Source organism: Aythya fuligula, chromosome W (assembly GCF_009819795.1).
Source record: "Aythya fuligula isolate bAytFul2 chromosome W, bAytFul2.pri, whole genome shotgun sequence".
NCBI classification, from domain to species: Eukaryota; Metazoa; Chordata; class Aves; order Anseriformes; family Anatidae; genus Aythya; species Aythya fuligula.
In genome coordinates, this window is record NC_045594.1 from 7,297,058 (window position 1) to 7,365,383 (window position 68,326).

The window sequence follows — 68,326 nt, forward strand, 5'->3', positions numbered from 1 at the left end:
CCGCGAGGGACTGGGCCACGAAAAGGGGGAGCGTGTGTGTGTGCGTGTGAGGGCACTCTGGAAGATGGGACAGAAGAAGAGTAAGCCTTCTGGTCCCATGGGTGGGGTAACATCTGATGTTAGGTTACCCTGGGATTAATGATTAAAAATTGGCAGGATTCCCCTTTTAGGCGGGGAAGGAATAAAGTAAAAATGATACATTATTGTGTTGAAGTTTGGGGTGGTAAACAGATTCGAGGAGACCACCTTTACTGGCCTGTATTTGGGTCTTTTGAAGATTGGGTTTGTCAGGCCTAAATATTTATGTAAACTCAAAGGAACCCTTTAGTCTAGAAGAAAGTGAGTATGTGCACCTCTGGATAAATTCGGATGTGAGGATGCATCTATATCCTCTAAAAGAAAAAGGAGGGCGGGATAAAAAGAGAAAGGACTTAGAAGTCCCGACACCACCCCCGCCCTATATTCCACCGCCCGCACCAACGGCTCCCGTCCTTAATGGACTCCCCGAATTAGCTAATCCAGGAGAATCGGAATCGGATCATGAAACACAGGGGCCGGTAACCAGAAGCAGGGCAAGAAATCAGAAATCTGCTTTAAGGGAGGGATTATATCCTCTACGAGAAATAGCGATGGGGGGACCCCAGCCAGGAATGGAATATGTGGCCATCCCCATTAACTCTGGGGATGTCCGAGATTTTAAGAAAAGGACAGGAGGACGGTAAGCAAGCTTTAATGGCAACTGGCATGATGTTTGCAGCTGCTGAGGAATAATTCTAACTGGAATAATAACTGTACATTGTATATTGTATATATAAAAGCCCGGGCATTTTTGTTAAAGTATTCTTTTATTCATATGTTAATATGTAAATATGTAAATATAAGAACTGCCATTGAGGTGTATGTCTAAGGGAACAAAATTTGCCCAGGCATATTATCGGCTCATCAGGTTTAAATGTCCTCAGTGTAATCGTCAACAGGCAGTTAATTTACAGTGGTTTGATTTTATTTGTGTATCTATATATTGTGAATTTTGGAGGGATTGGGATTGACTAGTAAAGAGCTTCTAGGAAAACAGTGGAATATTAACCACTGTAGATAACAATAGGAAATGTTCAAAGCAAAGAAACCCCGAGGAAAAGCCCCCTAGGGTGTATACTAACACATTGGAGGGATATAGTGGGGTGAGAGGGTACAGAAAGTAAAAGAACTCTTATCAAATATTGTAATCAATGGTGGCCACTTTATAAACTAGAGGATGGAGCGGAGTGGCCCCTAAATGGAACTATTAATTATAACACCATATTACAGTTAATGTTGTTTTTGTGGAAAGAAGGAAAATGGGATGAAATATGGTATATTGATTGATATGTTGTTTCAGTATCTTGGAGGGAAAAGGTATGGAATTAAGTTGGACTCTGACTGAGCCTTTGGTGTTGGTATTAGAAAAGTACGGGCTGGAGAAAGATAAAGGAAGTGTTAAAAGGGTTGCTGAAGGTGTTAAAGGTGTGGCATGTAGTATTTAACAGAGCTGTTTGAAATTGAATGAGCAGGGAAAGGTGATGTAGGCATTATCTAAGTAACAGTCTAGAAGTTTTGGTATATTTGCATATTTGCTGTGATGTTTGTTCAGTTTCCCAAGCATCGGGGAGGGGGGGAACAGCCTGCTCCACCAGGGGCCTCTCCAGCAGCCGCAGGGGGGCTTCAGCTCCAGCGCCTGGAGCGCCTCCTCCCCCTCCTTCTGCACTGACTTTGGTGTCTGCGGGGGGGTTTCTCGCTCTCCCAACTGCTGTTGAGCAGCAGGGTTTTGTTCGTTTCTTTGTCTGTTTGTTTTCGTGGATGTGCTCTCACAGAGGCACGGACTGTGTTGCTCATGGCTTGGCTCTGGGCAGCAGTGGTCCTCTTTGGGGCCAGATGAAATTGTCCCTTACCTACCACGGGGAGGTTTCTGGGTTTTTCTCACGGGGGCTGCCACTGCAGTTTCCCACTCCCACACACACACACCCCCCCCCCGAACCTTGCCAGCAAACCCAATACACTGGGGCAGCTAAGTCATTACTGACTTGTAAAGCTTCAGGGATTAAATTAACTAATGAAACCCTAAATGTGATGGGGGTAGAAGGTACTGGGATAACAGTGCCACTTTTGGGGAATACTAAGCTGAGACCAGGGGATAAAATGATCACTGGGCAATTATTGTATGTATCCAAGGCGGAAACTAACTTGTTGGGAAAGGATTTGATGATTAAATTGGGCATTCAAATAGTAAATTGTTAGACTGGAATAACAGTGTTATTAATGGAGTGCTCTCAGGCCCTGAGAGCAAACGTATATTCACCTCTGACTGGAAAGACTCTGAAATGGGGGTGGAAGCAACAATATAGGTGGACAATTTTACCTCAGGGGTTTACAGGGCCACCTATCTATTTGGGTAAATTCTAAAAAAGGTTTTGGAGCAATTACAACCTCCCAAGGAGGTATTAATGTTACAAATATGTGGATCATTTTAAGGAAAATGGATACTCCCCAATGGGAGAGAAATGCTGAATAAAGTGATAATGAGGCAAATATTAACTGTTTTACATCAGAAGAGTCATTGGGAGGTGCAAGCAATGTGTGATGTTGTTCTAAGAAAGCATGTCTGTGTAGAAATATATACTTTAGGGAAGCACACATGCAGAGGATGTACTATATGTCAAAAGGTAAATAAAAAAGGTCTTCTGTAACCTATCTAGAGGGGGACGGGAGCCAGGGCTTTGACCTTTCCAAAGTATACAGGTAGACTTTACTGAGTTACTTGTTTGTCCTAATTGACCATGTGACTGAATGAGTGTAAAGTTTTACTGCAAGGATTAAAGCAGGCCTTAGAGATTGAGTGGGATTTTCACAGCCCCTGGCACCCCTCCTCTTCTGGAAAGGTAGAGCAAATGAATGGTGAAATTAAGAAACAACTAACAAAACTTATGCTGGAAATTAAGGCTTCTTGGGTAAAATGCTTACCCCTTGCACTGTTAAACATATGGATGCAGCCCAGAACTGATGTAGGAATTTCTCCTTTTGAAATGCTATATGGTATGCCCTATGACTTGGAATTGCCACTTGATCACCCTCAATTCTAATGAAGACTTTGAAAGAGACTCTTTTTAACACCACGATGGGGAAGGCCCCTATGTTGTTTTGCTTACTACAGAAACAGCCGTTTGGACTGCGGAGAAAGGATGGACACATGCCAGCCATGTTAAAGGACCCACCTGTGACAAGATGTGGGAGATCGCTCCAGGAAACAAAGACCTGAAGCTCACATTGTGACGAACTCGATAGGTACCGTGGGTTAAGGTAGAGGCTCTCCCCTGAAGAACACTACTGCTGCCGAGAAGAACTAAAACCTCGTAGTTGGCTGCAACCCAACTGACGAGTGAGGCAGAGGAGTGAATAAGTGGGGAAAGACATGGGCCTCAGCCATTCCTATCGGTATTTGGGGGTTCTCGCAGTGATTTCATCCTGCATAGCGACTCAACACCACCCCCACCAACCTTTTAAATCGACTTTAAGTCGATTCGAAGATCAACAGGTTATTGCAACCCAGATAACATCGGGGGGGGGCTCGAGGCCCCGATGCTGGGAATATGTGGGATTTTATTTCTGCCCAAGTTCTAACCTGGGAAGGGGGTACTGTAAATGCCTGAACGTGTATTATTGTGCATACCGGGGGTGTGAAACCATTGCTACAGACTGGACACTTGGGGCTGGTCGGGATAAATTCTTACAAGTGGGATATGGGCTGCAAAGTTGTAACCAACAATTGGATCCCCGTTACAGGTGGTGAGGGCATGGTATAGGGTATACAGGAACCTTCCACGGAAATAAAGAAATTTGCAAGGTTCTATATATAAATATAACAAACTCGGACGATACTAGCTGGGTACTAGGAAAAATGTCAGATTTTACGAACACGGAACAGATAGGGGAGGACTCATACTAATAAAGAAGGGAAAACCCGAGACTTCCAAGGTAGTCGGGCCTAATAAAGAGTTACTAAGGGAAGGTTTGGTTGTCCAGACTGTAAATATACCTCGGACTGCCCAACCTACTACAGTGTTTTCTAGTAAGTTGACAGAGTTATCCTTTCCCACACTGCTTCCAAGCATTGTGAAAAAAGAAAGGGGTTGTTCCCGAGGAGATAACTGAAGGGTACTGGCTATGTGTAAGTGTTAAGCCCCCATATTCAAATTCTTCCAAGTGCAATTGGGGTCAGGAAATCGGGATAACTTTGACCCAAGTTACGGGAAAAGGTAGATGTATCGGCACAGTTCCAAGAGATAAAATGATCCGTGCCATGCCACTGAAAAAAAAAAAAAAAAAAATGTGTACCAAACACACAAATGGTTAATTCCTGCAAATAACATTAGGTGGGTATGTTCGTTGTTGGGAGTCACTCCTTGCCTATCTTTAAAATTGTTTAACACATCTCATGATTTTTGTGTACAGGTGGTCATTATACCAAGGATTCTATACCACACTGAAGAGTATATGTATACCCATCACACAGTGGCTGAATACCATCTGGTAAAGATCATACTGGGGTGGTAAGAGATACAATGACTAAATTGCGGGAAGGATTAGAAAAACACAAAAGGGAAAATGAGGCTCGTCAGAATTGGTATGAATCCTGGTTTAATTACTCACCTTGGCTTACTACCCTGCTATCAACCATAGCAGGGCCCCCTTGTTGTTACTTATATTAACACTGACTTTTGGACCATGTATATTCAATCAAGTAATCGCAATTGTTAAAAGTCGATTAGAAGCTGCTCATCTTATGCTTGTGCATGCTAAGTATGAATCTCTTGAGCAGGAGGAGGACAACGCAGAAACTTTGATGCTCAGCAAGAAGATATTGCAAAAATTCAATGAACAAAATATGTTTGAAAAAGAAAAAGGAGGGATTGTGATAAATTAGTAGGGGTTTGTTCATTGTCCTTGAGAATTTAAAGAATCTACTGAGGAGATAAGGTTTCACAACTCACGGCATTGTAACATGGGGACAAAGCAAGACATCCTGTTTTGTCCCCACCTGAACACAAGCACAACGCATGATCACCGGAGGAAGAACAACGACCCCCAACAACAGACTGCGCAATCTCAGGACAGGTCTCGACAAGTCGACAAGTCGACAGGTCTCGACAGGTCTCGACAAGTTTCGACAAGCCGGAACTTCAATGCTATAAAACAGCGACACTGGAAAGGGGAAGTTGCGTGCCGTGGTGGAGCAGAGACTCCCCAGCCGCCCAGCGCTGTTTTGCTTGTGTCTGCTTACTTGATTAATAAAATAATTTCAATAGACCAGTAAATTGTGTCGTCTAATTTATAACAACACCACCGAGAATATACCAAAACTTCCAAACTGTTACTTTAGATAATGATCCCACCTTTTTTCTTGTCATACTCAAACCATTTAAGAGCAAAAACAGGATCACAAGGTAAATATGCTGAAACTTGAGCTAACTTGAGCCAACTCAGAATTCCTGCAGCTTGGAAAACAACTGATTCAGCCAACTTGGCATTCTTTAGCAAAAGGTGAAAAGTACATCATGAGGAAGACCTAAGGTCTTCCTCCCAAAGACCACTGCCCACGTCCTGAAGACCCTGGCCCACAATTCTTGGAAGGCTTTGCACAAGCGCAAGGACTGATAAGCTAATTAGCATACGAAGTGAGTGTAGGCGGGCTTAGGTAATGAATATGTATAGGCGTTAATATAATATTAATTGTTTTGTTGTATAAATATGAGATAGTTTGTTACTTCGAACGTGCACGTTAGGTGGAAGGATCCCCCGTGCATCCAGCGCTGACAATAAAGGATACTTCGTCACTTAGAAATTTCGGCTTCGATCTTTGAATCATCGCAGCCAAGCATAGTGTCTCCTGACTGGCTCACCAAAATGACTCGCAGAAATCTGACTCCACAATCAGTATGATTGTAAAGTAGGTATGTTTATTCAGCGCTGGGCAGCATGGGGGGTAGTCCTGCCAAAGTCGTGCGCACCTGACGCAGCAACTTGCTGTGGTTATATGCAGTAAAGAGTTACATATGCATGAAGTTTCCCAATACGCCTATACATATGCATAACCTGTCCCCGCTTAGTATTAAAATTAGCTACAAGAAGTCATTTCCATAAATTCCTCTTGTCTGCGCTTGCTCAGTGCCTTGTGGTGGTGGGCGCTGAGGGTCGCGGGGATGAAGTAAGATGTCTTCATCAGGGTTGAACTTTTCACCTCATCTCTTTGCACATGCTCTCTGAGGCCTTGGTCACAATCTGGGCCATAAGGTTGTTTTGATCTGGTTCTTGGGGTCTGAGGGGCTCCTGGTATCTCGAGGCCTTGTATGTTTAACATTCCTTATCTTGTCTGTAATAAACATTGAATAAAAAATTTATATTTGTTAATCAAACCGGTACTGTAATAAACATTGTATAGGAACTTGATAATCGTTAAGCTAACTGGTAGGGCAACTTTCTAAGCAGTTGCTTCTTTTGTAACCTTGCGATTGTAACCAGGATATCCTGCTGAGATCATGTCTGTAGCAACTTCCTGTTAAGCTAACAAAGACAGCAACTGAAATGCCTAACTAAGGACATGTGTAGTGATTGCTTAACAAGGTCGTGACCCGCAACGCAGAGGAAGACTACGACCTTCATCCCCGCGACCACCAGAGAGCCCGTGACAACCCCCTAGTAACAGGCCGCACAGTTGCAGAGGATACCAGGATGTGCTACGTAAAAACGGAACTACTAGACTATAAAACGGGAACTCTAGTGGGGGTGAGGTGTGTGTCTTGGTGGAGCGGATACTCCTGGCGCACCCAGCGCTGTTTGCTTGCCTCTATTCGTTTAATAAATTGTAAACTTTAATTGCAAACCTATTTGGGACTCAGTCATTTATTACATTCTCCCTTTGTAAGCAGTCCTCCTTATCTCTGACCCCTTGGTTAAAATCTGAACCATGAGGTGCTCTTGTTATCTGGAGGCTTAAGTGCAGCACAGGCACAGTAAATTGCAAATATAGCATCTATTCATTCTTAATCAATCTCCCTCTAATTTCTAATGCCAATGATTCATCTGGGTATCTCATGCTGAAAGCATTTGTGTAAGTGTATGTGTTTGAGGCAAAGTATTGTTGTGAATTACTCCACGAGGAACACGGCCGGAGACAATACAAACAAGTTTAGTTATTGTTTGTCCTGGTTTCAGTTAGAACAGAGTTAATTTTCTTCCTAGTAGCTGGTAGAATGCTATGTTTTGGCTTAGGATGAGAAGAGTGCTGATAACACCCCGATGTTTTAATTGTTGCAGAGCAGTGCTTACACCAAGCCAAGGACATCTCAGCTTCTTGCTCTGTCCTGCCAACAGGCAGGCTGGGGGTGCAGTAAGAGCTGGGAGGGGACAGACCCAGGACAGGTGACCCAAACTAGCCAAAGGGGTATTCCATACCATCTGACGTCATGCTAAACAATATATAGGGGTGGCTAGCTGGGGGGAGGGGGCCGGACTGCTCGGGGTTAGGCTGGGCATCGGTCAGCGGGTGGTGAGCAATTGCATTGTGCATCACTTGTTTGTACACATTATTATTAGTAGTACTATTATCACCACTGTATTATTATTATTATTATTGTTATTATTATTTTTTTAATTATTATTTTACTGTCTTATTAAACTGTCTTTATCTCAACTCACGGGCTTCACTTTCCATTTCTCTCCCCCGTCCCAGAGAGGGAGGGGGGAGGGTGAGCGAACGGCTGTGTGGTGTTTAGCTGCCGGCCGGGTTAAACCACAACATTGTTTTAAGTGATATATTCTGATGGTATGAGCGAGAATTGCAAGGGGCCTCTCTGTGCGATTGTGTGATTGTGCTGTGAGTGATACGCAGCATCGCTGCGAAGCAAGTGCGGAGTTCCGATCTGCGATTCCGTATTCTCTGCGAGGGGAGCGGCTGGAGACGAATGAAGCGCATGACAGACCGAAAAGAAGTGCGGTTTTATCCAGGTGTTGATTGGTGGTGCCTGATATATGGGCCCAGCGGTGCTTCTTGTAATCCTATTTTTGTTCTTAAATGTTTTTTTGTGTGACAAGGGGAAGGCAGGAGCATTATCTAAGTAACAGTTTAGTAGTTTTGGTATATTCTCGGTGGTGTTTGGTCAGTTTCCCAAGTATCAGGGGAGGTGGGCTGACTGATTATCAAAGCAGTAGAACGGAGAGTCACTTCTTTGGTGGCTCTGAGAACAACCTCTGGGTGACTGAACCTGCACCTGTGCAGTTCTGTTCCTCCTGGTGACTGTTTCATCTTTAGGTAAACCTTCCCTCCGAGCAGTGGCTGCTTCTCAAAATTCTGAATACAGCAACACTTAAATCCTTAAATACTTTCATCTCATTTGTGTGTTTTGCACTGTGATGTGCAGTTTTCATAAACTAACCAAGGCTCATAAAACACACACTTCTGGATTAATTCAGAACTGATCACTTCAGAGGTATTTGTTTTCCACAATCTCCACCTATTCAAAACATCCCTACTTGGAATCTCCTACTGTTCTCACAAAATGACAGGTTTCCCTTACCACAAAGTACGGTTTTCTTAGTTTCTAAAACTTTAACATAGATATTTTTGTTCATAAAACAAATGAGAAAAGTAATTTCTCATCTGAAGTTTACATTATTACAGCTATGTAACACAACAACAGCAGTGTATGTAACAGTACAACAGCAGTGGTATCACACCAGTGTTGTGTCTGCTGCTGAGCAGTGCTGGCACAGCATCAGGACTCTCTCCAACCCTCCTAGGGGGTGGGCAAAAAAGTGAGAAAGAAACATCACCAGGGCAGCTGACCTAAACCAACTAAAGGGATATTCCATACCGTATGTCACACTCAGCAATAAAAGGCGGAAAAAGGAAGAAAAGAGGAGGGGTGGGCTCTCGTTACGAAAATGTCTGTCCTCCTGAACACCGGCTACGTGCGTTGAGGCCCTGCTTCAAGGACATGGTCAAGCATCACTCATTTGTGGGAAGTAGAGAGTAATTTCTTTCCTCTGCACTTCCACACCCCCTTTACTTGTTTTGTTTTGTTTTTCCTTTCCCACTCCCTTTTCCCCTTTCCCTTTTATCCCTTTAGTTAAATTATTTAATTAATAATAATCTTTCCTTAATAATTTTTTTTCCTTTAATTAAACTATCCTTATCTCAACCTGTGAGTTGTTCTTCCCTTTACTTCTTCCCCTCCTCATCTAAGGAGGGGGAGTGAGAGAGCGGTTGTGGTGTTCAGCTGCCTAGCATGGTAAAACCACCACAAAGTCTTGTTCTTTCTTATACAAATCAAGCACAGTAGGAAAAGGAACAAATTTCTGACCTTTGTTGTGCACTTTTGGTCAAAGTGCTGTTCTGTGAAGAAAGCAGATATTGGGTAAACATATTTTATTGCTATTGCTTAGAAAAACAAAAGCCCTAATCCTACAATTAAATACCAGAGTACTTCAGGAGAGGGCTCTATACATGTACAAGTCCTTCATAGAAGAACTTACAGGACATGACCTGTCACTAGATCCTCAATGGACTTAGGATACATAAGTGAGATATCTATACTCTGACTTGCAGAAAACAGACTCCACAACCTGTAAGGCGGTAAAGTAGGTATGTTTATTCAGCACTGTGCAGCATGGCGGAAGGAGTCCCACCACAATCGTGTGCACCCACCACAGTAGTTCATCTTGTATTTATACAGAAGGGGTTACCCAGATGTAGGGGCGAAAGAGTGGGCAGTGATGCTGTGCAGGAGCATCCCACTATCGATGACCGTTCCCGACCCCTTCATGGGGTCTGGGAGGGAGAGAGCACAGGCTGAGTAGTTTGTGCCTTATATACACTCCTGCCTCAGGACAGATCTCTGGATGACATTCCTAAGTAGTTGTTTAACTACTAACTAGAGGTGTTTCCACCCCTGGGGCAGCTGATTTCAAGTATATTGGACTCCCCTCCAAGTGAAAGCAAACTGTGGCCTGCACTCTGCTGCTAGAGGGATGGAGAAAAATGCATTAGTGATATCAGTTGTGGCATACCACGTGGCTGCCTTCAATTCCAGTTCGTACTGGAGTTCCAGCATGTCTGGCACTGCAGCACTCAGCGGTGGCGTGACTTTGTTCAGGCCACGATAGTCCCCTGTTAGTCTCCACTCACCATTAGACTTTCACACTGGCCATATGGGACTATTAAAAGGGGAATGAGTCTTGCTGATCATTCCTTGGCTCTCCAGTTGACGAATTAGCTTATGGATGGGAATCAGGGAGTCTCGGTTGGTGCAATATTGCTGCCGGCGCACAGTTGTGGTAGCGATTGGCACTTGCTATTCTTCGACCCTCAGCAACCCCACAACAGAGGGGTCCTCTGAGAGACCGGGCAAGGTAGATAATTGTTTTATGTCCTCTGTCTCTAAGGCAGCTATGCCAGAAGCCCACTGGAACCCTTTTGGGTCCTTGAATGGGTCCTTCTATGCCAAGGATGAAGCATCTGGGCCAGTCACAATACGGTGCTTTTGCCATTCATTCCCAGTGAGACTCACTTCAGCCTCCAATACAGTTAACTGCTGGGATCCCCCTGTCACTCCATAAATACAGATGGGCTCTGGCCCTTTATAGCTCAATGGCATTAAAGTACATTGTGCACCGGTGTCTACTAAAGCCTTATACTTCTGTGCGTCTGACGTGCCAGGCCATCGAATCCACACAGTCCAATAAACTCGATTGTCCCTTTCCTCCCCCTGGCTGGAGGCAGGGGCCCTCTAATCCTGGTCAGAATCTTCTTCATTTCTGTGTTTGAAGGACTGCCTGCTGGAAGTTGGAGCAGCAAACTTTTCAGAGAATCCCTTTTTCCTGATTGTTTTCTTTTGCAACTCACGTACCTGTGCCTCTAGGGTCGAGGTAGATTTTTCCATCCCACTTTCTCATGTCATCTCCATGGTCTCGTAGGTAAAACCACAGGGTGCGTACCCACCATATTGATCTCCTTGTGTGGATGAACACCTACCCCTGATAGCTGAGACACTGCTTTGTACAGGTGGGGAGAAAAATAATCTCTCTTCAAATTGGTGGACCTTTTCAGAAAGTTTCTCCACAGTGTTCTCTTTTAGTTGGTGGACACTGGTTGGTTCAGGTGGGGAGGACGATAGATTCTCTTCAAGTTGGTGAACCTTTTCAGAGAGTTTCTCCACAGCTGAGACGCAGGCCTGTAAGGAAGAGGAGAGACTTTCTTCGTACTGCCGGAGTTGTTTAGCCACTTCATCCACTGTGGGTTCCTCATCCTCTTTCCAGGCCATTATTGCCAATGAGCTGGCATATGATGATGGTGCACTCCGTACAAACTTCCGCCACATGGGTCGTGTACACCTGACTTCATCTGGATCTGTGGATGTTTGTCCGTTGTCTAGGTCTTCATAAGTCACCTCTCGTACGGCTAATTCCCTCAGGTACTGGATTCCCTTCTCCATAGTGGTCCACTTGCCTGGTAGACATACAAGTTCTTCCTTGAAGGGATACCTTTCCCTCACAGCTGAGAGGAGACGCCTCCAGAGGCTGTAAGGTCGTGCTCCATCTGCAATTGCTTTGTCAATGCCAGCGTCTCGAGCAAGGGATCCCAGCCGCCTGGCTTCCCTGCCCTCTAATTCCACACAACTGGCTCCGGTTTCCCAGCACTGGAGCAGCTAGGTGACAAGCTGCTCACCTATGCAATGACCAAAATCTTTTCACACATCTCATAGCTCACGGTGGTATAGGTTTCGGGTAGTTACTGTTGATTTTTCGGCATCCTCATCTTCCTCCTCCTGAATCCCTGATGGCCCAGCATCGTCTTTTCTATACCTAGACTTAGCAGAAGACTCTCTGCATTCTAAATGACCTGAATCTCTATACCATTTTTTCACCTTCTCTACAGGGGCAACTTGCACTGCTACAGCTTGTTTCTCTGACCTAGCCACAGGGCCTGCCACAGGGGTTGGAATACATGCTGGGCTAGCCACAGGGGTTGGAACAACCGCCGGGTCTGTCACAGGAGCTGGGATGACCGCTGGGGCCATCACAGGAGCTGGAACGACCGCAGGAGCTGGAATGGCCACAGGAGCTGGAGAGGCCGCAGGGTCCATTGTAGGGGTTGGAATGGCCACAGGGTCTGTCACTAGGTTTATAGTAGCATCGATTGCAGCTCAAAAGGCATAGGCCAGTCCCCAGCACACTACAGTGATTTGTGTCTCTTTGGAACTGCCAGAGTCATGACACCCTTTTTTCAAGCATTCCACCATTTTTTTTAGGATTTTGCAGATGTTCAGGGGTGAATTTCCAAAAGACTGGAGGTGCCCACTGCTCTAGAAATCTGCCCATATCCTCCCACACTCCCTGTCACTCACAACTATCCCGCCTCAGTACAGATCTCTGGATGAGATTCCTAAGTAGTTGTTTCACTTTAAACAAAACCTGAAGCACATTCAGGAGACATAACAACAAGAACATGCTGGTCTGAGTATCCCAAGGATATTCAACATTTTGGAGAACTATCATAACTAGCTCAGATGATAAGAGGGTGGTGAAGGAGAAAGGGAGAGTGAACAAGTAGGAAAAAAATATCTTCCTCTGTCCCCTCCACAGATTGGCTCCCTGACAAAAAAAAGTCAATAGGTGTAATTGCTATAGTTTCCGAGATATGGTTTCCAAAGTATAGAGTTGACGACAGTGCTGAGTACAAATACCAGGTTAGTCTCATGACCAGCAATTTCATCATATCATAAGCCATTGTTACACCCCTCCCAGTTCCTGCTGCATCCCTAGCCTGCCCACTGGCAGGACAGAGTGAGAAGCTGAAAACTCCTTGGCTTAGTGTAAGCACTGCTCTGCAACAATTAAAACATCGGCGTGTTATCAGCACTCTTCTCATCCTAAGCCAAAACATAGCACCCTACCAGATATTAGGAGGAAAATTAACTCTATTCTAGCTGAAACCAGGACAAGTTTCAAAAGCTGATGAAAAATAAAGCTTTATTTCATAACAGATTTCTATCTTAGGTTTCATAGCTTTTTTTATCTAAGTATTTTCTATGAGTCTAATCTAAATATTCCATCCCATATGTTGTGATTTCAGCACTGCATATGTCTGTGCAGAAGCTCCTGTTTGGCAGCTCGATTCAGCTGCAATTTCAGCAGAAGTTTCAGGTTACTTTTCCAATTGAATTTTGCACATTGAATCTAGTGCACATATCACTTGAAAAATATTATAATATAACACGTTATGAGAAGCCACACTTATTAAGCATGACAGAAAAAAAGTTCAAGATTTGCCATATTCTTGGAGAAAAAAAAAAAGTGGAAGAAGTCTTTCTCTCAGCAGTTTCCTAGTAAGAACCTGATGCTTCTTGATGACTTTGTGAACCATTACATAACATCTGTTTATGTTACTGCTAGCTCACAGAATCAGATTTATAGTCTATGCTTAAAAAATCTTAGTGGTTTGTCATACAGAGATGCGATCTTGTTTTATGTATATCAGATTTACTGCAAAATGAAACAGTAATACATTTAGATTAGATCCTTTAGGGCACTCTGAACTATACGTATTTCTATATCCTTGACTGGAAGGACAATAAATGGACCGATAAACTGCAAACCATAAGGCAGAGTGAGAAAGGCAGAAAAGCTTTAGTGAAACATTCAAAAGATTTTTTTCCAAATAGGAAAAAAAAATTCTCAATCTATGTTCCTATTAAAATTACAGAACAACAGACAAGAATTTCCAGAATGAAAACATACAATGGAACACAAAACTTCAAACTGAGATTAAATAGCACTCTATTTGTCCAAAGCTTAGTGCATCTAAAAATATCATAGAGAAAAATGGCAAGCTAGCATTAAGAAAAACAAATCTTTGAACTTAATTTCACGTATATGAAAGGAGATCACCAAAATACAGTGAGAAGTCCATGATTTAACATGCAGTGGCATCAGTCCTACTTTAAGATGTACATACCTGCCACTACCACAGGACTCCAAGACTGTAGTTTAAACAACAACAACAAAAAAATCAACTCTAAATCTTTGAATCTTCCTTCTAAAGGACTAAAACTGAACAAGCATGGACTTTTTTTTTTTCTTTTTTAATAGCAGATGTAGGTTAGATTTCTTAGAGGGAACCTGCAAGTTTATTCAAAAACTAGACTCTCAACTGTCTTGTTTGACCACCAGAGCAGATTAAAGCTTCTTTTTTTTTAAAAAAAAAAAAAAAAAAAAAAAAACTTTGGAGGAAATGGTTGGAAATGTTGTTTAACTCATTAAGATCCAGCATAAAAATCTCTTTCTTTCAGTCATTTGGATTTATTTCAAGGCTGAGGGACTTGATTAGAAATGCATAAAGAACTGTTGATCTGAACGTGATACTCCGACAACCTTTGCATTATTTGTGTACCAGGTGTTGACCTATAAGAAAGCAAAGCAGATAGAAATTGCAAAGACATGAACTGCCATTACTATTATAATAGTAATGTGGGGTGTGAAAATCCCACTCAATCTCTAGGGCCTGCTTTAACCCTTGTAGTACTTGTGAAATGAAATTACGTCCTTGATCTGAATCAATGTTTTCAACTATCCCATATCTAGGGACTATTTGCTCCATTGATACCTTAGCCACCGTGTTCGCAGTGGCAGATACTGAGGGGAAAGTGTACGTCCATCCAGTCAGGTGGTCAATTAGGACCAACAAGTACTTAAGTCTCCCTACTTTAGGTAACTCAGTAAAGTCTACCTGTACACTTTGGAAAGCTCGAATCCCTGGTTCCCGCCCCCCTCTAGGTGGGTTACGGATGACCTTTTTATTTACCTTTTGACATATGGTACATCCTCTGCATATTTGCTTCACTGAAGTGTATATTCCTACACAGTCATACTTTCTTAGCACAACATCACACATTGCTTGCACCTCCCAATGACTCTCTTGATGTAAAACAGTTAATATTTGCCTCACTGGTGCTTTATTCAGCATTTCTCTCCCATCAGGGAGTATCCATTTTCCTTCAGACTTCGTGGCTCTTGATTCCTTAAGAAAAAAATATCTTTCTTGTAAAACTTTTTAGTTCTTTTTAGTTTTCCACAATTCCCTGAATCCTCTCTGGATTTATTCTTCGTTTTCCTTCAGACATTAGATGCCTTAAATACCTGACTTCTCTTTCTACATATGGTAATTTATTTTTCAATACTCCCAAGCCCTAAGGTAAAATTGTCCATCTGTATTGTTGCTTCCGCCCCCATTTCAGGGTCTTTCCAGTCAGAGGTGAATATTATCTTTGCTCTCAGGGCCTGAGAGCACTCCATTCATAACACTGTTATTCCAGCCTAACAATTTACTATTTGAATGCCCAATTTAATCATCAAATCCCTTCACAAGTTAGTCCCTACCTTGGGTAGATACAGTAATTGCCCAGTGATCGTTTTATCCCCTAGTCTCAGCTTGGTATCCCCCAAAGGTGGTACTGTTATCCCAGCCTCTTCTACCCCCATCACTTTTTAGGGTTTCATTAGTGAATTTAAGCCCTGATTCTTTACAAGCCAGGAATGACCTAGCTGCCCCAGTGTATTGGGTTTGATGGCAAGGTTCGGGGGGGGGGAACTGCAGTGGCAGCCCCTGTGAGAAAAACCCAGAAGCCTCCCCGTGGCAGATAAGGGACAATTTCATTCGGCCCCAAAGGGGCCCACTGCTGCCCAGAGCCATGCCATGAGCAACACAGCCTGTGCCTCTTTGAGAGCCCATCCAAGAAAACAAACAAACAAACAAAAACCTGCTGCTCAAAAGCAGCTGGGAGAGCAAGGTGCAAGAAACCTCCCCGCAGACACCAAAGTCAGTGCAGAAGGAGGGGGAGGAGGTGCTCCAGGTGCCGGAGCCAAAGCCTCCCTGCAGTCTGTGGAGAGGCTCCCTGCTCCTGGTGGAGTAGGCTGTCGTCGTCCCCCCCCATCCCCCCCCCTTCCCGATACTTGGGAAAACTGACCAAACACCACAGCAAATATACCAAAACTTCTAGACTGTTACTTAGATAATGCCTACATCCCCTTTCCCTGCTCATTCAACTTCAAACAGCTCTGTCAAACACTACATACCACACCTTTAACACCTTCAATAACGCTTTTTAACACTTCTTTTTATCGTTCTCCAGCCTGTACTTTCACCAAAGGCTCAGTCATTGGCCAACCTAATTCCATACCTTTCCCCCTCCTGGATGCTGAAACAACATATCAGTATACCATATTTCATCTCATTTTCCTTCTTTCCTCCTTCTTCCACTCCAGATATTCCTATTTGAAGTGGCCAGCCTGGCCACACTTAAAACATCTTATCAAAGCCCGTCCCTGCTAGGATTCAGGCTGCAACACATCCGCTAAAAATTTTATCCAACCAGCTTGTCGTCATATCTTTCTCTTCCTGTTCTGCATCTCATTCTACTTGAGTCAACTGTTCTATATCATGTTCTACATCAATAGTCACATTTGGAATGTGGATGCAGCAATGATCAATACGATCTTTTAAAAATCCTCACGCTCCATGTTCCTTTAATAAGAGTGTATCTAATGCCAATCGGTTCTGTAGAGTCATTTTAGTTATAGCTTGTAGTTGGATATTAAAATCTCTAAAACCCTCTTTTGTGGCTCTCGCGAGCCTACTTACTTGTCCTGTAAGTTTGCAGATCATCTCCCTATTTCGGTAAGTAGCTACCGGTGCTAACAGGAACTCTAGTGCCCAACTAAATTTTACTCCACTCGAGGGTTCATGCCATATAGCTTCATATGCCCCTTCTTCTAAACTTCTTTTTGTTCTACTAATTTGTGGGCTTTCCAATTTTCCTTTAAAAGGAAACTTTAAAGCCTTTCCCTTCCATCCATCTTTCACTCCTGTATTGTCCCTGATTGTATTTATGTATTGTCGTGGTTCCGCTCGAGTGGGCAGCCGAGCTCCACCACAGCTGCTCTCTCACTCCCCCTCCTCAAAGAGGAATGGGGAGAAAATATGTGAAAAGGACTCAAGGATTGAGATAAGGACGAGAAAATCACGCAATAATTATTGTAATGGGCAAAACAGACTCGGCATAAGGAGATAGTAAGATTTATTGCCTACAACTAACAAGCGAGAGAAGTGAGAAAACAAAGGGAAAAAAAAAACAAAAGCACCTTCCCCCCCCATCCACCCTCTTCCACCTCCTCCCCCCGAGCGGCGCAGGGGAACGGGGAATGGGGGTTATGGTCAGTCTACAGCACTTCTTCTCTGCCGCTCCTTCTCGGTCACTCTCGTCCCCTGTGCTGTGGGGTCCCACCCACGGGATGCAGTCCCTGATGAACTGATCCGGCGTGGGCTTCCCACAGGCAGCAGCTCATCCAGAACTGCTCCAGATATGGGTCCGTACCACGGGGTCCATCCCTCAGGAGAAAACTGCTCCAACCTGGCTCCCCTACGGGCAGCAGCTCCTGCCAGGTCACCTGCTCCTGCGTGGGCTCCTCTCCACGGGCTACAGGTCCGGCCCGGAATCTGCTCCGGCAGGGGTCTTCCACAGGCGGCAGCCTCCGTCGGTGCAGGGCCACCTGCTCCACCGTGGTCTCTTCCACGGGCTGCAGCGTGGAACCCTGCTCCACCATGGTACTCCATGGGCTGCAGGGGGACATCCTGCTTCACCATGGTCCTCACCACAGGCCGCAGGGGACTTCTGCTCCGGCGCCTGGAGCACCTCTCCCCCTCCCTCTACACTGACCTTGGTGCAAGGCTGTTCTCTCACTCCCTTGACTCTCCCGGCTGCTGTCTGGCACAGCGTTTTTTTCCCTGTCTTAAATATACTCTCACAGAGGCGCAACCAACATCGCTTATTGGCTCAGATCTGGAAAACAATGGGGCCCTTCCCAAACATGGGGCAGCTTCTAGATCTTTCTCACAGAAACCACCCCTATAGCCCCCTGCTACCAAAACCTTGCCACGTAAACCCACTACATGTATATTTCCTGTCTCTGTCCAAAGTAATTTATTTTCTCCCAAACCACCTGTAGAGAGATAATTGTTATTGGTTTATTGTCTTGCATTCCACATTCCAAAGTAACATTTTCTCCCTCAAATATTTCCTCTTTCTTATACTTTTTTGGTATTTCTAGGAACCCAATTACAAGGTATTTACACAAAACAATTATTGTTACCATTGTTAAGAACCCCGACATTGTATGGTTATACGTGCCTCATCTGTAGTTTTGTATCTCCGATTGCTCGCACCGACCAAAGTTCAGGAACCTTTTTCACCCGAGTATAATGAACCCAAGCATCCACCCCTTCTACCTTTACAGCTGTAAAAGTAGTCAATAATACTTGATAAGGTCCAGCCCACCATTCTTTCAGGGGTTCTTTGTTCCAATTTTTAATATACACTCGGTCTCCTGGCTGAATATTGTGGACAGGGTTCTCCACACCAAAACATTCGAAGTCGAGCTAAAGTTTTACCAAGAGATAATACATAATTATAAACATCCTGGTTCCCTTTTATGTGCATATTAGGATTTGGTTCTGGGGATTCATAAGGCTTTCCATACATAATTTCGTATGGGCTTACTGACATTCCACTCCTTGGCTTTATCCTTATTCTCAATAAGGCTATAGGCAAAGCTTATGGCCATTGTATTTTGGCTTCCTGGCAGATTTTACTAATCTGTCCCTTCAGTGTTTGGTTCATCTTCTCTACCTGTCCACTAGATTGGGGTCTCCGTGCAGTATGTAAATTCCAAGAAATTCCTAATAGCCTGCTTACATCTTTAACCACGGATGCAATAAAGTGCGGTCCCCTATCTGAGGATATGCCTAACGGTACCCCAAACCTTGGAATGATTTCTCTCAATAACCATTTTACTGTCTCTTTAGCTTGATTGGTGTGACAGGGAAGGGCTTCTGGCCATCCAGAAAAGGTGTCAACCCCTACTAAAAGATACCTATATCCCCTAGTCCTAGGTAACTCTACAAAATCAATTTGCCAGTAATCTCCCGGTTCTATTCCTACTCCAACTTTTCCCATTTCAGCATGTTTTCTTGCTACTGGATTATTTTTCAGACAAATCTCACACTTTGACATTACTGGTTTGGCCATTGTTAACATATGTGTAGAGATAATATTACGTTTTAAAAATGTTACCATTGCCTCTGCGCCCCAGTAACACTCATTATGTCTTGTCTGGAGTATTTCCCACATCACCAAGGGGGATAATACCACCTGGCCCGTAGCGGTTACATACCATCCATCAGAGTTCTTTTGGGCCTTTAGGAGATTTGCTAATTTCTCATCCTCTGGCAAATATCTTGGTTCCTTGGGAAGATTAAGATGAGTGGGGCCTACCTTGAGCGGTACCAAAGCCATCACACTCCACACCTTCCGAGCAATTTGTCGAGCTGCTCAATCTGCCAACCAATTCCCTTCTGATATCTTTGAGGTTCCTCCTTGATGGGCCTTTCAGTGAATAACAGCCACTTGTTTGGGTTTTTTTTTGTACCACATTTATCAAATTTAACACCTCCTCTTGATATCTTATATTAGCCCCTTGTGAGGACAACAACCCTCTTTCCGTAATGCTTCATGAACGTGGACCACTCCAAAGGCATACTTTGAATCTGTCCAAATATTTACCATCTTTTCTTTACTCGGTTCCAGTGCTCGAGTCAGAGCTATCCGTTCCGCTTGCTGTGCCGATGTTCCAGGTGGTAAAGGTTTTGCTTTGATTACTGTTTTCAAGGTTGTCACTGCATACCCTGCATATCGTGTTCCATTTTCCACAAAACTACTACCATCAGTAAAAAGTTCCCAGTCATACCTTTCAAGGGGTATATCCTTCAAATCTTCGCGGCTAGCATGAGTATGTTCGATTATTTCCACACAATTGTGTTCTAACGGTCCTTCTTCTGGAACAGTTCCTAGAAATACTAGGATATAAATACTTCTGGATTTAACAAGTTAGTCATTTTCAAGGTTACATCATCTTGTTCAGTTAGTATTGCCTGATATTTCATCATCCAACTGGGTGATAACCAGTGGCCCCCCTTTTGCTCTGAAACGGTTGTTACCATATGTGGTACAAAAACTTCAATATGTTTTCCCAAGGTAAGTTTCCTTGCTTCCTGGATTAAGAGAACTGTTGCTGCCACTGCCCACAAACGTGAGGGCCACCCTGCACTTACAGCATTCAACTGTTTGGAAAAGTATCCCACAGGTCTTTTCCAGCTTCCCAGTCGCTGAGTTAGTACCCCTAATGCTAGTCATTGTCTTTCATGTACAAATAACTGGAAATCGTTTGATAGATCTGGTAAGCCCAAAGCTGGTGACTTCATTAGAGCGTCTTTAAGTTTCTTAAAAGCTTCTTTCTGTAATTTTCCCCAAATAAAATTATGTGCCTTCTGAGCTTCATAAAGGGACTTAGCTATGAGTACGTAATCCATTATATATAGTGTTCACCACCCAGCCATTCCTAAGAAAGCCCTTAGCTCATGGAGATTTTGAAGTTCCGGGATAGTGCATATGGCTCTTATCCTGTTGATGCCCAGACTTCTTTGTCCCTGAGAAATCTCACACTCCAAATATGTTACAGTTGAGCAAACTATTTGTGCCTTTTCTTTTGAAACTTTATAGCCACCCATTCCTAACTGATTTAAAATCTCAATGGTTATTTGGGTGCAGAGTGACTCATTCTCTGCGGCAATCAAAATTCATCTACATATTGTAACAACAAATACTAACTTATGAGTACCTGTATTTGTCCTTGCGTTGTCCAGATCTCCAGTTCCTTGGCCAGATGGCTTCCGAAGAGGGTCGGGCTATTTTTGAAGCCTTGCAGAAGTCTTGTCCAAGTTAATTGTGTCTTTCATCCATTCTGCGTGTTTTCCCATTCAAAGGCAAATAATTTTCTACTATCTTTATCAAGAGGTATGCAAAAGAAGACATCCTTTAAATCTATCATGGTAAACCATTTATATTTCTCTCTCACAGATGTTAACAATGTGTAAGGATTAGCTACTACTGGGTGAATGCCTTTTGTTCTTTCATTTATTGCTCTAAGATCTTGTACCAATCTATATTCATCATTCGGCTTCTTTACTGGAAAAATTAGAGTATTATAATCCAATTTACATTCTTCCAAAATCTGATATTTAAGAAATTTGTCAATAATTTTCACTATCCCCTGTCTAGCTTCTATTTCGAGTGAATATTGTTTGATTCAAACAGGTCTGGCTCCTTCCTTTAATTCCACCTTTACCAGTCGTGCCAGTTTTGACTTCCCTGGTACATCTGTTTCCCATACTATTGGTATGACTGCATTTTCTACTTCTCTTGGAATTTTAACAAAGGGTTTATCTTTGATCATCAGGATTTGTCCTATTTTAGACTCAGGTACCTTCATTAATTCTCCATCCTCAAAGGTTATTGTTGCATCTAATTTAGTTAATAAATCCCATCCCAAGAGTGGAATCGAGCATTCTGGTACATACAAAAATTCATGGCTTAGTTCCTTACCTCCAAAACGCAAATCAAGAGGTTGTAAAAATGGCCATTCCTCCTCCTTCCCTGTGGCTCCAACTATTGTAGTCGTCTTATTTCGTAATTGTCCTTTTAAACTATTTAACACTGAATATGTTGCTCCTGTATCTATCAAGAACCTCACTTCCTTATCCCCTAATTGAATCTTTACTAAAGGTTCTTTGGCTGCTTTATGTTCTGTATCTAGTCAGCTACTAAAATCTCCTAACACCATTGCCTTAACGGCTTCCTGATTCTGAAATGAATTTCCCGAGAATTGGTCTCTTCTAAACGGACACTCATTTTTCCAATGCCCTTCCTTTTTACAATAAGCACACTGATTCAATCCTGATCTTCCTCCTGGATTTCCACTAAAGTCTCCACGACCCCTTCCTATACTAACTCCCCGTCCTCTAGCAAATCCTCTTGCTCTCCCTCTGAATCCTTGGTTTCTTCTGCCTTGAATTACTGCTAACAGAATCTGTTGCTGCCTCCTAGTGGATTCCTTTTCTCTATTGTTGTATACTTTCCAGGCTATTTCTAACAATCTATCCATATTTCTCAGGTCTCCTCCTTCCAGTTTCTGTAATTTCTTCTGAATATCTTTCTGTGATTGTACTAAAAAGATAAGAGCTAACTGTGCTTTAGCTTGTTCTGTTTCTACATCTAGCTCAGTATATTTCTTTGCGATTTCCTTAAGCCTTTCCAGAAATGCGGAGGGAGATTCTGTTTTCTCCTGCCTAATATTATACAGTTTGGACCAATTTATAGTTTTGGGCATGGCACTCTGCACCCCTATTTGTACCCAGTCCTGATACCTTTTCAATCTTCTCATACCTTCCCCTGTGTTATAGTCCCATTGTGGGTCTTCCATTGGAAAATTCTGATCTATGTTTCCTGGGACTAACCCATTCTAGATATCCTCTCTTGCTCTTTCTCTAGCTGCTCTTAACACCATATCCTTTTCTGTTGAGTCCATTAATGTATCTAATATTACTTGAAGGTCATCCCAGTCCGGATTCTGGGTTTTAATTATCATTTTCATTACCCTAGCTACTTTATCAGGGTTTTCCCGATACATTCCTGCTACTTGTTTCCAAATTACTCGGTCTCCTGGATTAAACAGTACTTTAACATATACTGGCCCTTCTGTCCCTACTCCTTGTCTGAAAGGAGCAATTATGTTTTTCTTTTGTCTTCTTGTTCCGTCTTTCTCTCTTATCATACATTTGGCAGCACCTTTCTGGTCTCATCATCGGGTTCTATATGATACCAGGGTAGCTGAAGCTACCGCTCCTTTTTCTACTTCCTTCTCCCCCTCACTATCCTCGCTTTCTTCCCTGACAGCCTGCCCTTGTTCTAATGGGGCTGATGGTACTACTTCCAAATATATATTTCCATCGTCCTGTCTATAATACATACCATTCTCTAACGCTTGATGCCCTATACAGCGCTTTTCTCCTGTACATGTTTTGCATTGCTCATCAACAATTATTTCAGCCATCGTTATCCCGCAAGCATGTTGCCACTCGGGCTTATCTCGCAAATAGAAAAATAATTCTACATATGGAATCTCATCCCACTTGCCTTCTTGCTTACAAAATAACATTAATTGTAAGATAGTATTGTATTACAAAGTTCCATTTTCTGGCCAACTCTCTTGATCTTCTAGTTCATACTGTGGCCACCAAACATTACAGTAATCAACTAGTTTACCTTTTCGTAACTCCTGTCCAAAGCCTCCCTCCTTCCAGTGTGCTAGTAAACAGCCCAAAGGGGAAGATCGTGGTATGAGAGTATTGCCACCCAAAATACATTTGAGTTTTTTTATTTGGAACCACAGCATATAGCTATAACCTTTTACCAAACCAGACCACTGTTGCCGAACCTGAAGCGCTTTTGCGACTGTCTTACATATGACACCTAGGCTTACCCCAGGAATTCCCTAGCCCAACCGTGCGTGGCTTGCGCCGCATCTGACTGGCAGGCTCCCAGGTCAGATCAGTACTGATTACCAGAAAGCACCTTTTCTCTTACCCTTCCAGAGGTACGTTGTGAGCAGCGGGGTTGGTCACGGCCGATGGCTCCCCAAGACACTCCTTGGTGCCGGCTGGAGCGTGATCGGTTCGCGAGCAGCCTCAGCAATGCCCACAAGGTCCTATCTGGGTCGTCAAAATGTTCACGAAGACACATAACAAGAAAGTGATTATTTGAAGGTCCTTTATTTGCCACCGGAAGTTAGGGGCATGTCTTCCCAAATCTAACTTTGTTCAATTTGCTCACACAACAAACATTTATACAATTCAGAAAAATACATTTGCATAATACACTCGTAATCATCACTTATCTTCATATTCATTTGATAAATGTATATTCCATCTTCACAGAATCGTCTAGATTAGAAGAGACCTCCAAGATCACCTAGTCCAACCTCTGACCTAACACTAACAAGTCCTCCACTAAACCATATTGCTAAGCTCTACATCTAAACGTCTTTTAAAGACTTCCAGGGATGGTGATTCCACCACTTCCCTGGGCAGCCTGTTCCAATGCCTCATAATCCTTTCGGTAAAGAAGTTCTTCCTAACATCCAGCCTAAAACTCCCCTGGAGCAACTTTAGCCCATTCCCCCTCGTCCTTTCACCAGGCACGTGGGAGAACAGACCAACCCCCACCTCGCTACAGCCTCCTTTGAGGTATCTGTAGAGAACAATAAGGTCACCCCTGAGCCTCCTCTTCTCCAGGCTGAACAAGCCCAGCTCCCTCAGCCGCTCCTCATAAGACTTGTTCTCCAGACCCCTCACCAGCTTCGTTGCCCTTCTCTGGACTCGCTTGAGCACCTTCATGTCCTTCTTGTAGCAAGGGGCCCAAAACTGAACACAGTACTCGAGGTGTGGTCTCACCAGAGCTGAGTACAGGGGGACAATCACTTCCCTAGACCTGCTGGTCACACTGTTTCTTATACAAACCAGGATGCTGTTGGCCTTCTTGGCCACCTGAGCACACTGCTGGCTCATATTCAGCCAACTATTGACCAATACTCCCAGGTCCTTCTCCGCCAGGCAGCTTTCTAACCACTCATGTTCCAGCCTGTAGCTCTGCTTTGGGGTTATTGCGTCCCAGGTGCAGGACCCGGCACTTGGCCTTGGTGAACTTCATGCAGTTGGCCTCAGCCCATCGGTCCAGCCTATCCAGATCCTCCTGCAGAGCCTTCCTACCATCAAGCAGATCGACACACGCACCCAACTTGGTGTCATCTGCAAACTTACTGAGGGTGCACTCAATGCCCTCGTCCAGATCATCGATAAAGATATTAAAGAGGACTGGCCGCAGTACTGAGCCCTGAGGAACGCCACTAGTGACCGGCCTCCAACTGGATTTGACTCCATTCACCACAACACTTTGGGCCCAGCTATCCAGCCAGTTTTTAACCCAACGAAGCATGCACCAGTCCAAGCCACGAGCAGCCAGTATCTTGAGGAGAATGTTGTGGGGAATGGTGTCAAAAGCCTTACTGAAGTTGAGGTAGACTACATCTACAGCCTTTCCCTCATCCACCAAACACATCACTTTGTCATAGAAGGAGATCAGGTTCGTCAAGCAGGACCTGCCTTTCATAAACCCATGCTGACTGGGCCTGATCACCTGGTTGCCCTGCAAGTGCCGCGTGATGACACTCAAGATAATCTGCTCCATGTGCTCCCCTGGCACTGAGGTCAAACTAACAGGCCTATAGTTTCCTGGGTCTACCCTCCAGCCCTTCTTGTAGATGGGCATCACGTTTGCTAGCTGCCAGTCAACTGGGACCTCCCCCGATAGCCAGGTCTGTTGATAAATGATGGTAAGCAGCTTGGCCAGCTCCTCCACCAGTTCTCTCAGTACCCTCGGGTGGATCCCATCCGGCCCCATCGACTTGTGTACATCCAAGTGCTGTAGCAGGTCGCCAACCATTTCCTCGTGGATTATGAGGGCCACATTCTGCTCCCCATCCCCTTCCACCAGCTCAGGGTATTGGGTATCCAGAGAGCAACCGGTATTGCCCCTAAAGACTGAGGCAAAGAAGGCATTAAGCACGTCAGCCTTTTCCTCATCTCTTGTCACTAAGTTCCCCCCCGCATCCAGTAAAGGATGGAGATTCTCCTTAGGCCTCCTTTTTGTGTTGATGTATTTATAAAAACATTTTTTGTTTTCTTTAACGGCAGTAGACAGATTGAGCTCCAGACGAGCTTTGGCCGTTCTAATTTTGTCCCTGCACAGTTTCGCAACATCCTCGTAGTCCTCCTGAGTGGCCCGCCCTCTTTTCGAAAGATTGTAAACCCTCTTTTTTCTCCTAAACTCAAGCCACAATTCTCTGTTCAGCCAGGCCGGTCTTCTTCAGCGCCCACTCGTCTTTGGGCACGTGGGGACAGACCGCTCCTGAGCCATTAAGATTTCGTTCTTGAAGAGCACCCAGCCTTCCTGGAGTCCTCTGCCCTTCAGAACCACCTCCCAAGGGACTCTACCAACCAGTGTCCTGAACAGCTCAAAGTCAGCCCTACAGAAGTCCAAGACTGCAGTTTTACTGATCCCCCTGTGGAGGAATGGTTAAGTGAAATAGGACATGTGGATGTTGGGCAGTTAGGAGGCAATGGGCTAGTGAAGTACCGTACTCAACTCACATGAGTCTGGCACGTACGCAGCTGGCTGAGAGCCAATCAGGCTCAAGGACACGATGCCCTTGAGCGATTGGGAAAGTCCCTAAGGCGGGATGGTGGCTAAAAGAAGGAGGAACTACCTGAAAAGAGCGGGAAATGTTAGCCAATCCTGAGCTTAGTTTTTGCAATATGTATGAGTTGATTATGTTCGAACTAGATAAAAGGCGACTGAGCTATCCATTAAAGTTGAAGTTCACTGTTCACTCATATTGAGCGTCTGTGTCTTCCTTCCGTCGACAACATCCCCCTCCTGACTTCGCGAAGAAAAGAGAACTCTACCGTTCTTGTGGTCGCTCTGCCCAAGACAGCTCCCAACCACCACATCTCCCACCAGTCCTTCTCTTTGAACACAAGGTCTAGCGGGGCACCTCCCCAGGTATAATCACACCCCCTTTATTAACCTGATTGGTCCCTTTATTTATCTCTATTTACCTTTTTCAGTTACTTAGATACTTTACTGATTACATTGGATTTCAATGGTATTTACTTTAGTTTCCAAACTATTCACCTAGCAATAATCTCCCAGATACTCATAATATTTATCCTAACTATCTGTTGTTTAGATTAAATAAGCACTTATGGTATACATTGCTAGCAACAATACTGGTTTCACTACCGAGGCACCTGTTGCTATGTTAACATTTACCAACACCTTCACTTGGGGGGAGGAAAACGAAGCACACACTGCTGCGAAAAAGGGGAAGCGACACTTTCCTAGACAGCGCCTCAGGTGACGCCTGGGGCTGCAGTCTCAGCATGCAAAGCACGCACGGTGGCGTCCCCTCAGGCGCGAGTGCTGGAGAACTCGAATAACAGCCACGACAAACAGCTGTTTGCACAACCAATGGGCCCCTCACAGCCGAATTCCTTTTTACACACCTAACGTAAGGCTCCCACCACAGAAGAAAAGGCGAGAGACAAGCGGTCGCGTCCCCTTTAAACACCTCCTCCTCTTCCCCTTTTCACGTGGTACACGGCAAGGGTGTGGATTTCACAGTGCGTCACTTCCGTTCTTCTAGTGGTACAGTGGACCTCCGCGTGGAGAAGGATGTGAGTTTTAGGCTTTCCTCTTTTGCGTTGCTGGGTCTGTTGTCGTTTTATCTGTTTTGTCTTCTGATATCTGTCTGCTAAGAGTTCGATGCCTCCTGGGCGGCGCGCTGAGGTAGCCCTGTGTTGGGGCTTTCTTCTTCTTTCCTCAAGTGTCTGCTGCACCCCGTGGGAGGGATGCCCCACTGGGGAGTGGGCTGGGGGTGGGAGGAGGAACCGCTATTGAGGAGAAGTCCCTGCGTTGGGGGGGGGGAGGGGGGAGGAGGGGCAATGAGGTCTTGAGCGAGGGAAAAAATGGTGGCAAGGAGCTACTCGACTCCGTTCCTACTGTGCCGGAGTCGCAGTCTGCCTATAGACGGTTCCCAACTGTCCCCTCCCCACACTTTTTTTTTTTTTTTTTTTTTTTTTTTGGGGTGGGGGGGGAACGGGGGTCGACGATGATATGGAACTCTTTCTCCTGTTTTTCGCTGCTGCCCTCTTTCTGCTGTCTTGCCATAAGAGGACCTGGGCGGCCTTGCCCGCGACTCCTATCCGGGCCCTCGTCACTTGCCCTGGTGGGGGGGGGGGGGGGGGGGAGGGAAGAAAGAGGAAGGGAGGAAAATGGCGGCTGGGATCCGCCTACTGGTGTTCCCAGCTCCTCTTTCTCTTCTCTTCGTCCTCGTGTGGTCTGTCTTTCACTCTCTCAGGTGGTTCTGTCTCCTTGCTCTCTGACTGCCAATCTCTCCTCAGGGAGTACCGCTACCCCCCCCCCCCCCCCCCCCCCCCCATTTAACTTCAATTTTTACCCCCCACCTTCCTCCTCGTTGGTGCTTACTCATCCTAATGCAGGCTTCAGGGTTATTGTTTGTGGCTCCTGGCCCTGCGTTATCGGTCTCCTTCAGCCCCTCGATTTCGTGTGATTACTGCTTGATTTTGCCTTGTCCCCTTCCAGCTCTCCTTTGCTCTCCATCCTGCAGCATGGCTTGTTTGCTCCAGCATATGGTGTTTCGTTTTCAGTGTTACAGCTTCCATCGTTGTTTTCCAAGCTATTATGACAGAATTTGCCCCACTTTAGAACCATATTGAGCCATTAGCATTGTTCAAACTCTGTTTTTACCTGTGCATGTGGTTTATTTCACCACTAGTTTGTTTAAAAACGCACATTTTCCTTTACTGAGATATGCTTCTCTAATACTTTCTTAGCCTTTCATAGCTTAAGTTTTATATTCAGTTTTTTGTTATGATTGTTTTTACTCTGAAAGAAAAATAAGCTGTTTTACTTACTCGTCACAAAGAGTTTCTAGTAGCAGGCAAGATGTTCAACTGCTATATCTTACCACACGTTTGCATAGTAAAGAAATGTAGAAACACCTGTCAGCATGCATTCAAGGAAAGCTGAATATCCACTTGTTTGGCAATTTAATAGACCCTAGCAACTGATTTGTTAAAGCTGCAGTAGAAATATTAATTGTAATGCTGTAGCTCATTGTAACTAAGGTTTTTTTTTTAGACTTGTATTATTGGTGGGAAGTTTAGCTTAGTGCACGATTATATAGCTGTTGCTTGCATATTCAACTAGGCAAAATCTTTGTGTAAGAATATAGATAATGCTTTGGCCTTAATAGCTTGTTTATGAATGTAGCATTGAGAAATCAAGTGAAGGATAGTAGTGTACCGTGTTCTTGGAAAGAAGTCCCTTTCTAAACAGTTTTGAAACTAAAACACTGCATTTAAGACAGTTGCAGCAAAAAAAAAAAAAGGGAATAGGAAATGGTGCTTGAGATCACATGAACAGTGTGTATTAAGGCTTATATGAAAAGACAGGAAAGCTTAGGAGGGTTTTGAATAAAGTGATGATTTACAAACAGGTTTGAAGATTACTTTCTGGATGTAATGGGATGTACCTATTGTACAGTGTTCTCATGTTAGCTTTCTCTTTGTAGAATGCCTAAGTCAAAGGAACTTGTGTCTTCAAGCTCATCTGCCAGTGATTCAGATAGTGAAGCTGACAAAAAGGTGAAAATTACATGTGGTTTGTTACTATTGTAATAACTATTATGTGGCAAAGTACGTGTTGTTCAATGTGATTTATCAGACACGTGAAAAAAGATTAGGGCTTGAGTAGGTAAGGTTTTTGTCTTATGGTAAACTTTTTTTAAGTTGCATTTTGCTTTATGCGATATTTTCCGCGTGGCATATCTAGCCATAAGCTTCGTAGACAGAAGGCTTTGGTATAAGCAGAAAATCTCCACCTGCCTACTTATCCCTGTACCACTTGCTCATAGGGTTTGTGTTCTTTTTCTTTTACTGTAATACTATCTGCTAGTTTCTTACTTAAAAGCTGGGCCAACCTGAGTGTCTTTGAGTCGATTGGTGTTTACATGTTAACTGTTTTTAAATGTGTAAATCAAGTGTTCCCACTTATTTTTAAGTTAATCTGTAAGTTTTTGTTGGTGTACCAGTCATTATGAACAAAAACTGAGTATAATAATGAATTACCTTTTTTAGAAATGCTAGGTGGTAATGGAGACATTAGATCTTTTAATGTATATGAGAAGACAGTCTGCTTTACTGAATTGATTCAAATGAGATGTAGTTGCCATAAGCAAATTAGGTATTCTGTCAAATGCTAATATAAGAGAAAATAGGTGATTTTTTTTTTGTTGTTTTTTTTTTTTTTGGTAGGGAAATGTATTCTTGAGAAGCTATACTCGAACTTTTTGCTTCAGTGGGTAATGAGGGTTCTTTTTCTTTGACAACCTCCTGTATGTGTTGCAACCATTCCTCTTTGAAAGAGGCTACCCATGATATGGTTCTAGCAGGTGAAACTAACTTTTGGTATTTCTGTATCACTGTTTTCTTGGTGTGAGGGAGGTGGACTGGGGGCGTATGTTTATCATGAATATTGATAGAAATGGTAACTTCATAGCATCTGCAAGTAATCTGATTTACAGTTGATACCATCTGAATATTTTGAAAACATTCATTATGCTATAGACAGAGATGGGACTCTGATAATAAAGGAAAAAAGTTACCTAAATAGAGGTGACTTCCAGATCCCTTTCTTTGTTATCTCATTGTTATTTTTTAGAAGTTGTTAGCTGTCCTGCATTTTTGTTGTTTTCAGAAGAAAAATGTGAAACTTCCATCAGATTATTTTTTTGATTTAAAAACTACTGAACTAATAATATTGCTGTGCAGAAAGAGTAGGCTTTTTTGAAATATGCTTTGATCTGACTCTCTTTAAAGCCAGAGTATTACAGATTTCACTGGGAGCAGAATTAGGCTCATTTGGAGATTTTTTTTTGGAATTCCAGTCTAAATTGTACAGTATTGGAGGCCTGCTATCACAAAAGGAATGTGGTAGTGTGTAATAGTAGTTTGTAGCTTCTAATGGAAGCTTTTTTGTAACTAGTGGTTGAAAGCTATGGTTCATGCATTTCTATTCTTGCTTCAAGGCCAAGCGGAAAAAGCAAGCAGCTCCAGAAAAGCCTGTAAAGAAACAAAAGACGGGTGAAAGCTCGAAAGGTGCCGCTTCTTCTAAGCAAAGCAGTAACAAAGATGAGAATATGTTTCAGGTAAAATTGATGACTCTTAAATCCTGGTTAAAGTAGCATGTTACATCATATTCATACTGCTTCAAAGTTCATATTGACTATCTTGATAGCGTAGTGCCTAGTCTTCAGAAGCCTTGGTCAAAGGGGTATTATGGTGCTACTGTACAGATGAGGTACTCGGAAAAAGCTTTGTCAGGTTTCAGTAGAGAAAAAGAATCTGAGTTGTGGCAATTGATCTAGCTATCCCTCCTGGCTTTTGACCATGGTAACTCTCTAGGTAGTCATTTTGTCTGTAAATACAGTGCTCATCATGAATATATTGTAAATATTAAATCAGGGTAGTTTCTGGGTAGAAATATTTTCTGATCGGGGCTCTTGAAAGATAGGTTCTTGGAAACTGAAGCATGGATTCTTTATTTAAGTAGGTCAAGGACATCTTGATTCCGGTCTTATAATATGATGCCTTGGATTAGGGTTTGCTTGTTTATTTTGTGATGCAGATTTCTCTCATTGAACGTTGAAAGAGATTATAAGGTCATCTGAATGTAGATTTTTTTCAGTAGCAAGATGCATTTATGAGCTCAGGGCATGGTTCTTGGGGTTAGCAGTAGCTGTGCAAGAACTTATGTAGCTTTGAATCCCCTATTTTAGGGGAGTGGGTCAAGAGTTAAATGTTTGTACCTAGGTGGCTTGATAAAGGCAGGGGATAGGAAAAACTTAATCAGTGTATCTAAGAACTTTTAGGTTTGTGGAAGGATGTCTAATAAGATGATTCCGATATTTGGTAAGGCAAAAGAAATGGCTTTGGGCTGTAGCTGTGCAAAGAAATATGGCAAAACATATTTTCAAGAGATAAGGCCTGCATGATTATATAATACAGGGCAGTTACTCTTAATGTTATCGGTCCTTACTTCTTGTTTAGTTAGAGGGAGGGCTTTGATTGAAGACACTGTTAATGGCTGTACTAGACTGCTAGTTGGACCTAAGCCATCAGTGTTCTTTGGTCTCTGCCTGCCTTTTAGTTACTCAGCAGCAAATATATATTAGATTGCTTTTTCTGTTATGTGAGCCATTGTGGTTTTTTTATGCTACATCAGCTTAATGTACCTTAACTGAGGTGCAACTGTTTTGTGTGTAGGAGTGGCAGCTAATAATGTGAAACTGAGTGACTTAATGTTCTAAACCTCAGACTGTTCTAGAAGTATACAGTTTCCCTTAACGTAGAGCTCTGCTGTATTCAGAAGATTCAGCATTTTTGTCGATATTTAGTCTTATTTTTTTTAAAGTTGGTGTAACTATTCTTGAAACTCATTAAGAACAGAATTAATCTAAGTAATAGGGAATTATTTCAGTATGAGACCAAGTGTATTTTATTTACACATCTTGGCCTTTTTAAGCTTTATAGGTAGTCTAGTATACTTTGAAATTTGTTAAAGAGGTTTGGGCAGAAGTGGAGTGCAGAAATTCATTTTGCTTCAGTTTCTGATATTGCTAGAGGTCCTAAAGAGAAGTGTTATTCATGTTAATGTGGAAGGGTTTAGTGTTCGTGCATTAGATTCCCATCTGTGGCTTCAAGCCCATGTAAGCTCTGCATTGCGTGCTTTGGTTAGTTTGACAAATCCTGTCATCTACCTATGTCTGATTTGGGTAAGGTTTGTTAATGCTGTCTAGATACAGTATGACTGTTCAGAACGGAGCCGCATAACGCAAGGCATTTCACAGAATTTATTTGCATTTGTGTGAAAAGAACTCTGCCCACACTGTACCTCTTTTTATAAAGTTATATCTGCTTTTTGACTTGTGAGAAATAAGTTCGTCAGCTTCATGGTGTAATGTCTTTACCTACCATAAGTTCCTGAAAATAAATAATAAGCTTGTGATGCTCTCTAGAGGTGATTGATCATGGAAATGATGAATAGTGTTGCATCGGTAACCACTTCAGTTCCAGAATTCATGTTCTAAACCAATTTGTCCTGCAGAGCTCAGCTGTTTACAGAACTTTGCGTTCTAGGGATTTATTATCTTCCTGTACTTATGCTATACATGTGGTTATCAGCTAAGATAGACTGACTTTTTATTTTGCAATTTCTACTTTTACAGTGTATATGCAGTTTTAAAAGAAACTGGCAATTAGAGGGGAAAATGTAGGTAAAAAATACTTGCTGAAACTCATGTAGGAAGTCAGTTGTATATTTTTGAAAGTAACCTAGGCACAGTTCAGTGCATTTTATTTTAGGGAATGGAAACCTGAAAATAGTTTTTTGGACTTAATTCAGTAGAATAGTGTATCTGAAGAGCTGTGATATCTAATAAAAACATGTGAGCTTGTGTATTAAGGTTGAACAGCATTAACTTCCCTGCTTTAAAGCAATACAACCCTTGGAATGCTACTGTGATTATAGTGATAGAAAGGTGTCTTAGTCCAGTGAAGTTATTCTAGCACTATCAGCTGCTGTGTGGGGGAAAAACATTGTTCAGAAATGACTCAGTACCAGAATTACAGGTATCTGGACCTTAAGAAAAATCAATTTACTTGGGTATATCTAATCTTGATTTTTTTTAAAATATTTGTTGTTAATTAGAACTGTATGTTAGATACCAGTGTTAAAGCTTTTATCAGTGACAACTGTTTTGTATAGAGTTCAACTAAACATTCTGAATTTAATGTGAGCATTCAGATGAAATGTAGACAGGCGTAAAATCTAAGAATTTCAGCACTTTCATTTGGAACTGTTTCCAGTTAAGGTAAACTTACTGACTAAATAATATGTATTTTATGTTCTTGCACCCGTGTCTTACTGTAGTTGAATTACGATATGTAGTCTCTATATTTAAAATCCTAAATCATGTGACTGTGATTGCATCTCTAATTTGCTATATTGTATTTTATTTCTTAGAGCAAATCTTGAATTACTTGGCAATGCACTGATAGCATTTGATTAAAGGCTTAAAAAGATGTTCTTGAGTAATACTTGAAGGGAAGGAGGTGTAGAAGTCACTTGAAGTTGGTGAAGCGTTATACTATAAAACCAAGAAACTTTTTTCTTTTTTTTTTAATGCAGGCTATTTAGGATATCCTTTGCCAGCAGAGCTGACAAATGTGGCCACATTACTAAGTTTAAGTCTGAAAGTACTCAGCTGCTCTGACAGCATAGCTTATTTTTGTGTTGTATTTGTTAGTGCTGTGGAAATAATAGTATTTTATGAGTGATTTATTAATTATGAATTGTAACCTCTCCTTCATTTTGAAGGATACCTTGAAGTAAGAAAAAATGCTTCATGCTTACAGTATCTAAAGATACTTCAATTGTTTTAAAAATTTTGGAGTTAATTTAACATGGTCTGCAAAAAAAGAAAAATGTCTTCAACTGAACATAAAGCACACTTGTTTACACCTATTTTATGAAGTAACAGCTTAGACTTAAACATCTGTGGATGATTTTAATTAGTTTAAGAGTTCGTGTTTTCTGGTCTTACTTAAAGCTAGTAAGATGTTTTTGATCCCATGTTAAATTGTCAGTGCAAAATGCATCTATTAAGGAAAATTAATATTCTTAATAAAGCTTTTTTACCACCTTGTTTTTAAAATTGCTTGCTTTAGGATGTGGTGGTGGTTTTACTCAGGTGGGCAGCTGAGTTCCACCATGGCTGTGCTCTCACTCCCCCTCCTCAAAGGGGAAGGGGGAGAAGATATGATGCAAAGGGCTCGAGGTTTGAAATAAAGACAGGGAGATCACTCAACAATTATTGTGATGGGCAAAACGGACTCAGAGTAGGGAGATAGTAATAGGCAATAAATCTTACTAACAAGTTAGAGAAGGGAGAAACAAAGGAAAGAAACCAAAAATGCCTTCCTCTTCCACCTCCTCCCCCTTGAGTGGCACAGGGGAATGGGGGCTGTTTTCAGCACTTTGTCTCTGCTGCTCCTTCTCGATCACTCTCGTCCCCTAGGCCATGGGGTCCCACCCACAGGGTGCAATCCTTCCTGAACTGATCCTGCGTGGGCTTCCCACAGGCAGTAGCTCTTCCAGAACTGTTCCAGGTATGGGTCTGTACCACGGGGTCCGTCCATCAGGAGCAAACTGCTCCAACCTGGGTCCCCCATGGGCAGCAGCTGCTGACAGGTCACCTGCTACTGCGTGGGCTCCTCTCCATGGGCTACAGGTCTGGCATGGAATATGCTTGGGCAGGGGTCCTCCACAGGCTGCAGCCTCTTTCAGGGCAGGTCCACCTGCTCCACTGTGGTCTCCTCCACAGGCTGCAGTGTGGAACCCTGCTCCACCGTGGTACTCCATGGGCTGCAGGGGGACAGCCTGCTTCACCATGGTCCACAGAAGTACACAGGGGACTTCTGCTCTGGTGCCTGGAGCACCTCTCCCTCTCCTTCTTCACTGACCTTGGCGCCTGCAAGACTGTTTCTCACTTTCCCAGCTGTGGAGTCGCAGAAGTTTTTTTCCCCTTTCTTAAATATGCTCTCACAGAGGTGCAAAAAACATTGCTTATTGGCTCTGCTCTGGCCAGCAGTGGGGTCCTTATTTAACATTGGGCAGCTTCTGGATTCTTCTCACAGAAGCCACCCCTATGGTCCCCCTCGCTACCAAAACCTTGCCACGTAAACCCACTACAGATGTGTTCATTCTTTAGGAACTGTATACAGAAAGTACATACAGAACTCTAAGCATTTTTAAATTAATTGTGTTGTTTTTATTACATAACTTCTGCTTCTCAAATTCACACCAATGTCTGATGTGAGTATATGTATTTTCAAATGTGGGGAAAATTTAATAATCCTAAATATGTAGTGTGGTAAAAACATGCTATACTTCCACTTCTGCTCTCCACCCTCAAAAAAAAACAGGCCTCATTCAGTTAAGTTGTGGTACAGAAATTCCCAAAGTATCATTTTTAACAATTTCATGCCATGGCATGTGCTGGTAAACTGAAAGTTTTGGTTTTGGAACATCTGGTTACAGTGAGAATTTTTTAACCACTTTCCATTGAAGTATCAAGATGATTTGAGAACAGGTGTGGGGCCACTTGGTGGTTTCCTTTCATTTTCCATCTGTATTTTCTTTTTTTAAACAAACCAACCAAACACCATTAAGACCCCTCTAGGAATTGTGCTTTTCTTGTGTGAATATCTAATTTTTTTTTATTTTTTTTTGTAGATAGGAAATGTACTAATAGACAATAGAACTCAATCTTTCTTTATGGCTGTCTTTGGTAGTTATAATACAGGCAACAAAAGTAAATTGCAGGGTGTGGTAGTCTGGGTGTGATGCTGCCACTGCTGTTTTCCAGTGGTGGTTGTAACCTGCCTGTGAAGAGCCCAGCCATGGTATCCACTAGGCAGAAAGCCGTGGCCTCTGCATCCCTTGCAGCCTCTCCAGCCATGGCTACTCATGTTGCTACCCAGGCGGAGGTCTTGGGGAAACATGCGGCCCTCCAGGTCTTGGGCTGTAGAGTGTGCCCGAGTATTGTCAGTGTCTGACAGCAGCAGTGGGTATGCCTGTGGGAGATGTGCCCAGGTTGAAGAATTGCTCAGCCTGGTGGCGGAGGTTCAGGAGGAGGTGAGTAGGATGAGGAGCATCAGGGAATCGGAGAGGGAAATTGACTGGTGGAAGCATACTCTACCCTCTCTGAGACAGATGCATGAGCCAGCCACCACACAAGAAACAGAAGTTCCCCTTTCCCACCAGGCAATAGGAGGGGACCTAGGACAAGGGGGGGAATGGAAGCAGGTTTCTGCTTGGGATGGTAGGCGAGCCTTCTCCCTGCCTACTTCACCTTTCCATCTACCCTTACATAACAGGTATGAGGCTCTAGAGCTTGACAGTCAAAACAATGATGTAGATGAAAGCCCATCCCGGTTGGAAGGGGTGTCTAAGGCAAGGCAACCTACCCCCTGCATTGCTACATCTTCTATCAAGAAAGAAAACAGAGTTACTGTCATAGGGGGCTTGCTTCTGAAAGGGATAGAGGGCCCGATATGTTGTCTGAACTCTTGCCACAGGGAAGTCTGCTGTTTCCCTGGGGCTCAGGTAAGAGACATTGCTAGGAAAGTCACTTGCCTGGTATGGCCCTCTGACTACTACCCACTACTGTTTTTTCAGGCTGGTAATGATGAGGTAGCAAGGGGAAGTCCAAGGGCAATCAAGAGGGACTTCAGGGCTGTGGGGTGACTGGTTAAAGGATCAAGGGTACCGGTTGCATTTGCCTCTGTCCTTCCGGTAGCAGGGATCAGTGTTGACAGGTAGACTCAGCTCATCAGTATGTGGCTCTGAGACTGGTGTCACCAGCAGGGTTTGTTGATCACAGGAGGGTCTATGCGACACCAGGTCTGCTGCTGGCGTCAGATGGGATGCACCTCTCGGGGGGGGGGGGGGGGGGGGGGGGGGGGGGAAGGATTTTTGCTCAGGAGTTAGCAGGGCTGATAGATAAGGCTTTAAACTAGAGTCTAAGGGGGAAAGGGATAAAACCAGGCCTACCAGTGATAAGTTAGGGGATGACATGCCAGAATAAGAGGGACTGTGTGCTAGTGAGATCCTTCAATCTGCTCCACTTGGTGCTGCGTACAATGAGGTGCATTTGGAGTGCTTCTACGCCAAGGCACGCAGCATCAGGAGATAAACTGGATGAGCTAGAAGTCTTGGCCCAGTCCCAGAGCAATGACATCATCGGCATAAACGAAACCTGGTGGGATGAGTCCTATGACTGGTGTGTTACAATAGATGGTTACAGGCTCCTCAGGAGGGATAGGCAGGGCAGGCGAGGTGAGGGAAGGTAGTGATGTACATGAAGGAGGGGCTGAACTGTGTGGAGCTTGCAGTTGGTGATAGCAAAGCTGAGAGACTCTGGATTAAGGGATAAACAAATAAAGGAGATGTCATTCTTGTCCGAGTGATCTGTAATAGACTCCCATGACACTGATGAATTATTCTTTGAGGAACTAAGAGAGACCTAGAGATCAACTGCCCTTGTCCTTATGGGGGACTTCAACTTGCCAGACATTAACTGGGAATATCACATGGCTGACACAAGCAGGTCCAGGAGGTTCCTAAGCACCTTGATGATAACTTCTTGGTGCAGGTGCTAAGGGAGTCAACTAGGAAAGGTGCCCTCCTTGATCTGTTGCTGGAGAACAGGGAGGGTCTTGTGGGGGACATGGCAATTGGCAGCCGTCTTGGTCTTAGTGACCATGAAGTGGTTGAGTTTAAAATTTTTGGTGACAGGAGGAAAACTGCCACCAAAACTTCAGCCTTGGATATGGGGAGAGCAGACTTCAGGCTACTAAGGGAAATAGTTAGCAAGGTCCCCTGGCTTTTGAAGGTGTTAGCATCCATCAGTGCTGGTCAGTCTTTAAGCACTTCCTCCTAAAAGCACAGGATCAGGCAATTCCAAAATATCAGAAGTCAAGCAGGTTGGGCAGAAGGCCAGCTTGGCTGACCAGGGATGATCTTCAAGAGCTTAGGCAGAAAAAAAAAAAATATTATATGGCTGCTGGAAACAGGGTCAGGCAACATGGTAGGACCACAGGGACACTGTTCGCCTTAGTAGGGAGAAAATTTGTGTAGCCAAAGCCCTGTTAAAGTTGATGCTGGCCAGGTCTGTTGGAGGCAATAAAGGGCTTTTTAAGATATGTAAACAGAAAAAGGAGGACCGGAGAAAATGTAGCTCTGCTACTTGATAGGGATGATCACCTCACAAACAAGGACATAGGCAAAGCAGAGACATTTAATGCCTTCTTTGCCTCTGTCTTCAATGCTGATGATGGGCTTTGGGACCCAGGGTGCCCTGAGCTGGAGGACCATGATGGTGGGAATGATAAACTCCCAACCGACCCTGAACGTGTATGGGATTTACTGCTCCACCTGGATCCATACAAGTCCATGGGTCTGGATGGGATTCATCCCAGGGTGCTTAAAGAGCTGGCTGATGTCATCGCGGGACCTCTCTCAATTATTTTTCAACAGTCTTGGGAATCTGAAGAGGTCCCAGTAGACTGGAAGCTGGCAAATGTGTTGTACCAATTTTCAAGAAGGGCAAGAAAGAAGACCCTAGCAATTACAGGCCTGTCAGTCTCACGTCAGTGCCTGGTAAAATTATGAAGAAGATGATTCTTGAAGTTATTGAAGCACACCTGGGGGACAATGCAGTCATTGGTCCCAGCCAACAGGGGTTCATGAGGGGTAGGTCCTGTTTGACTAACTTGATTTCTTTTTATAAGATCACCCATCTAGTCAACCAAGGGAAGCCAGTTGATGTAATCTTTTTGGATTTCAGTAAAGCTTTCAATGTGGTTTCCCATAGGATCCTACTGGACAAAATGTCTAGTATACAGCTAGACAAAAACATATGATGGGTGAGCAATTGGCTGATGGGTAGGACTCAAAGGGTTGTGGTAAATGGGGCTACATCAGGCTGGCAGCCAGTCACCAGTGGGGCCACCTAGGGCTCCATTTTAGGGCCAGTCCTCTTCAGTGTTTTTATATATGATTTGGATGTAGGACTGGAAGGGTGTGTTCAGTAAATTTGATGATACTAAACTGGGAGGAGCTGTTGACTCTGAGGGTGGAAAGGCCTTGCAGAGAGAGCTGGGTGATCACCAACCACATGAAGTTTAACAAGAGCAAGTACCAGATCCTCCACCTGAGATGGGGCAACCCTGTCTATACATACAGACTGGGTGATGAGATGCTGGAGAGCAGCCCTGCAGAGAAGGATCTGGGGGTTGTGGTTGATAGCAAGCTGAATATGAGCCAGCAGTGTGCCCTAGCAGCCAGGAGGGCCAACTGTATCCTGGGCTGCATCAAGCACAGCATTGCTAGTTGGTCGAGGGAAGTGATTGTTCCACTTCTACTCTGCGCTGGTATGGCCTCACCTCGAGTACTGTCTGCAGTTCTGGGCACCACAGTACAAAAAGGACATTAAACTGTTGGAGAGTGTCTGGAGGAGGGCTACAAAGATGGTGAAGGGCCTGGAGGGGAAAACACTTGAGGAGCAGCTGAGGGCACTAGGCCTCAGCTTTTCTTCTCCACAGCCTGGAAAAGAAAAGGCTGAGGGGAGACCTCTGGTCTACAGCTTCCTCACGAGGGGGAGTGGAGGGGCATCCTATCTCTTCTCTGTGGTGACCAGAGATAGGATGAGAGGGAATGGAGTCAAGCTGTAAACAGGGGAGGTTCAGGTTGGATATAAGGAAAAGCTCTTTACTGAGAGGGTTGTCGCACACTGGAACAGGCTTCGCAGGGATGTAGTCATGGCACCAAGCCTGTTGGAGTTCAAGAAGCGTTTGGACTGTGGGAATAGAAATGTTGTTTTAGCAGAGTTAGATTGTTCAGAGGAAAGGAATGTGGTATTGAGATATGCTTGCAGTGATAAGAAAGCTTGGCAGACCACCTTGTAAAACGTAGACAACCAGAATCCTTAGAGCAATTAGGCGGAAATCACTGTGTAAGAAACATTACCACCTCAAAGAGTATAAAAGTCAAAATAAACTTGAAATTTAACAGGCTGGCAACTGAAAGCCATGTCTTGTCTGTGGAGCATTGGATAGGTTGTGAACCTGGATTACCCACTGAGTGGGGATACGGGGGAGGGTTCTGTCATCAAAAAGTATATAAACCATGTTTTGGAACTAGTAGGCAGGCTCTCCTGCTCGTGGGGCACCTGCCATTGCAATCACAAATAAATTACTACTTCACTGAGATCTTTGCCTGAGCCTAAGTTATTGGCTACAGAGTGTTTCTCACAATTTGGGGGCTCGTCCGGGATCCAGTCACCTACTGGGGAGCTCCACCGCCGCAGCAGCAGGAAGGCATGCCCCGCTGATTTCAGCGTTCCTGTGCATTGACGGTGGCGGTTCTGCGGAAAACTGACAGAGGGCCCGAGACTGGTTAAAGAGGCAGGATCTGTGAAGTAGTGGGGAAAGGAAGAAGGTAGGCACTCTGGGTTTTAAGAATTGATCCATTAACTCTGTGCACAGACCAAGGTAAGAAGTATTAAGTATTGCCTTGGGGGTTGGGTGAGACTATGTGTGATGTGTGATTGAGATGTACTTTTGTATGAAGTGAGCGTGGAGTCCTGATCCGCAGTTCTGTAGCTCCATGAGGGGTGTGGCTGGAGACAGACGAAGCATGAGGTACGGGAGAGAAAGGAAGTGTCTCAGGAAATTTGGTGTACAGCAAATCCTTGCACAGGGAAGTGCTTGGCAGTACACCAGGGAATCTGGTAAACTCATAGGTGTGCGGTATCCCTTGCATGGTAAAGTGCCTGGCAGTACACCCACATTTTCCGGAATCGGAACATTAGTGTGTGGTACCCTGCAGGAGGGAAAATTCTGTAGCAGCACCCTGACAAGAGCTAGGAAAAAGGGGAAATATGAGTTTCAGGGGACAGGGAGATATCCCTGGGGGAATGCCTACTGACTGTCCTTTAGAAAGAATGCTGAGAAACTGGAAGAATAACCCCAAAACTAAGGAAAAACATAGGAAGAACCTGGTTAAATATTGTGTATCGGTCTGGACAAAAGAAACAGTTAAATGAACTGCAGTATTTTGGCCAAAATACAGGTCTGAGAGAGATTGGATATGTCAGGCCTTAAATTTGTATGTTAATGTGGTGGTTTTACTCAGGTGGGCAGCCGAGCTCCACCACAACCGCTCTCTCACTCCCCCTCTCCTCAAAGAGGAAGGGGGAGAAAATACAACACAGAGAACTCGAGGTTTGAGATGAGAAAGGTTTAATTAAAGGGAAAGGGAATGGGGAGGAAAAAAAGAAACAATCAGTCCGCGCGGAAGTACAGAGAGGGAAAAAGAAATTATTCTCTACTTCCCATCAATGAGCAGTGTTCGGCCACGTCCTGGGAAGCAGGGCCTCAAACGCGTAGTGGTTGTTCAGGAGGATCAGCCCTCTCCCCCACGAGAGCCCCCCTTTTTATTGCTGAGTGTGACATCAGGTGTTATGGGATATCCCTTTGGTTGGTTTAGGTCAGCTGCCCTGGCGATGTCCCCTCCCCATCACTTGCCCACCCCCAGCCTGCTGGCTCTTGGGGGCTTGGAAGGAGTCCTGATGCTGTGCCAGCACTAAGCAGCAATAGCCACAACACTGGAGAGATATCAGTGCTGTTCCAGCTACGAGTGCAGAGCACAGCACTGTGTGGGCTGCTGCAGGGAAAAGGTGACTCCAGCTCAGACAGACCCAACACAACTTCCACTCTTTATTCCATAACATTTGTGTCACAATCAGGTACAGTTTAGTATATAGATGTTCTCATCACCATTGTTTTCTGTCCATTGAAGCATTTATATGTCTGTACTTCCCTTTATTCCATAGGTCTTTTCCCAACGTTTTCATAAAAACTGTTGATGGTTTCAGCTTCATCTGTCAATGTGGTCACTCAGGGCAGGCGAAGTTGGTTTTCTTGACACCAGCACCAGCTTAGCTCACATCACTGTTGCACTTGCCCAGTTCCTTGCAAAGTTGACCTGTCATTGGTTCTGCAGTGTCCTCCTACAACACATAACTTGGATGGCAGATTAATTTTCTCCCACTGTTAAATCTCCTTGAGGCACACACTTGATATCCCCATCTTTCTGCATTACCCACCAGGTATACCCTGGTCCTTGGGCGAAGACAATCCCATGAGTGGGTTTGCCTTTTCCCTTGGCAGGGGCAACCCACGCCGTCTTCCCCATCCACTTTCCCACATGCACTACAGGGACTTTAGTTTCTCCCACAGTGTGTAGGGCTTTTGTTTCAGCAGGACCAGGACGGCTGTCAGACCCCCTGTTGTTAACTAGCCAAGTGGCCTCTGGTAGATTTATATCCCAATGTTTCCATGTCCCAGCACCCAATGCTCGCAGCATAGTTTTTAACAGTCCATTGTACCTCTCAACCTTCCCAGAGGCTTGTGGGTGATAAGGGATGTGATACACCCATTCAATGCTATGTCTCTTGGCCCAGGAAGTGGCCAAATTGTTTTGGAAGTTACTCCCATTGTCGGACTCGTTTACTGGATATGTTTCCAGCCACCCAGTAGTTGCTTCTACCATGGTGAGTATGTAACGTTTACCTTGGTGGGTTTGTGGCAGTGGTTGGATGCAGTCAATGTGCCAGGCCTTGCTGTATCGAAATCCAAGCCATCTCCCCCTATTCCAGGGAGACTTTACCCTCATGGCTCGTTTGATTGCAGCACAGGTCTCACACTGATGGGTAACCTAACCTGTGTAATGGCCTCAATGGTTAGGTCGACCCCTCGATCACGAGCCCATCTGTATGTGGCATCCCTCCCCAGATGTCCTGATGTTTCATGGGCCCATTGAGCTACAAACAGCTCACCCCTCACATCCCCAGTCCGGGTCCACCTGAGCTATTTCAATTTTCGAAGCTCGATCTACTTCTTCATTGTTCTGATGTTCTTCGGTAGCACGACTCTTAGGCATGTGGGCATCTACATGACGTACCTTTACAGCCAGGTTTTCTACCCGGGCAGCAATATCTTGCCACAGGGTAGCAGCCCAGATAGGTTTACCTCTGCACTGCCAGTTGTTCTGTTTCCATTGTCACAGCCACCCCCATAGAGCATTTGCCACCATCCATGAGTCAGTGTAGAGATACAGTACCGGCCACTTTTCTCTTTCAGGAATTTCTAGGGCTAGTTGTATAGCTTTCACTTCTGCATACTGACTCTACTCACCTTCCCCTTCCATGGCCTCCACAACTTGTCGTGTGGGACTCCACACAGCAGCTTTCCACTTCCGATGGCTCCCTACCACATGGCAGGATCCGTCAGTGAACAACACATACTGCTTTCTGTCTTCTGGCAACTCATTGTATGGTGGTGCCTCTTCAGCGTGGGTTACTTCTTCTGTTGGTGCTCTGAAATCCCTGCCCTCTGGCCAGTCCATAATCTCTTCCAGGATTCCCAGGCGGTTGGGTTTCCCCATTTGAGCCTGCTGTGTAATTAATGCTACCCATTTACTCCACGTAGCGTCGGTTGCGTGATGTGTAGTGGGGATTTTCTCTTTGTACATCCAATGTAACAGAGGTAGCTGTGGGGCCAAGAGGAGTTGTGCTTCTGTACCGACAACTTCTGAAGCGGCTTGAATCCCCTCATATGCTGTATTTCCTTTTCAGTTGGGGTGTAATTGGCTTCTGATCCTCGATAGCCCCGGCTCCAGAAGCCCAGAGGTCAGCCTCGAGTTTCTCCTGGGGTCTTCTGCCAGAGGCTCCAGGTGAGCCCATGCTCCCCAGCTGCAGTGTACAGTATGTTTTGCACAGCTGGCCCAGTACGGACAGGCCCAAGGGCTACTGCACGAGCTATTTCTTGTTTGGGTTGTTCAAAGGCCTGTTGTTGCTTGGGGCCCCACTCGAAAGAGTTCCTCTTTTGAGTCACTCGATATAGAGGACTCACAAGCTGACTATAGCCTGGCACATGCATTCTCCACAATCCCACAAGGCCTAGGAAAGCTTGTGTTTCTTTTTTGCTAGTTGGCAGAGACATAACTGTTATTTTGTTGATCACATCCGTCGGAATGTGGCGACGTCCATCCTGCCATTTTACCCCCAAGAACTGGATTTCCTGTGCAGGTCCCTTGACCTTATTCTGTTTAATGGCAAAGCCAGCTTTCAGGAGAATTTGAATTATTTTCTTCCTTTTCCCAAAAACTACTTCTGCTGTGTTACCCCACACGATGATATCATCGATGTACTGCAGGTATTCAGGAGCGTTCCCCTGTTCCAGTGTCGTCTGGATCAGTCCATGGCAAATGGTAGGGCTGTGTTTCCACCCCTGGGGCAGTCGATTCCAAGTATACTGAATGCCCCTCCAAGTGAAAGTAAATTGTGGCCTGCACTCTGCTGCTAGAGGGATGGAGAAAAATGCATTAGCAATATCGATTGTAGCATACCACTTGGCTGCCTTTGACTCTAGTTCGTACTGGAGTTCTAGCATGTCTGGCACTGCAGCATTTAGTGGTGGCGTGACTTCATTCAGGCCTCGATAGTCCACTGTTAGCCTCCACTCACCATTAGACTTTCACACTGCCATATAGGACTGTTAAAAAGTGAATGAGTCTTGCTGATCACTCCTTGGCTCTCCAGATGGTGAACTAACTCATGGATAGGAATCAGGGAGTCTCGGTTGGTGCGATATTGCTGCCGGTGCACAGTTGTAGTCGCAATTGGCACTTGCTGTTCTTCAATCCTCAGCAATCCTACAGCAGAAGGGTCTTGTGAGAGACCAGGCAGGGTAGACAGCTGCTTAATCTTCTCTGTGCTCAAGGCAGCTATGCCAAAAGCCCACCGGTACCCTTTTGGATCCTTGAAGTACCCTTTCCTGAGGTAGTCTATGCCGAGGATGCACGGAGCCTCTGGGCCAGTCACGATGGGGTGCTTTTGCCACTCATTCCCAGTTAGACTCACTTCAGCTTCCAATACAGTTCGCTCTTGGGATCCCCCTGTCACTCCGGAGATAGAGATGGGTTCTGCCCCTTGGTAGCCTGACGGCATTAGGGTACACTGTGCGCCTGTGTCCACTAAAGCTTTATATTTCTGCAGTTCCAGTGTGCCAGGCCATTGAATCCACACAGTCCAGTAAATCTGGTTGTCCCTCTCTTCCTGGCCAGAGGCAGGGCCCCACTAGTTCTGGTTGGAGCATCTATCAATTAATTCTTCCAAATGTGAAGCAGAAGTCTCTTCGTCGGGGTCAGGAGTAATACTATCCCTTCTACTGCCTCTGGGGGACTGTTCAACAGAAACTGGGGCAGCAATCCTCCTAGGAGCCCCCTTTGTTGCTGCTGTATCTTTCCGCAGCTCACATACCCGTGCAGCTAGGGCCGAGGTTGGTTCACCGTCCCACTTCCTCATATCTTCCCCCGGTCACGTAAATAAAACCACAAGGTACCCCGTGGTGTGCGTCCCAGATTCTCCCTTGTTTGAGCCGGAGACTGCTGGCGCTTGATGGCCGAAAGATTCTTCCGTCTAGGTGAGGAGGAAGCTATGTGTTCTAACCATTGGGACAGTCTCTCCACAGCTGAAATGCAGGCCCGTACTGGGGCAGAGAGATTTTCTTCATATTTATGAAGCTGGTTGGACACGGTATCCACAGTTGGCCCCATCCCCTCCTCCCAACCCATTGCTGCCAGTGTGCTGCCATGTGATGAGGGTGCAGCCCGTACAAACTTCCGCCACGTGGATGCTGTGCGTTGGACTTCATCAGGGTCTTTAGGTGTCTGGGCATTGCTTAAATCACTATAAAGCATCTCCAGCACAACTAATTCCCACAGGTGCTGGAGGCCCTTATCCATAGTGGTCCATTTGCCTACTTGGTATACAATATCCTCTTTGTGGGGATACCTTTCTTTCACAGCTGTTAGGAGTCACCTCCAGAGGCTGAGAACTTGTGCCTCTCTCCCAATTACTCTATCAATGAGCCTTTCTTTAGAGAGGGATCCCAGCTGCTTGGCTTCATTGCCTTCTAACTGTTGGCTATTGGCCCCAGTGTCCCTGCATCGAAGCAACCAGGTGAGGATGTGCTCACCTGGATGACGACTGAAATCTTTTCGTATTTCTCGCAGCTCACTCAAGGATAGAGACCGAGTAGTTTCTGATTCATCTATGATTTCAGTCTCTTCTCCGTGATGTTGCCGTGATGACACTGCTTTAGAGCTGCCTGCCTTTTCCTCTTCTCCCTCATCCTTAGGAGGAGCTTCTTCCCTTATTAAACGACCTGATCTGTTTCCACTGTTTTGTCTTTACTATAGGGGCGACTGATACCATAGATGGTCGGTCCTCTGGGGTGGTCACAGTGTGTGCTGTCTCATCATCAAATTCAGGAACCTCCCTATCCCCTTGAGGGTGCTGGGCAATGTTAATTGACATTTGATAGGCGTAAGCCAGACCCCAGCAGAGTGCAGCAAGCTGGTGGAGTTCTCTAGTATTGTCAGGGTCAGGGCATACATCTTTCAAACATTCTACCAGTTTTCTTGGATTTTGTACTTGTTCAGGGGTGAAATTTAGAACCATTGGAGGAGAAAGCCATGACAGGTACCTGCCCAAATCCCCCCACACACCTTGCCACCCACAAATACTTTGTCTGGGGACAGGTCCTTGGATAATATTCTTAATAAATTTCTTTACCTTGGGGAAGAAGACAAACACTAGACCTAGTAATAGGAGGATAATATCTGACCAAGGGTATCCAAGATACTGAAAGGCTGCTGTAATTAGCCCACAGGGAGAAAAGTGGAAGGCACCACCCCCGATATTATTCACAGATTGACTGCTGGGGCAAAAAAGTAGGTGTTGTAATTTTTAATATTTCCAAAAAGATAATCTCCATGAGACCAGGAGGATAACAATGCCGGGCCTGAGTACCAGACAAAACTGAAGGCCAGTATGTTACAGCACATCATGATAAAGAAACCAAGCACAGACTTCAACACTTTCTCAGATCAGATGTAAAGGAAAAAAGAGAACAGGGAATGGATTACATACAACACAGTCACATAGAAAAATATTAATGGAAAACCAAACGTTGTGGCTACCAGTATGTTAGTTGTAAATACTTCAACCAATGCTATTGTTATCTCAACCCTTGAGCCCCACATTGGGCGCCAAAAAGGACTGTGGTGGTTTTACTCAGGTGGGCAGCCGAGCTCCACCACAACCGCTCTCTCACTCCCCCTCTCCTCAAAGAGGAAGGGGGAGAAAATACAACACAGAGAAGTCGAGGTTTGAGATGAGAAAGGTTTAATTAAAGGGAAAGGGAATGGGGAGGAAAAAAGAAACCACAGAAACAATAAGTCCACGCGGAAGCACAGAGAGAGGGGAAAAAAAAATTATTCTCTACTTCCCATCAACGAGCAATGTTTGGCACGTCCTGGGAAGCAGGGCCTTAAAACGTGCAGTAGTTGTTCAGGAGGATCAGCCCCCTCCCCCACGAGAGCCCCCCTTTTTATTGCTGAGTGTGACATCAGGTGTTATGGGATATCCCTTTGGTTGGTTTAGGTCAGCTGCCCTGGCGATGTCCCCTCCCCATCACTTGCCCACCCCCAGCCTGCTGGCTCTTGGGGGCTTGGAAGGAGTCCTGATGCTGTGCCAGCACTAAGCAGCAATAGCCACAACACTGGAGAGATATCAGTGCTGTTCCAGCTACGAGTGCAGAGCACAGCACTGTGTGGGCTGCTGCAGGGAAAAGGTGACTCCAGCTCAGACAGACCCAACACAGTTAATAACAAATTCCCATTTTTGGAAGAAGAATCGGAGTATGCAGCTTGTTGGATATAAAGAACAAATTTGGATTTGAGCAAAAATCAAAATAAAGAGGGAAAGAAAGAGGAAGAGACAAATGATAAATGGGACCTTCTGGATAACTTGCCTCTTCCTTATAACCCCCAAGCTGCAGCAGTGGCTGCTGTAGCAGTTTCTCTGAGGGAAGAGACAGGAACTGTAAGTAACATTAGCCCTGGGAACAGGAGGTACTGCAGACTTGTAAAAGAATTGGAACCATGTAAAAAAGACCTTGAGAATTTTCCACTCCCTGGTACTAATACTACTAACACTACTGAAGCTGCTATGTATCCTCTCTGTGAAGTGCCGCTGGGATCTGGACAGATAGGATATGTATTTGCCCCCCTTTCTAGCGGAGAAGTGCAAAATTTTAAAAAGGAAATGAAATCTCTGATTGAGGACCCCATTGGATTAGCAGAACAGTTAGATCAGTTTTTGGGACCCAACCTATATTGCTGGGGAGAAATTATGGCAATTCTGAATCTGCTATTCTCAGGGGAAGAACGAGGAATGATTAGAAGAGCAGCAATGCAGGAATGGGAAAAGGATCATCCTCCAGGAGATGGAGTGATTCCAGCAGAGCAAAAATTTCCAAATGTGGACCCTAATTGGGACAACAATAATGTGCAGGATAGGGTTAACATGAGAAACTTGAGAGAAATGGTAATTAGAGGAATTAGAGAGGCAGTACCTAAGTTTCAGAATTTTATTAAAGCCTTTGAGGTTCAGCAGAGTAAAGATGAAACTCAGAGTGGTTTCTTGGAAAGGCTCAGGGACAGGATGCGAAGGTATTCAGGAATGAATCCTGACGACCCCATAGCGCAGGGGCTCTTGAAGATTAATTTTGTGATGAAAGTGTGGCTGGACATACAAAGTGAACTTCAGAAATTGGAGGGGTGGAATTAACTGAACAGCCGTTAGAAAAAAATTTTGAGGGAAGCCCGGAAAGTGTATGTTAGAAGGGAAGATGAGAAACAGAAACAAAAGGCGAAAATGATGATCTCCACAGTGAATCAAGTGGTGGGATAGAAGGGGGAACCAATGGGAAAAGAATTTTTAAGAAAGACAAGGGTTAGGATGGAATGAAGAAGAAAAAGGGAATGGGAATGTAAAATCAGTGGCCACTTCCTCCACAGCCAGGACAGAGACAGGTACAGAAAGGATGTTTTAAATGTGGGCAAATAGGTAATTTTAAATGAGAATGCCCTGAATTGAAAAGGGAAGGGAGATTGTTTACTATCATAAACTCTTAATAGGGGGGTCAGGGGTTCTCTGAACAGTGGTCCCACTGAGAGCCCTTGATAAATTTAGAGATGGGACCTAATAAAGAAGAGGCTGTATTCTTAGTAGATACAGGAGCAGCCAGATCGTCTTTAGCTTATAAAATATCAGGACTCAATTTGACTAGTAATACTTTAAGAGTACAGGGGTAGAAGGATTTGGTATGGTGGTGTCACTTTTTGAAACTACTCAATTATACTGGGGAGCTAAAACTGTCACTGGTCAATTGTTATATGTACCTGAAGCGGGGACCAGTTTATTAGGGAGAGATTTAATAGTCAAATTAGGATTACAATTGAAGACCTGCGAAAAAGGAATAACAGTCTCAATGAAATTATTAACAGAAAATAAATCCCGTGGTATGGGTAATGGAAGGAAATTGAGGAGGGCTTAATATAACTCCCTTAAAGATAACTGTTCAAGAAGGGAGCTGAATAGTTAGAAAACGGCAGTATCCTATCTCTTGTGAAGGAAAAATGGGCCTGAAACCTATAGTGCAACCTTTAGTTAGAGATGGTCTTTTGGAGCCTTGTATGTCACCATATAACACTCCAATTTTACCAGTACGAAAGCCAGGTGGTTCGTACCGATTAGTACAAGACTGGAGAAAATTTAAGGAGATAACACGAAAGCGCCACCCTGTGGTTCCTAACCCTTATACCCTGATGAGTAAAATCCCTTATGAGCACAAATGGTTCAGTGTTATAGATTTAAAGGATGCCTTTTGGGCATGCCCACTGGATCCTGAAAGTCAGGATATTTTTTAATTTGAATGGGAAGACCCAGAAATAGGCTGTAAACAACAATATAAATGGACTGTTTTGCCTCAAGGATTCACTGAATCCTCCAGTTTGCTTGGACAAGAATTGTAAAAGATTTTAGAAACGTTTCAGATTCCAGAAGGGATGACATTGTTACAGTATGTAGATGATTTATTGATATCTGGGGTAGAAAGATCGGAGGTAAAAGAAGCCACAAACTCCTGATTTTTTTTTTAGGAGAACATGGGCTAAGGGTATCTAAAGATAAATTACAGTATGTAAAAAAAGAGGTTAGGTATTTGGGACATTTAATCTCTGAAGGCAGACAGAGAGTAAACCCTGAAAGGACTCAGGGAATTGTGCAACTTCCTCTCCCTAGAACAAAGAAGGAGTTGAGAAAATTTTGGGGTTTAATTGGATATTGCAGACTGTGGATAGAGGCATATGTGCAGAAAACAAATTATATCTCAAATTATTGTAGGAAGAACCCAATATACTGAACTGGACTAAAGAGGAAAAAAGTAATGGAAAAATTAAAAAAGACCTTATCACGGCACCAGTCTTAGCTTTTCCTGCCCTAAAGAAATCATTTTATCTTTTTATAACTGTAAGTGAGGGTGCTGTTTTGGGGGTGTTAACCCAAGAATGGGGAGATAAGAAGAAACCTGTAGCGTATTTGTCTAAATTATTAGACCCCGTGTCCTGGGGATGGCCAGAATGCATTCAGGCAGTAGCAGCAACTGCCTTATTAGTAGAAGAGAGCAGGAAATTGACCTTTGGAGGACAACTGATTGTTGTTACCCCTCACCAAGTGAAAACTATTGTCACTCAGAAAGCAGGAAGGTGGCTGACAGACTCCAGAATACTAAAATCTGAAGCTATACTAATTGAAAAGGATGATTTAACTATAACTACAGAACCTGTTTTGAATCCCGCCTCCTTCTTGTCAAAGGGAATTGAAGATCCAATAAATCACCAGACAAAGATAAGATCAGATTTACAAGAGGTGCCCTTAGAAGAAGGGTAAATATTGTTTATAGATGGATCTTCTAGGGTGGTACAAGGAAGGAGATGTAATGGTTATGCCATTATTGAAGGAACAAATGGGAATGTCGAAGAAATGGGAAAACTGCCTAGTAATTGGTCAGCTCAAACTTGTGAATTATATGCATTAAATCAAGCATTAAAGTTGTTGCAAGGGAAACAGGGAACTATATATACAGATTCACGATATGCATGTGGGGTGGTACATACATTTGGAAAAATTTGAGAAGAAAGGGGCTTAGTAAACAGCAAGGGAAAGGAATTGGTCCATGAAGAATTAATTTGACAGATTTTGGAAAATCTGTTACTACCAGAAGAGATTGCTGTGGTGCATGTGAAAGGACATCAAAAAGGAAACTCCCTAGTTGAATGGGGAAACAGAATTGCAGATGAAAAGGCTAAAGAATCAGCTTTGCAATTAGAAGTAGAAGCAAAGCTGCTTCTTGTACCTGAAATAAAACCTCCACCTGAAAAGCAAATATTCAGTAAAAAAGAGATAGAAGCCTTTAGGGAATTAGGAGCAAAGGAGTCCAAAAGACGGTGGATTCTCCGTGATGGGAGAGAAATGGTAAATAAATAATGAGGGAAATTTTAGCTGTTCTACATTAAGGAAGCGACTGGGGAGTAAGAAAATATATATGTGTAGGCATGTATACCGTAGCTAAACAGGTGTGTAATAGTTGCATAACATGCCAACGAGTGGTCCTTTATGGGTCCCTTCCAACTCGGGGTATTCTATGAAATTAGTGGCTTTTGTAGGAATTCAACTTGGTAAGAACATAGGTATTTTTATTCTAGAAGGAGCCCCATTTGCAGAAATGTATTGAATGTTCAACTGTTTTTTAAGTCCTTCGTTTATATTGTCATTAACTATTAGTCTAAAATAAGCTGCAGTGGGTAATGTCATATGTCTGAGTCTAATACTGTTTGGAAAAGTGAATGCTCTAATATGTGAAAAACCTAATAGATCCTTCTATGTGTTTTTGACAGATTGGTAAAATGAGGTATGTCAGTGTTCGTGACTTTAAAGGGAAAGTCTTAATTGATATTAGAGAGTACTGGATGGATCAAGAAGGTGAAATGAAGCCGGGCAGAAAAGGTATTTTTCTGTATCTGTACATTATAAACAAAAGAGAAGTGGTTTTGTTGGCCTGAGTCTGTTTTTTCTAAATGGATCCTGCATAATTTAGAGAAACAAGGCATCAGATACAAGCAAATGTATTGTGGGAGCTATGAATGTAACCATACTTTTTCTCCTCTTAATTAACTCAATTTCTTGCCTCTAACAGAGGTCAGATTTTCTTATTTCTAATTTGTCTGAAAAGGTTTGGGTTTAGTTGAAATAAGATGTTAAATAATTTAAAACAATTGTGTTCTTCATTTTTATCAAATTTCAGATTAAAATAATAGAAACATTCCATATGACTAATTTTTTTTGGGTGGGGGGATCAAGATTTTAGCTGACGTGAAAACACTTGAAGTGCTTGAGCTTTGGTACTTTGTGTCTGTCTAATCTGGAACACAGCATAAGCCTTTACACCTTTAATTTCTACTCCCATGCTTAATTTTTATGTCATCCTTTCACTGAACTGTTTGTGGAACTTTGGCCACCTGCAAGATGAGGATGAGTTGATAGTTGCAGTAGTGCTTTCCTTAATGTCATGTTGCTTCTTTAGAAAAGCTTACTTCACTCATTTTTCATATTGTGTAAAGGAAAGAGGTAAGTGTGAAACATTCTGTTCTGAAGATTAAAGGTATTTATATTTTTGTGATGTATCTGGGAGCAGCGCAGTGAATAGACGTTTGGAAAGCTTCAGAATTTTCAACATCTCATAGATAACAACTGATAATAGGTTTGCATGAGCAGGATATTATGGGTACCTTACAGGAAAAATTCTTTTTTGGATGTGTTGCTGCTGTCTAACAAAAATCATGACTCTGGTGTTTAAAGACTAGTGTATCACATCAATCAAAAGCTTGAGTGGGAAGCAACAACAAAACTTGATGGGCAGGCAAAGTGATGATCTACATGATGTAGATAGAAATGTTTATCATTGTGGGAAACAGGACTGGATTTTATTAGGATAAAGTTAATAATCTGATACCATGAGAGTTTAATGTTCCAGTGATGCGCTTACAAGCTGCTTACGTAGCTATCCTACAAACAGTATAAACAGTTGAAATTTTATAATAAACAAGGGAAAAAATCCAACAGTTATGTTATAAATGGCTCAGGATTCAAATTAGGATTAAATAAAAAAATAGGATTTATTGAAAGAATATAAAGGAATAGAGGTAAGCAAACAGCGCTGGGTGCACCGGGAGTCCCTCACATCGGGGGTTCAGTGATTCTTTCCTCTCGTGGCTGCTTGTTGAAACACTCTTTTTTATCTTCTGACAAGGCCCTTTCCAGGTTTCTGTAGCAGGATTCATCTGATAGCCACGGCTACATTCACATTTGTAGCCACCTTTCAGGTTGATACAGATTTGACTACAGTTACCAGGGTTTTGGCATTCATCAATACCTCCACAGTTTCTCTTGTTTACAAACTCAAACTCAGCTGGACAGTCACATTCATTTATGTTGCATTCCTTCAGGGGCTCATCACCCCAGTCCTTGCAGTCTCTCTGCTGGTTACACACTTTATTGATATCTATGCATTCTCCACTTCTGCACTTGAATTTGCCAGGTTCAGAGCACTGAATAACATTGTTATAGTTTGCTTCATCAGTGCCATCCAGACAGTCTCTCACACCACTGCACTGCCTTCTCCTATGGACACAATTCCCATCTTCACATCTGAACTGGTCTGGTCCACAGGTCCAAGAAGGGCAGTTAATTTCATCTCTTCCATCCTTGCAATAAGGATCTCTGTCACATCGCCACTTCTTGTAGATACATTCACCTGAGCCGCACTGCATCTCACTCACAGAACACTTCACCGGAGGTGCAGGCTGGCAGCCACACTGCTCCAAAGATTCATCCGAGTGGTCAGAGCAGTCACCTTGACCATTGCAGACAAAGCTTTTGGAAATACATTGTCCACTACTGCATGTGAACTCTGCTGCACTACAAGTCACATTGCCACAATTCTCTTCATCTTCTCCACTGTCACAGTCTTTTTCACCATCACATTTCCATGACACTGTTCTCATATGACACAGCTCAGCACTTTCATCAGACCCATCTTCACAATCCGGATCCCCATCACACTGCCATCTGTTTGGCACACACTGACCACTGTTGCACACAAAATCAGATTCAGCACACATCTTCTTCACACAAGCGCTCTCATCACTGCCATCTGAGCAGTCTTCACATTTTACTCTAGCACCGTCGGCAGCAGTGCACAGTCAGGCGAAGGCGAGCAGCAGGCAGAGCGCCCCGCACTGTCACCTGTGTCACTTATACTACTCCTATTACCCATGCTGTTAGTGTCAGTGGCATCCTCCTTTTCTTTTTGCCACTGACCATTCACCACAACTGGATGAGACACATGATTACTAGTTAGGAAAGAGAGTGTAACGTCTGCTATACGGCTGCAGGCAGTGCCAGCTGCAACCTTAGGTTTGTGAAAGAGCCTGCCTGTGGTCATTTGGCAGTGTAATCTGCGTCTCTGCACTCCTGCCCTGCAATAGAGCTAAGTCGTCATTAGTAATAGTTATAACCCCGATCTGGGGACGAATAGTCTTTTTTGCATTGCAAGATAAACCTTTTATAAAAAGAATGCTAGAGTGAAGCAGCACAGCCGCTGCTGCCGCTGCCTCCATGGTTACGTCAGACAGGCTGCAGGGTCCTGATGTCCGCCCCTCTGCTCTGTGCCGACTCGCCTCACAGTGAGAGTCGACTGCCGGTGTCCACTGACGCCTCTGGTCTCCCGTAGCAACTCGATCTCGGATGTTCCGCAATTACTTCAATTTCCCCGCGTTTTGCAGCTTCTGTCAGGTCTATTCTGTGTCTCTCAGAGCCGTCCGTGGCTCTGCAGTGTCTCTCAGGGCTCTCTCCGTCCAGCGGTAGTCCCTCCGTAGTTTCTCTGGTCTCCCAGCGCCGGTCCAGGTCTCGGCCTGTGCGGGCCTCATATGTTGCAGGAAGCACAGGCGAAAGCACCAGTAGAGTCAGATCATGCTCCTGCCTTTTTCTTGTCACAGTCAAAACATTTAAGAGCAAAAATAGGATACACAAGATACACAAGATACACCGGGCCCATATATTAGGCACCACCACTCAAAACTTGGATAAAACAGCACTTCTTTTCAGTCTGTCAAGCACTTCGTTCATCTCTGCCCACTCCCCTTGCGGAGAGTATGGAACCATGGATCGGAACTCTGCACTCGCTTTGCAACAACGCTACGTCTCACTCACACAGCACAATCGCACACAGAGGCCTCCAGCACATCTCATTCATACCACAGGAATATAATTTAGAATGATAACCAACCAAATAAGTATTGTCTCTGACTGTGTTCTTTGTGAAGTGACTTGTAACACTTTGTTTCAAACCCTTACATTTACACAAATACTTTCAACACAAAATACATACAATATGCAAATATTACAATATACAAAATGTCAACACAAAATACATACATAAAAAACACATACAATTATTAACACTCCAGTTAGTATCCCTCCAGCAGCTGAAAACATACCGTTTGTCTGCAGTTTCAGGAGATCTTTGCTCCTGCGGTGAGCAGCTGAGAGTGGAGTCCCCTCCGAGCAAAACACTCAGGGTGCACCTAGGGGTGTCCACGCTACAGCCGATCCCACAGCCGAGCAGAGTGTCTCCTGCCTGGCTCACCAAAATGACTCACAGAAAGCTGACTCCACAATCAGTAAGATTGTAAAGTAGGTATGTTTACTCAGTTCCATGCAGCACGGGGCAGGTAGTCCCACCAGAGTCGTGCACGCCTAACGTGGCAAATTGCTCTAGTAAAGAGTTACATATACATGAACATTCCTATACATATACATATTCCTAACCTGTCCCTTTGTGAACAGTCGTCCTTATCTCAGACCCCTTGATTAAAGTCCGAACTGTGAGGTTGTTTTTGATCTGGTTCTCGGGGTCTGAGAGGCTCCTGTTATCTGGTGGTATAAGTGCAGCACAGGCACAAATGTAGCACATATTCATTCTTAATCAATTGCTCTCTAATTTCTAATTCCAATGTTTCAGCTTGCTCTTTTCCGGATCCACGGGTATTCTACTATTAATGTTCAAAGCCTGACAGACCCCGTCCTCCGTGGATCAAAATACATGGGGTCTTAAGGGTTCTTTTGGTCATTCTATCATAAAATACTGGATCATTTTCAATTTACTCTTTAATTTTCTGGGGCCCCTATTGTTCCAATTTCTAATCATTATTCATAATGGACTTTTTGGTCATATATCTGGTAATTTGCTCCCTTTCTGGTCCTTGGTCTTTGATTTTATCTGACCCATCCGGGAATTTTACTAGTGGCAATTCCCACAGCCCTTGGTTGCCCCCAGTGAGAGTGTCTTGCAGGGGGTTTAGGACCTATCACCCACCCACGTATCACTCCATTCACCAGCCCCCCCCCGACAGGAGATTAGAACCAGTGAGAAAACAAAAAGACTTCTACGCAGACTTTAGAAGCCTCAGTTACACTCTCACACACAAACACGGGCAACCGTACCTTTACCCAACCGGACAGTATCTTACGAATCAGTCGTCTTCGTCCAGAGTCCAACCGGACGGTATCCACAAGCGTCTTCGTCTGGGATCGAACCAGACGGTATCCAAACGACTGTCGTCTTCGTCCGGTTCGATCCCGGACACCGGAATCCAACCAGACGGTATCCAAACGACCCTGTCGTCTTCGTCCGGATCTTCGCGTGCAGAATTACGGGCAAAAAACAGCCGGCAAGGGAGCTCAAAAAAAAATCAAATTCTTTGCTTACCTTTATTCAGGTTCAGGATGGCATTAGTCCTGATCTGACTCAAACAGGAGCCACCAAATGGTGGGGCGCCTCTCCTAGATTAAATCAGAATTCAGGAACTATAGCCATCCCGGACGAGCCCCAAAATTGTTATAAATGGCTCAGGATTCAAATTAGGATTAAATAAAAAAATAGGATTTATTGAAAGAATATAAAGGAATAGAGGTAAGCAAACAGCGCTGGGTGCACCGGGAGTCTCCGCTCCACCAGGACGCACACCAGTTACATCAAGCAGCTGATTTTTATGCTCCTAGACTAATACATATTCATTACTACTTCTAAAAAAAATAGATTATTAAAATTAGCTTCCGGGGTGCAGTCTCTCCTACTGGAGCATGCGCAGTCTCCTCTGGGGTCTCTTCTGGGGGTCTCTAGGGGTCTTTCATGCTGAAGGCTCGTAGTCTTCCTCTCCCCCTTTGTACTTACTTGGCACCATACCAAGTTTATAGAACATTCTCTTCAAGACTTGTCTCCCAGCCGTCCTTCAGCTTCTTTTTCCTTCCTCTTAATCTCTCGGCCCCCCCTAACCAGATACCAAAGATCCGCATAGTATCCCATAACAGTCACTAGTTGTTATCAGTTGTTCTGAAACTCCCAGACATCAAACACAAACAGCTTCACGAGTAATTAAAACATTCTTCCCCAGCCATTCACAGACACATCTATAGCAGTGTTAGAAATAGAAGTCCGGAATAACAAAAGCAAACAGGTTCATAAATTTAAGGAGTGATAAATTGACTAGAATGAGGGGGAGACTGGGACACACTGCAGCTGTGGTTCAAGAATTAAATTGCCAGTGCAGGGCCCAGAGGCAGACAGGATTCAAACAGAATTGTTCTTTATGGACACGAATTGTTAAAACATTCCTCACAAGTTAGGAATTGCTTTGTCACATACCATGACAATATACCTTTATGTATGACAATATACCTTTATTTCATATAGCAGTTCTAAACTTCATGCCTGCATACAGTTCATATTGTATGTTGTTCAGGGGCAACTTGATGACATTTGGTCCCCCAATAATGGTTAGCATGCCTGACCAAACTGTTTTCAAAACACATCTTCCACCTAAAGACTAGTGGGAGAACTCGTTAGAAAAAGTAACAGTGCAGACTTCTTGCTGCTCAAAATAACAGTACTCTGATAAAGCACTAGTAGTAGAAGGGGGGGGGGGGTGATGAGCCCCAAAAGTGGAATTCATAGTTTTACCTGTTTTCAGGTCCTGCTCCACCTACAGGGAGAAAGCAATGAAAGAAGCCTGATCACTGAGGGGGGGAGAAAGGGGGTAAATAGTAGAAGAGCCTGGCTGGAGAGGGTGAGAGGTAGGCCTATGAGCCTCTACTTACATAGAGTTGGCATAGAGATTAGTAGGGGAAGAAGGAGGAGGCTAATGCACAATGGAAATGTGTGCCTGGACTGGAGCTTGAGGAAGTAAAAATTCAGAACTGAGGAGATGAGTTGTGGGGTACTGAGTGGTTGATTGAATGTCACAAGAATCTGTAGTGATATTCCATGTTGGTTTGAGTGCTAGGGAATAGAATAAAGCTTCTCTAAAATATTACTTATAGCATACGATATTCACAGTGCTTTAAGAAAGAATTCCACAGGTTTTCACAAGAAAAGAAAACAACACAGAATTATAGTATATCGAAAATACTTAGTTCAGTCCACAGAGGTATTTGGCTTTTAGCAGCCAACTGAAATAGAATTGGTTTCCTACATCTCACCTCATTTTGTGCTGCCCCCTATCAGGGCAAGAGCTCTTTCTCTTCCTGCATTTAGCAAAACACTTGTGAATGAATGTTGTATTGTACCCATTTTCTTTGTAAGGTAAACTTGTCCAGAGATGGGCTAAAGGTCTAAACTGAAGTGTTCTGAGTAGTTTAACTCTGCAGCTGAGACTTATTACACTTGATGTAGCTCAAACATTAATAGTTGTGACAGTCTTTGTGTATGAAATCAGTCTTGGTTGTAAATATGCAAGATGCTGAATTACAATTTTCTTATTGTACTAAGTGTTTGTTTCTAATACATTTCAGGTATTTCTTTAAATCCAGAACAGTGGAACCAGCTGAAGGAACAGATTTCTGATATTGATGATGCAGTAAGAAAACTTTAAAGATAGCCATACAGAAATCTTTATCATTTCAGTTGTTTTAAGCAGTCTTTTTACATTGGATTTTGTTTTCTAAAATAGTGTTTTCAAAGCTATTGTATATTTGGTTTGTAAAACAATTTGTAAGATGAATACTTTTTTTTTATGTGCATTTAAAGTGTATTCTGAGTGAGGCTATTTGTGTATACTTTACTAAAAGGAAATGTGTTGCTTTTACCTCATGGTGTAAAATAAATCAAGTAATGGTTAAAACGTAGCTGTTATGGCCTTTTGATTGAAGATGTTTGCTGGTAAGGCCACCTATTGGCTTTAGGCTTTGTTTCAGTTCAGTTGTTTGTTTTCTAAGGAGAATTTTAAAACATCTTTATTTAAATAGTTTTTCTTTCATACGCTTTGGTATTGTCCTCAACTTTCTGCATTAAAACTTGATACAAACAGTGAATACCTGGTAAAACACATTTTTGTAGATAATTTTAAATACTGTATTTGCTAATTTTCCCTATTTATTCATATGTAAACAGTCCTGAGTATATAGACTTTTTTGCGTTATTTGCATAGAGTGTTATATTAAACAGTAACACTTGAACACCATCCACACGCTGTTCCCACTTCTCTATAGCTTGTTTGACTTAGAAAATACAATTAGCCTTTATTCATGGACCCTAGATTTTAGGATGCGATGCATAAACTTTTACATTAATAGGTAACATATGGAGTAATAATTTGTGTCAAGAAGATGGTTGATATTAATAAAGAAGGGGGAGATGTGGGAGTGGGGCCATGGGGGTCGACAAGCCCCATGGTTGGTGATAACATCAGACTCTTAACGATGAGGCCATCAGGAATGTAAAAGAGTTTAGAGGGAACAAAGAAGGGTGATTCATGAGACTCCATGCAGTCTTGGGTTGCTTGTTCTACAGCCCTTAAGGCATGGAAGTTGCTGGGTGTTTGCTGGTTGCCAGGCAAAGTTGTTTGACCAATGAAAAGTTGTTTTTGAAAAGAACTGCTGTGGGGAGAAGGGTATAAGAGGGGAGCCTGCTCTCAAGAAAGAAGAAGAAAAAAAAAAGGCAACAAAATATAATGAAGTTATGTCATCAATAAAGAAGTAGAAAAAAAAAGAAATGAATAGGGACAGGCTAGCAGAACACGGACCAGGACAGGAACAGGGACATTGATCGCCTCATGAAGATAGGTTCGGCCTGTGGGAATAGAAATGTTGTTTTTGCAGAGTTACATTGTTTAGAAGGAGGGAATGTGGTACTGAGATATGCTTACAGTGATAAGAAAGTTTAGCAGGCGACCTTGTAAAATGCAGACAATCAGACTCCTTAGGACAATTAGGTGAAAATCACGGTGTCAAGTCAAGTCAGATAAGTGAAGAAACATTACCACTTCAAGCAGTAAAAATGTCAAAAGAAATTTGAAATTTAACAGGCCGGCGACTGAAGGCCATGCATTGTTTGTGAAGCATCAGATAGATTGTGAATCTGGATTACCCACTCAGTGGGGAAACAGGGGAGGGTCCTGCCATCAAAAGGTATATAAACTGTGTTTTGGAACTAGTAGATGCGCTCTCTCCTGCTTGTGGGGCGCCCGCCATTGCAATCGCGAATAAATTACTACTTCACTGAGATCCTCGCCTGAGCCTAAGTTATTGGCTACGGAGTGTTTCTCACAATTTGGGGGCTCGTCCGGGATCCAGTCACCTACTGAGGAGCCCCACCGCCGCAGCAGCAGGAAGGCATGCCCCGCTGATTTCAGCGGTCCTGTGCATCGACGGTGGCGGTTCTGCGGAAAGCTGACAGAGGGCCCGAGACTGGTTAAAGAGGCAGGATCCGTGAAGTAGTGGGGAAAGGAAGAAGGTAGGCACTCCAGGTTTTTAAGAATCGATCCGGTAACTCTGTGCACAGACCAAGGTAAGAAATATTAAGTATTGCCTTGGGGGTCGGGTGATCTGGTGTATGGTAAGCCCTTGCACGGGGAAGTGCTGGCACTACACCAGGGGAATCTGGTGTACGGTAATCCTTGCACGGGGAAGTGCTTGGAAGTACACCAGGGAATCTGGTAAACTCAGGTGTGCGGTAACGCTGGCACGGGGAAGTGCTTGGCGGTACACCCCCATCTTTCAGTACGTTGGTGCGTGGTACACTGCAGAAGGGAAATTTCTGTAGCACATACTGGCGAGGGTTAGAAAAAATGGGAAAATATAAGTTCCAGGGGACAGGGAGATATCCCTGGGGGAGTGCCTACTAATAGTTCTTCCTGAAGAATGATAAGAAATTGGAAACATAATCCCAAAATTAGAGGGATTGTAAAAGAAAAATAATTTAAAAAAAAAAAAAAAAAAAAAGGTTACATATTTTGTATCAGTCTGGACAAAAGAACCAATTAAGGAAACAGCAGTATTTTGGCCAAAACACGGGTCTGATGAAAATTCAGGCTTTAAATTTATGTGTAAACAATAAGATTGCTTTTTCAGAGAAGGAGCCAAGTTATGCTCCCTATAATCTTAATATTGAACTGGTGGCAGCAGCAGTCACTCCAGGAAGGGAGACAGGGACTGTAATTAACACTGTCCCTAAAGAAGGATCGTACTCTACTCTCTGGCAAGAATTAGAACAAGGTAGAAGATATGTTGAGAATTTTGCCTTCCCTGATACTAACAGTACTAACACTAACTGTGTATCCTCTTAGGTGAACTACCCCCTCCTCCTTACCAGCAGAGAGGTTAGGACTTTTAAGAAGGAGAGGAATTCTTTATTTGAGGACCCCAACAGCCTAGTTGAACAATTAGACCAGTTCCTACGACCTTATTTATACTCTTCGGGGAGGGAATTATGTCTATAAGTATGTTGTTTACAGGGAAAGAAATGTGAATGATCAGGAGGAGAGCTGCTATACAAGAATGGGAAAGAGCTCATCCTCCAGGACCAGGGGTAATACCGGCAGGGCAGAAATACCCACTTGCCAATCCTGGCTGGAATAATAATAGTGTGCAACACAGAAATTATATGAGAGACTTAGTGTCAGAATGAGAAAGTACTTGGGGATGAGACCTGAGGACCCAGTATCCCAAGGGCTCTTGAAAGTGCATTGTGTGATTAAAGCCTGGCAAAATATGCAGAAAATGCTTCAGAAGGTGGGGGGAATGTAGTGAACAGTCACTGGGGGACCCTCCTGCGGGAGGCCCTGGAGGTGTGTGTCTGGAGGGGAGATAAGAAGGGAAAAAAAAAAAAAAAAAAAAAAAAGATCGAAACTAATGGTATTGACAGTGCAGCGGGTAGTGAGGCAGAGGGTTGGAGAAAGATGAAGAAAATCTTCAGGGGGAGTCAGGGCCAGGATGGAAAGGAGAAGAAGAGAGATGAAGGAATGGCAGGCAAAGAAGGCTGCCTGTGTTGTGGCCCGAGTCCTAGCAGAGACAGGCTTTGATAAGATGTTTTAAGTGTGGCCAGGCTGGCCATTCGAATGGGAATATCTGGAGTGGAAGAAGGAGGAAAGAAGGAAAATGGGATGAAATATGCTATATTGATATGTTGTTTCAGTATCTTGGAGGGAAAAGGTATGGAATTAAGTTGGACCCTGACTGAGCCTTTGGTGCTGGTATTAGAAAAGTACAGGCTGGAAAAAGATAAAGGAAGTGTTAAAAGAGTTGCTGAAGGTGTTAAAGGTGTGGCATGTAATATTTAACAGAGCTGTTTGAAGTTGAATGAGCAGGGAAAGAGGATGTAGGCATTATCTAAGTAACAGTCTAGAAGTTATGGTATATTTGCATATTTGCTGTGGTGTTTGTTCAGTTTCCCAAGCATCGGGGAGGGGGGAACAGCCTGCTCCACCAGGGGCCTCTCCAGCGGCCGCAGGGGGGGCTTCGGCTCCAGCGCCTGGAGCGCCTCCTCCCCCTCCTTCTGCACTGACTTTGGTGTCTGCGGGGGGGTTTCTCGCTCTCCCAACTGCTGTTGAGCAGCAAGCTTTTGTTTGTTTCTTTGTTTGTTTGTTTTCGTGGATGTGTTCTCACAGAGGCACGGACTGTGTTGCTCATGGCTTGGCTCTGGGCAGCAGTGGGCCCCTTAGGGCCAGATGAAATTGTCCCTTATCTGCCACGGGGAGGCTTCCGGGTTTTTTTTCTCACGGGGACTGCCACTGCAGTTTCCCACCCCCCTGCTCACAGCCCCCGAACCTTGCCATCAAACCCAATACACTGGGGAACAGCTAGGTCATTATTGACCTGTAAAGTATCAAGGATTAAATTAACTAATGAAACCCTAAAAAGTGGGGCTGGGATAACAGTGCCACTTTGGGGGTGTGTGGGAATAGAAATGTTGTTTTTGCAGAGTTACATTGTTTAGAAGGAGGGAATGTGGTACTGAGATATGCTTACAGTGATAAGAAAGTTTAGCAGGCGACCTTGTAAAATGCAGACAATCAGACTCCTTAGGACAATTAGGTGAAAATCACGGTGTCAAGTCAAGTCAGATAAGTGAAGAAACATTACCACTTCAAGCAGTAAAAATGTCAAAAGAAATTTGAAATTTAACAGGCCGGCGACTGAAGGCCATGCATTGTTTGTGAAGCATCAAATAGATTGTGAATCTGGATTACCCACTCAGTGGGGAAACAGGGGAGGGTCCTGCCATCAAAAGGTATATAAACTGTGTTTTGGAACTAGTAGATGCGCTCTCTCCTGCTTGTGGGGCGCCCGCCATTGCAATCGCGAATAAATTACTACTTCACTGAGATCCTCGCCTGAGCCTAAGTTATTGGCTACGGAGTGTTTCTCACAATTTGGGGGCTCGTCCGGGATCCAGTCACCTACTGAGGAGCCCCACCGCCGCAGCAGCAGGAAGGCATGCCCCGCTGATTTCAGCGGTCCTGTGCATCGACGGTGGCGGTTCTGCGGAAAGCTGACAGAGGGCCCGAGACTGGTTAAAGAGGCAGGATCCGTGAAGTAGTGGGGAAAGGAAGAAGGTAGGCACTCCAGGTTTTTAAGAATCGATCCGGTAACTCTGTGCACAGACCAAGGTAAGAAATATTAAGTATTGCCTTGGGGGTCGGGTGATCTGGTGTATGGTAAGCCCTTGCACGGGGAAGTGCTGGCACTACACCAGGGGAATCTGGTGTACGGTAATCCTTGCACGGGGAAGTGCTTGGAAGTACACCAGGGAATCTGGTAAACTCAGGTGTGCGGTAACGCTGGCACGGGGAAGTGCTTGGCGGTACACCCCCATCTTTCAGTACGTTGGTGTGTGGTACACTGCAGAAGGGAAAATTCTGTAGCACATACTGGCGAGGGTTAGGAAAGATGGGAAGTACGAGTTCCAGGGAATCTGGTAAACTCATAGGTGTGCGGTAACGCTGGCACGGGGAAGTGCTTTGCGCTACACCCCCATTTTTCAGTACGTTGGTGTGTGGTACACTGCAGAAGGGAAATTTCTGTAGCACATACTGGCGAGGGTTAGGAAAAATGGGAAAATATGAGTTCCAGGGGACAGGGAGATATCCCTGGGGGAGTGCCTACTAATAGTTCTTCCTGAAAAATGATAAGAAATTGGAAACATAATCCCAAAATTAGAGGGTTTTTAAAAGAAAAGTAATTAAAAAAAAAAAAAAAAAAAAAAGGTTAAACATTGTGTATCAGTGTGGACAAAAGAATCAATTAAGGAAACAGCAGTATTTTGGCCAAAATACGGGTCTGATGAAAATTCAGGCTTTAAATTTATGTGTAAACAATAAGATTGCTTTTTCAGAGAAGGAGCCAAGTTATGCTCCCTATAATCTTAATATTGAACTGGTGGCAGCAGCAGTCACTCCAGGAAGGGAGACAGGGACTGTAATTAACACTGTCCCTAAAGAAGGATTGTACTCTAGGCTCTGGCAAGAATTAGAACAAGGTAGAAGATATGTTGAGAATTTTGCCTTCCCTGATACTAACAGTACTAACACTAACTGCGTATCCTCTTAGGTGAACTACCCCCTCCTCCTTACCAGCAGAGAGGTTAGGACTTTTAAGAAGGAGAGGAATTCTTTATTTGAGGACCCCAACAGCCTAGTTGAACAATTAGACCAGTTCCTACGACCTTATTTATACTCTTCGGGGAGGGAATTATGTCTATAAGTATGTTGTTTACAGGGAAAGAAATGGGAATGATCAGGAGGAGAGCTGCTATACAAGAATGGGAAAGAGCTCATCCTCCAGGACCAGGGGTAATACCGGCAGGGCAGAAATACCCACTTGCCAATCCTGGCTGGAATAATAATAGTGTGCAACACAGAAATCATATGAGAGACTTAGTGTCAGAATGAGAAAGTACTTGGGGATGAGACCTGAGGACCCAGTATCCCAAGGGCTCTTGAAAGTGCATTGTGTGATTAAAGCCTGGCAAAATACGCAGAAAATGCTTCAGAAGGTGGGGGGAATGTAGTGAACAGTCACTGGGGGACCCTCCTGCGGGAGGCCCTGGAGGTGTGTGTCTGGAGGGGAGATAAGAAGGGAAAAAAAAAAAAAAAAAAAAGAGAGATCGAAACTAATGGTATTGACAGTGCAGCGGGTAGTGAGGCAGAGGGTTGGAGAAAGATGAGGAAAATCTTCAGGGGGAGTCAGGGCCAGGATGGAAAGGAGAGGAAGAGAGATGAAGGAATGGCAGGCAAAGAAGGCTGCCTGTGTTGTGGCCCGAGTCCTAGCAGAGACAGGCTTTCACAGAATCACAGAATTTTCTAGGTTGGAAGAGACCTCAAGGTCATCGAGTCCAACCTCCAACCTAACGCTAACAGCCCTCCACTAAACCATATCCCTAAGCTCTACATCTAAACGTCTTTTGAAGACTTCCAAGGATGGTGACTCCACCACTTCCCTGGGTAGCCTGTTCCAATGCCTCACAACCCTTTCAGTGAAGAAGTTCTTCCTAACATCTAGCCTAAAACTCCCCTGGCTCAACTTAAACCCATTCCCCCTCGTCCTGTCACCAGGCACGTGGGAGAACAGGCCAACCCCCACCTCGCTACAGCCTCCCTTGAGGTACCTAAAAAGAGCGATAAGGTCGCCCCTGAGCCTCCTCTTCTCCAGGCTGAACAAGCCCAGCTCCCTCAGCCGCTCCTCGTAGGACTTGTTCTCCAGGCCCCTCACCAGCTTCGTCGCCCTTCTCTGCACCCGCTCAAGCACCTCGATGTCCTTCTTGTAGCGAGGGGCCCAAAACTGAACACAGTACTCGAGGTGCGGCCTCACCAGAGCTGAGTACAGGGGGACGATCACCTCCCTAGCCCTGCTGGTCACGCTGTTCCTAATACAAGCCAGGATGCCGTTGGCCTTCTTGGCCACCTGAGCACACTGCTGGCTCATATTCAGCCGACTGTCCACCATCACTCCCAGGTCCTTCTCTGCCTGGCAGCTTTCCAACCATTCCTCTCCCAGCCTGTAGCTCTGCTTGGGGTTATTGCGCCCCAGGTGCAGGACCCGGCACTTGGCCTTGTTGAACTTCATGCAGTTGACCTCAGCCCATCGGTGCAGCCTATCCAGATCCTCCTGCAGAGCTTTCCTACCCTCAAGCAGATCGACACACGCACCTAACTTGGTGTCATCTGCGAACTTACTGAGGGTGCACTCGATGCCCTCGTCCAGATCATCGATGAAGATATTAAAGAGGACCGGCCCCAGCACCGAGCCCTGGGGGACGCCACTAGTGACTGGCCTCCAACTGGACTTGGCTCCATTCACCACGACTCTTTGGGCCCGGCTATCCAGCCAGTTTTCTAACCCAACGAAGCGTGCGCCAGTCCAAGCCAAGAGCAGCCAGTTTCTTGAGGAGAATGCTGTGGGAGACGGTGTCAAAAGCCTTGCTGAAGTCAAGGTAGACCACATCCACAGCCTTTCCCTCATCCACCCAGCGCGTCACTCTGTCATAGAAGGAGATCAGGTTCGTCAGGCATGACCTGCCTTTCATAAAGCCATGCTGACTGGGCCTGATCGCCTGCTTCCCCTTCAAGTGCTGCATGATGACTCTCAGGAGGATCTGCTCCATGAGCTTTCCTGGCACTGAGGTCAAACTGACAGGCCTGTAGTTTCCTGGGTCAGCCCTCCGGCCCTTCTTGTAGATGGGCGTCACGTTTGCTAGCCGCCAGTCGATTGGGACCTCCCCCGATAGCCAGGACTGTTGATAAATGATGGACAGTGGCTTGGCCAGCTCCTCTGCCAGTTCCCTCAGTACCCTTGGGTGGATCCCATCTGGCCCCATCGACTTGTGCACATCTAAGTGCCGTAGTAGGTCACCAACCAGTTCTTCATGGATAATGAGGGCCACATCCTGCTCCCCATCCCCTTCCACCAGCTCAGGGTACTGAGTATCCAGAGAACATCCGGTATTGCTGCTAAAGACTGAGGCAAAGAAGGCATTGAGCACCTCCGCCTTTTCCTCATCTCTTTTAACTAAGTTTCCCCCCGCATCCAGTAAAGGATGGAGATTCTCCTTAGTCCTCCTTTTTGTGTTGATGTATTTATAGAAACGTTTTTTGTTATCTTTAACGGCAGTAGCCAGATTGAGCTCCAGATGAGCTTTGGCCTTCCTAATTTTGTCCCTGCACAACCTCGCTACTTCTTTAAAGTCCTCCTTAGTGGCCTGCCCACTTTTCCAAAGCTTATAAACCCTCTTTTTCCTCCTAAGATCAAGCCACAATTCTCTGTTGAGCCAGGCCGGTCTTCTTCCCCGCCAGCTCGTCTTTGGGCACGTGGGAACAGACCGTTCCTGCGCCATTAAGACTTCCCTCTTGAAGAGCGCCCAGCCTTCCTGGACCCCTCTGCCCTTCAGAACCGCCTCCCAAGGGACTCCACCAACCAGTGTCCTGAGCAGCTCAAAGTCAGCCCTCCGAAAGTCCAATACAGCGGTTTTACTGGTCCCCTTCCTGGCCTCGCCAAGAATAGTGAACTCCACCATTGCGTGGTCACTCTGCCCTAGACAGCTCCCGACGATCACGTCCTCCACCAGTCCTTCTCTGCTTGTGAAGAGAAGGTCTAGCGGGGCACCTCC

The 68,326-nt window shown here is 44.3% G+C and overlaps 1 protein-coding gene across 1 annotated transcript; it reads left to right on the top strand.

The window, feature by feature from the left end:
• Window positions 1-27,270: 27,270 nt before the first annotated feature.
• On the top strand, window positions 27,271-59,567 carry LOC116501461 (activated RNA polymerase II transcriptional coactivator p15-like). Its single transcript, XM_032207050.1, has 5 exons — window positions 27,271-27,328; window positions 29,248-29,320; window positions 30,763-30,882; window positions 52,227-52,335; window positions 59,239-59,567. Exons 2-5 carry the CDS (start codon window positions 29,249-29,251, stop codon window positions 59,316-59,318), a joined length of 381 nt encoding a protein of 126 aa, XP_032062941.1. The 5' UTR covers window positions 27,271-27,328; window position 29,248; the 3' UTR covers window positions 59,319-59,567.
• The last annotated feature ends 8,759 nt before the right edge of the window (window positions 59,568-68,326 follow it).

Coding starts and splice junctions, on each gene's coding strand:
- LOC116501461 (XM_032207050.1), top strand. CDS start 29,249: ATGCCTAAGTCAAAGGAACTTGTGTCTTCAAGCTCATCTGCCAGTGAT. Junction 29,321..30,762: donor ATAGTGAAGCTGACAAAAAG/GTGAAAATTACA, acceptor TCTTGCTTCAAG/GCCAAGCGGAAAAAGCAAGC. Junction 30,883..52,226: donor AAGATGAGAATATGTTTCAG/GTAAAATTGATG, acceptor TGTTTTTGACAG/ATTGGTAAAATGAGGTATGT.